General features: G+C 46.7%; 1 protein-coding gene across 1 annotated transcript; it reads right to left on the bottom strand.

The window, feature by feature from the left end:
- Positions 1-217: 217 nt before the first annotated feature.
- Positions 218-58,736, bottom strand: LOC142771387 (uncharacterized). Its single transcript, XM_075872866.1, has 5 exons — positions 58,589-58,736; positions 37,505-37,641; positions 37,378-37,445; positions 34,377-34,460; positions 218-485 (listed from the first exon to the last, which is right to left on the bottom strand). Exons 1-5 carry the CDS (start codon positions 58,670-58,672, stop codon positions 322-324), a joined length of 537 nt encoding a protein of 178 aa, XP_075728981.1. The 5' UTR covers positions 58,673-58,736; the 3' UTR covers positions 218-321.
- Between the last annotated feature and the right edge of the window lie 2,212 nt (positions 58,737-60,948).

The raw sequence follows: 60,948 nt of genomic DNA, 5'->3' as shown, positions 1-60,948 counted from the left end.
TTTAACGTGCACCGAAAGCTGAGCACATTGGCCTACGACGATTCCGCCTCCATCGGAAATGCAGCTGCTGCAGCTGCGATTCGAACCCGCAACCTGCGGGTCAGCAGCCGAATACTTTAGCCACTAGAGCACCGCGGAGTGCTTGAATTACCTGTCGGTGCGTTACTGTCACTAGAAGTGTGATAATTTGTGTTCATAAAAAGAAACCGCCATCGAATGAAGAACAAAATTCCGCAAAATTTATTGGAATTTATCGGTAACAGAACATCAAAGTCATTAAGTTCAATGTCAAGAAAAACGAAACACTCGTGTAAAAAAATTCTACTCTTGATTGCGTTGGCTCATTAGCCGAATACATCGGGGAAAGAAAACGCGGTGCGCGACTTGAGGACCTATGATGCGATCAAAAAACACACGACAGTCTGGAGGGGGCGCGAAACGTTCAAAGCTACCGGGCACGCGCATATCGTAGTAGAACTGGTCCCCTAGAAAGAGAAAAAAAAAACACATTAAGAAAACTGCAGTGCAGCCATGTGAAGCTCTCCTACAGTTATATATATATATATAGATATATATAAATATATATATAATTATATATATATATATATAGCTATATATTTATATATATATATATTTATATATATATATATATGTATGTATATGTATAACTTTCACGAGCAACCCAAAAATCATAAACAAGGTTATAAGAAAACACTTCAGCATATTAGAACAGAGTGTGCGACTATCCAAACTTTTCACTTCTCCTCCTTGTGTGGTATACAGACGGCCGATAAATATAAAGGATCATTTAATAGATTCTAAGATAGGCGTGAAATCTTGAATAGGGTGTCACCCTCGCAGAAAAAGCAGATGCAAGGTATGCAAACACATGCAGACTACGACAATGGCGAAAAGCACCCACTCGGATTTTAAGCACAGGATAAGAGGACCACTAGACTGTGACTCAGACAATGTCTTATACCTCCTGGAATGTGGGGTATGTAACAAGCAATACGTGGGCCAGAGAGAGACTCCGTTTAGAATTAGATTCAACAATCATCGGGAACACGTACGATCCCTGCCAGGCCTTCCACTTTCAAACACAGCATATTAAAAGATCACAGCTTTGATGACATCAGGGTTACACTATTAGAAAATAATTTTTGAACAATCGGAGAACGGGAACAACGGGAATTTTATTTTATCTACAAATTTAACACAATAAAATACGGAATAAATGAACACCCAGGCACTCTTTTAGCGTTACGATCACTAAAAGACGCAAACGCTTCTCTCCAATCAGTCCGTTCTCATAACGACAATACTATTCCCTCCTCGCAGAGAGAGAGTGATAAGTTTATATACAGAAAGGCAGAGAGCTCCGCCTGAGAGATAGTTTGCTCTAGCCTGCTACTCTACACTTGGGGAAGGGAAAGGGAAAAAGAAAGATTAATAGATGACGATGGTGAGATGAAGAGGTGAATATATGTAGTGTTCTTCCTAGCAGAGACACATTTTATAGCCGCGCATAATGTCGAGTTGTTTCCAAAAGGGTTATAACTGCTCTTGTGACCGCAGTTGAACTGTTGGTGTCTGGCCAAGGGCCCAACAAGGTCTCATCAGTTAATGACCTGCTGCAATATAGTTCAGTAGAAGAAATCAGTGTTTGTCGTTCACGTGTGTATGTTGGGTAGACACAAAATATGTGCTCAAGTGTTTCTGGCACATCACAGTGTTCACAATTAGGACCGGTGTCACTGCGGCCGATGATATGTTTCGTAACGTCTGGTGTATGCCACACCAAGACGAATGCGGGGGATCATACTTGTGAGTTGCCGTTTCAATTTAGGGCGCATGCGGAACCTCATTTCCGCCTCCCATTTGTGAAGCGGTTGGTGTCGCAGTTCTTGTTTTTACCAGTGCTGAAGTGTGTAGCTGTGCATCAGGCAGCGAAGCAGGGCGTTATTGTCAGCCTGTGAAAACGCAATGCGTACTTCAGGGGCACTGCTTAAGGCATTTTTAGCTTCAGCGTCTGCCTCTTCGTTTCCCATCACGCCGCAATGAGTGAGAATCCACTGGAAAGTAAAAAGATGGCCATTTGTTCAAGCAACCTGAATAAGTTATGTAATTTCTATTGCCAAGCTGTAATACGGACCTTGCTTCATGAGGCAATTAATGGTTTGCACAGTGGGTTTGGCATCACAAAAAATCGTCCAGGCTCGAGGTGATTCTTTGGAAATGAATCTCATTGCCTCCCGGATAGCGACAAACTCTGCGGCAGTTGATGCGGCTTTATGGTCCACTTTGAATCGTCGAGCATTATCCATGTTTGGGATGAGAAAGGCTGCGGCGGAGGTGTTTATCGTGGTGGATCCGTTGATGTACACGTGCTGAGAATCACTGTACGTCGTATAAATGCGATATAGGGTCAGTTGTCTGAGGCCAACAGAAGAAATGAGCGACTTCGTAATTCCGGTATCGTGAAACAAACAGGTGGTTTAGGCAGGACCCATGAAGGCACTGCAGGGGCTTTTGGCGGAAAAAACCTTGATGATATAATATTTTCATGCCGCAATATTACTGTTGAGAATATGCAATCTGGGTTAGTGGCGGGTAGTACTGACAGTGGGTGCTGTCTGTGTCTGCTCAGAAATCGGAGGTGAGCTCTAAGTGACTCGCAGAGCATGTATACACTGATGGGAGAAACCCGAACCTCTGCGATTGTCCTATTTGTTGAAGTACAGCGCAGCAGACCCAAGCATCTTCGTAAGCATTGAGCTTGAATACTCTTTAGCGCCTTCACACAACTAGGTCTCATATTGGAGAGCACCGGTATGCTGTGTCGAATGTATCTCAAAAATAGAGCAATGTACAATTGAAGTAGCAATGATTCTGATGGGCTCATCTTGCTCCTGCTACGTGGCGAAGAACGAGAGCAAAGCTCTTCAATTTAGATTTAAGTACTGTGACATGCCTCGTCTACGATAGATTGATGTGTAAGACAACCCCAAGGAACTTGTGGTGCGTTACAGCAGGTATGGCTTTCCCATTATTAAATATCGTGTATTGCGACATATGCTTGCACGTGAACGCAAGCACTGCGCATTTCTCGATTGAAAGAGTGAGCTCCTCACGTCGTGGATATTTGTTTGTGATCGTCACTGCACGCTGTAGTCGAGCTCGCATTCGCGGAAGAGTAGTTCCGGATGCCCATATGCATATGTCATCAGCGTATGCATTGATCGTCACCGTGCTGGGAAGTTCTGCTGCTAGGCCTATCATTGTGACATTGATTAGGATCGGGCTGAGAACTCCTCCTTGGTTAACACCACGATTAACCTTATATCAATCGGTGTCTCCGTTATTTGTCGTCATGAATGGTGCGGTCCTTAAGGTAGCTAAAAATTCAAGCACACACTCGTACTCCGATGTCAAAATCTTCCAGTGCGTCAAGGATCGCATATTGCAGCACATTATAGGAAGACCGCCGCTACTAATCCGCGTCGGCTTCTTTCCTCTTCAACGCTGGTGATCAAGTCGACCACACAATTAATGGCAGATTGGCCTCTTCTGAAGCCGTTAATAAATGCAGGAAAGGAGTTGTTGCTCTCTAGAAGCCACTCTAATCTTGAAAGTACCATTCTTTCTATTACTTTCCCGACGCAGCTGGCTAAGGCGATTGGTCTGTAGGAGGAAAGTGCACAAAGACACGCTACAAAGGCACAGCGACGCTACGTTAGCAAAACGTGAGCACTCTATAATCTGACGCCAGGCGCGACCACCCCGGCTTGAGCAGTGCAATAATGCGACTTCATTTCCAATTAGCTGGGACTTCTCCTGACTTCCATGAGGTGTTATAATGAGATAACAGGATACGTCGTGCTTCTGTATCAAGATGGTTGAGTGCAGCATACGTGATTCCGTCAAGTCCTGGTGCCGATGATCGGCGGAAGGCAGAAATCGCAGCGTATAGCTCATGCATTGTAAAACGTACATCAAGGCGCTCGTCAGACGATGGAGGCGCAATGGTAGTAAGAGGCTCATTGGTGGCAAGGCCATCAGTGGTGTCCACGATGAGGCTACAGTAGTCACTGGCTATCTGAACTTGTGTCTGCCCCTGATGTAGTGCAACAGCTTGAAATTGTTGACGTTGTTGAGGAGTTGTCTGAAAACTTCATACCACCCGCCAGATCTTAAATAGAGGTTGTCTGGGGTCCACAGATCCACAGAATTTTCTCCAACGTTGCCTGTCCATCTTGTCAAGATGCTGAAGAACATGTCAATCAGCTCGACGACAGGCGGAAAGGTCCGAAGGCGACTTCGTTCATCTGTTTCGGCGTTCTGCATGGCGACGGATTGCACGAAGGGTCTCGTATTGGGAGTCCACTGCTCATCTCCGCATCAGTAGGTTAACCTGTTTGGTTGTGTCACGCAGTGAAGAAGCAATGATGTTCTCTACCTCGGATGGATCAGTCGTGTGCTCACAGCCAGACTTGACAGATGCCTTGAACAGTGTCCAGTCGGTTTGGCGGATGTAGCATGTGTGCGTGCGGCGAAACCACCTGAACTCAACATAGGTTGGAAGGTGGCCACTGCCGCGAGTGTCCAAATTTGTGCACCAACATGCGGAAAACAGAAGGCTTCTGAAAACAAAACAGAGGTCGAGGCAGCTGCTGTAGGACGTGCCACGAACAAATGTAAGTCATACGTCGTAGAGTACGCTTAGTCCATAGTTGCATATAATATTGGCCAAATCCCTTCCACGATAATTCGTTGTAGTGCTACCCCAGAGAGGATGATGTGCAATATAATCGCCAATCACAATATGTGGCCTTTGTGCTGCTCGAAGAATGGTCCCTAGGTGGAGGCAGTCCATCTGTGCGCTTGGGTGTATGTATCCTTCTAATACTGAGAATGTCCAGTCTTCATGTGTTATAGTCAGGCTCACGTAATCATTGCTGGTATGCGACGCGACTTTATGTCTCAAGAACGTCAAATGACCGCGTATATAGACGAGAACTTTGCTCGTACATTGATCACTGCGGGACCAAATCTGGATATATCCAGATACACGAAAAGTTGAAAACATATTTGGTTCACATATAACGATAACAGGAAATTGATATTTAAAAGCTCATTGTCTGAAGTCTGACAGACGGCCACGTAGGCCACGAGCATTCCATTGCATAACAAGTGACTGGCTCATGCGTCCTTTGAACATCAATGCCATGTTCACTTACTGAAGAACCAGTAGAAGAGGCTCCAAAACCTCAAGTAGCTGCACAGCCGCCTTAGCAGTGGGAGTGTTTAGGCCGTTGAGGATCTTACGCATCGAACCCATCAAATTTTTAAGCATAGCCTTGACATCTGCGTTGTCCACTTTTTTTTTCTTCATTGGGGGTAGGCGCACTATGTGATGATGGCACTATCGTCGCTCTTGACGGTAGTGAAGGCCACTTAGTCTCCGACGTGGTGAGAGCCAATGACAGGTTACATTGTACTTGCGTGGACTGTATTGGCATTTGAGCATCTGTATCCTCCTTTCTGGCCGACAAAAGTAGGCTAGGAGTTGGTGAGGGCACAGTTTTCTGTGTCGAATTGGATAAGCTATGAGCTCTGCTGCTTCGTTTGCGTCGGTGTCGCGAACGATGTTTACGGTGCCGTAAAATCCTTGCAGCTTATCTGTGAGTGGAGTGGTCTCGAACCATCTTCTTCAGGATGCTAATTTCATTCCTCATTTTGGGACATTCTTTTAATGTTGCGTCGTGGGTGCCAGAGCTGTTTGGGCATTTGGCCACAGCATTGCAGTTATCACCATCATAAAGGCCACCGCAACGCATCCAGGCTACTACACCCTTGCAAACTGCACTAAAGTGCCCAAATTTCATGCATTTATGATATTGCAGAGGTTTTGGTACGTAATGACGTACCGAGTGCCTCACGTACCTAACTTTTACATGTGTGAGTAACGTCTTCGACTGAAACACTACTTTGACACATCGCTTGCGTCCAAAGCAGTGGAAACCAAGCACGGGAGCCGACAATAACAGCAGTTTCTCGAGACTTGAGTCTGTTATCTCCTCATTCACATCGTATATAACTCCTGTGGTCGTTTCTTCGTCGTACGCGGAAAATGCGCGAACGGGAATGTTTCATAATTGAACAATTGCTTTCAGCGTGTCCAATAAGGCTTTCGTAGTGACCTCCACGGACAGTATGTTCTTTCTAGTATTTATGCGTATTTCTACGACTTTCCCTGGAGCGACGAGATCAAAGTACTCCAAGATTCTCTGCCTATTTGAAGAGTTCAAGATGTCTGTCTTCGATGTCGGCACATACGAAATGGCGTACGACCGCATGCTACTTGCCTTTGTTTGTGCTTGCCGGCCAGTCGGCGTTGTCCGGCTGATTTTCCTCTTCAGGCTTCGGCTTGGTACGACGACGTAGTCACTGTCCGAAGCCATAACTCTAAAGGAGAAGTCATCAGAATTGTCAACGTGGACCAAACTTGAGCCGGGGTGAGAACTTGCGTCAGACGCACTATGATGTGGTCGGCCCGGTCCCGGTTGCTGGATGGGGTTTTGATTCCCCATTCTAAGGGAAACGTCCCTCCGAGGTGTGTCAATTATTGAAAAATCTTGGCAAAGAATGAGAAAACTCACAGAGCTCGAAGCAGAGGCTGTTCTCTGTGACTTCTTCTTCCTCCCCTTACCCGCTAACAAAGCTTTTAGCCTATGCATCTGACCATATGGAAAAGGTTTGCCTCTTCAAGCACAGCTGGAACGCACAGATAAGCAGTCCCGGATGTCGTACAGTCCTCTCCCTTCTTTTTTTTAAATTTTAACTCACATTTTCTGTTACTTCACTGACAGGAGCCATTGCATATAATGAATATGGATGGCGGCGCCTCAACTACCGGCTTTTCCCTTCCTCCCGACGCCAACAGCACACACTCTCCCAATCAATTTGTCCTAAACTTCAAAGAGGAACGAGCCGCCAGCGGATTACACGGGAAGGTGAAATACAAGAACGGCAGCACACTGCCCATTTGGGGAAGAGTGGGTGCGGGGAAGGTATTGTTGACAATGATGGCATTGCTCGTCTACCTCCGCCCTACTCTGTTGAGATGCTGCCCCTTGCCCCGCCGCTGTGGTCTAGTGGCTAAGGTACTCGGCTGCTGACCCGCAGGTCGCAGGATCGAATCCCGGCTGCGGTGGCTGCATTTCCGATGGAGGCAGAAATGTTGTAGGCCCATGTGCTAAGATTTGGGTGCACGTTAAGAACCCCAGGTGGTCAAAATTTCCGGAGCCCTCCACTACGGCGTCTTTCATAATCATATAGTGGTTTTGGGACGTCAAACCCCACATATCAATCAATGAATGCTGCCGCTTTCTAATGCCGCTGTTTCGGTCTTGCTTCTTCTCATAGATTTTCTATATTTCTTTAACATTTCTCCCTCGTTTCGTTGTTTCTTTTTTTCTTTTCTCTTTTTTTCACATTTATTTTGACCCCTTCCCTCCAGTGTCGACAGGCTATCAGAAGACACCGAACATGTGTAAATATTATTATGCCTTGAAATAGACGGGGCTCCCGTCGAAACGTAGGCAGAATAAACAGTTATGTGAAAGCGCATCTACTTTCATATTTATAGCCTTGCAGCACCCGAAGTTATATATATATATATATATATATATATATATATATATATATATATATATATATATATATATATATATATATATATATATATATATATATATATATATATATTGTTGAGACGTTTATTGGCGGACACTTGTCGACGATGCGTGACAGCGACAGTCAATGCGAGTGCCGACTCTCTGCACGAGCTGCTCTTCTTTTTGCTAAAAAGAGCATCCCACTAGAAGGCACTGAAGAGGACGACCCACTGTTCGAAGGCTTCGCCACAACTACCCCGGGTTCGAAGAGGGAGCCGCCTGGCGACCGAACAGCTGGTTACTATGAGCGGGTCGTGGTAGGCTTTGACGCGCTCCACGTTGACAATGTCGCGCCCTCGACGGCGCATGTCCGAAGATGGTTCGATGGGTTCGATCAAATAGTTTACAGGGGAAGTGCGTTCGACGACACGGTAGGGGCCTTCGTATTTGGGCAATAGTTTTGAAGATAGGCCAGTTGAAGTGGTAGGGATCGAGAGCCAGACGAGCGCTCCAGAGAGGAACGTGGGCGCAGTAGTGCTGGTGTCAGCACGAATGCCTTTTTGCCGCTCTTCATCATGCGCTGTAAAGGTCCTTGCAAGCTCTCGACACTCTTCAGCAAGCTTGGCTGTAGCAGAAATAGATGCCCACTCTGACGGATCTGGCTAGTACGGAAGTATGGTGTTGATGGTGTGCGACGGGTGCCTTCCATATAATAAAAAAAAATGTGAAAAGCCAGTAGTGCTCTGAGGGGCGGTGTTATATGCGTAGGTGACGAAGGGTAGAATGGAATCCCAATTTGTGTGATCGGCGGCGACGTACTTGGAGAGCATGTCGCCGAGCGTACGGTTGAAGCGTTCAGTGAGGCCATTCGTCTGCGGGTGGTAAGCAGCAGTTTTGCGGTGAACAACGTTGCACTCTTTGAGAATGGCTTCGACGACTTCAGTCAGGAAGACGCGGCCTCGATCACTGAGCAGTTCCTGAGGTGAACTGTGTCGCAGCATGAATCGATAGAGCAGGAAGGAGGCCACATCGCTCGCTGTAGCCGCGGGAGAGTGGCAGTTTCGGCGTATCGCGTGAGGTGGTCCGCAGCAACAATGGCCCAGCGGTTACCAGCCGAAGTTAGTGGAAGCGGCCCATACAAATCGATGCCAACGCGCCTAAACGGCCTGGCATGGCAAGGCAGAAGTTGCAGACCTACCGGCGACAGGTGCGTTGAAGTTTTGCGGCGCTGACATTCTATGCAGGAGCGAACGAATTTCTGCACATAGCGGTACATGCCTCGCCAAAAGTACCGTTGGCGAATGCGCTAGTAAGTCTTCGACACCCCGGAGTGCGCACATTGCGGATCAGTATGATATAATTCGCTTATGTCAGAGCGCAGACTGCGGGGTATGACTAGTAGCCACTGGCGGCCGTCACCGTTGTAATTGCGTCGGTGGAGGAGGTCATCGCGAACGGCGAAATGGTGGGCTTGACGACGAAACCCGCGAGTGGATGGAGTGGATGGATCAGTCAGCAAGTCTATCAGTAAGGCAATCCATTGATCCTTGCGCTGTTCAATAGCAACGGCATGAATGCTAATGGAAGAAACGGCAAGGTGAGACGCTGAGTCGTCGGCATTGTCGTAAAGCAAGCGAGAGGGCGACAGGGCGTCGGCGTCAGCATGCTGCCATCCGTTGCGGTACAGCACGCGGATGTCGTAGTCTTGCAGGCGAAGTGCCCACCGAGCGAGACGGCCTGAGGGATCTTTCAATAATGACAACCAGCATAGCGCGTGATGGTCGGTGGCTACATCAAATGGGCGACCACATAAATAAGGTCGGAACTTGGTAAGGGCCCAGACGATTGCCAGACATTCTTTTTCAGTGACGGTGTAGTTAGTCTCGGCTTTTGTAAGGCTACGGCTTGCATACGCCACGACATATTCCGGAAACCCTGGTTTGCGCTGCGCAAGGACAGCGCGGAGACCGACACCACTGGCGTCCGTGTGTACCTCTGTAGGGGCAGTAGGGTCGTAGTGGCGGAGTATGGAAGGCGACGTCAACAAACGACGGAGCGTTGTGAATGCGTCGTCACACTGTGATGACCACGAATGGAGAGACCCGTTACTACCGAGGAGCTTTGTCAGCGGCGATACGATAGACGCGAAGTTTCGGATGAAGCGCCGAAAGTAGTAACACAGTCCTATGAAACTGCGCAGTTCTTTGACGGATGTCGACTTGGTGGACTCGGTCACGGCCCGAAGCTTGGCTGGATCGGGGAGAATTCCGTCCTTGGACACGACGTAGCCGAGTATTGTCAACTGCCGAGCTGCAAATTGGCACTTCTTTAGGTTCAGTTGCAGACTGGCGTCACTCAGACGCGTTAAAACATGCCGCAGGCGTTGAAGGTGCGTGGAGAAGTCCGGAGCACAGGCACGCGTGCCATTTCAGGTCACGCAGAACTGCATCCATCATGCGCTCAAAGGTGGCGGGCGCATTGCCATAGGTACTTGCCAGTACCCTGAGCGCAAATCTAGAGATGAAAAGAATTCGGCTCCTTGCAGGCTGTCAATCGCGTCATCCACACGCGGTAGTGGGTACACGTCCTTACGAGTGATCTTGTTCAGACGTCGGTAGTCCACACAGAACTGCACAGAACCGTCCTTCTTCGCGACGAGAACGACAGGAGATGCCCAGGCGCAGTTAGAGGGTCGAAAAACATCGCGGCGTAGCATGTCGTCCACTTGCTCGTTGATTACACGGTGTTCTGTGGGAGATACGCGATATAGACGTTGCCGTAGTGGTGGTTTTGCGCCTGTGTCAATGCGATGCGTAACAGTGGATGTGCGGCCGAGAGAAGGTTGAGCGACGTCGAAAGAAGAGCGGAATTCTTCCAACAGGGCCAGAAGCTGGGAGCACTGGACCGGCGTAAGGTTGTCGGCAATAGAAGCACCGAATACATCAGCGGATGATGAAACTGATGTAGAAACAGCACTAAGCGTATTGGAGCTTCGGCAGTGCGTGTCATCAGGTTGATCCATGACTTGTGCGTCTTCGATGGGTTCTACGCTGCCGAGACATTCCCCTCGCACCAACGTAACACTGTACGGGGATGAGTTCAGAACGAAAATGGTGGTGGTGCCGCGAGTTACTTGCACGGTCGTGAAAGGAACCAGCAAACCTTTTCTGGCGAAAACTCGATGAGATGGTGAGAGGAGTGCAGCGGTGTCGGAAAGACTTGCGCAGTAGACCGACACCACCGCGGACGAGTTTGCAGGCACTTGCGTGTCGTCCTTGACGAGTAACTTGCTTGCAGCAGATGGACTGTCGGCCGGCGTCAAAGAAGAGAATGGTGTCAGCTCTATTTCTGCTGGTGCGCTATGAATGACGGCGTCGGGGCGGGAGAGAAAATCCCATCCTAGGATGACGTCGTGAGAGCATGAAGGAATTATGATGAATTCGACGGCATACATCACGTCCTGAATTGTGAGGCGGGCTGTACACAACGCTGTAGGGTGAATGCTTTGGGCGCTGGCTGTACGGAGGGAGAGCCCGGAAAGTGGCGTGGTCACTTTGCGCAGTAATCGGCTAAGCTTTGCGTCCATGACGGATACGGCGGCTCGAGTATCTACAAGGGCAGATGCACGAACACCATCCACAAGCACGTCTATCACGTTCGATGGTCTTTGCTGAAGGCTTCCGCAGTTCGACAGCGTCGCAGCCCTTGCCTCGTGGACTGCGACGACTAGTTTTCCTGGTCACCCTCTGGTGGACGTGGCCGCATCGGTGACAGTGAGCGACGTCGCGGAGAATTTGAACGGCGAGAAAATGGAGCGGGGCGGGACGACGGTGACGTAGGTGGCGGTTGGTCATAGAAGCGGCTGGATTGGCTGGGAAAATTGGAGGCGACCTGCGGTCGCTGCACACGATTGCAGTAGCGTGCTGCGTGACCTACGCAACCACAAGCAAAGCAGATGGGGCGATTGTCCGCAGTGCGCCATCGGTTCGCGGGTCCCATCCATGTCGAAGAACGCGATGGGCGAGCCGGCTGCTGATATACCTGCATAGTGGGCGACACACGGGGCACGTGGATGACGTCGGTATATGTAGGAGGCACAGTTTCTGCGAAGGCCTGGTGTCTGGCGATGGTTTCGGTGTAACCAAAAGGGCCAGTCACAGAAATCGGTGGGGGGTGGCCTGGCGACAACTTGGGCGTAACTGAGTGGTGTAGATACTGGAGGCGGCTGGTGATATTCTGGAACGACCTCCGCGATTTCCTGCTGAATGGCTCGGCGGAGGGGAGGCAGAAGTGTGCTTGACGACTGTTCAGCGCGTTGCGGGGAAGCAAAGGCCAGTAAAAAGACCTGGCGGGCAACTTCCTTACGCACGAATGACTTGATTTCAGCAAGCAAGGCGGTGTGGTCAGGAAGTGTTGACAAGGCCGAGAGATCAGCGTCACGTGAGGGTGGTCGACGGGTCATCGAGCGCTGCCATCGCAGCTCCTCGTAACTTTTGTAAAGTGTAATGATCTCTGCCACAGTGCGAGGGTTTTTGGCCAGGAGCATGGTGAAGGCATCGTCGGCGATGACATTTAGGACATGGGTGATTCTGTCGGCCTCTGACATGCTCGCGTCCACTTTCTTGCACAAGTCAAGGATGTCCTCTATGTAACTTGTGAAGGACTCACCGGTCTGCTGTGCTCGTTCACGTAACCGCTGTTCGGCTTGGAGCTTACGAACGGCAGGACGGCCAAACACGTCGACGACGGCGGTTTTAAAAGCGGACCAAGTGGAGAAATCGGATGCGTGGTTGTTGTACCACATGCCGGCCACACCCGCGAGGTAGAAAACCAGGTTGCCGAGTTTACCTGCCTCGTCCCAATGATTGGGGACGCTGACGCATACGTACATAGCAAGCCAGTCCTCGACGTCAGTGCCATCCGCGCCGGTGAAGACAGGAGGGTCGCGGATGCGGGGGACACCGGAACATGGCGTCGGCGCAGGAGGAAGCGTTTGCTGTGCGGCGTCTTGGTACATGGTAGAAGGCACGGTGCGGGATCGAAGCTCCAGGGGCATCAAATGCTAACCGAAGGTGTTAAAAGGGCACAGCACTCTCCACCAAATTGTTGAGACGTTTATTGGCGGACACTTGTCTGCGATGCTTGCCAGCGACAGTCAATGCGGGTACCGACTGTCTGCACGAGCTGCTCTTCTTTTTGCTAAAAAGAGCAACCCACTAGAAGGCGCTGAAGAGGACGACCCACTGTTCGAAGGCTTCGCCACAATATATATATATATATATATATATATGTATATATATATAAAAAATATATATGTATATATATATATATATGTAAATATATATATATATATATATATATATATATATATATATATATATATATATATATATATATATATATATATCCGCAGTGAAGAAGGCGCACATATGAAGTGATCTTGTGATCTTATTGACGTTTAAGCCTTGATTCCGGCCTTCATCAGAATACATTGTATGGCATGAGTGCTGTTTATATACATGTGCATATCAATAAGGTAAAGTGTGAAAACTGATATTAAAGGCGATATATGGGCATATATAATTGCAAGTCACACGATTTGACGGGCCCCTGATGCACGTGTAAAACGATATCGTTTCCATGCGTGAGCAGATGGCGAGCACTCTGTTTGAAAATAAAAGATAAAACACATATAAGATAAATAGCGCATAACATTTCATAACATATATATATATATATATATATATATATATTGTGGCAAGGCCTTCGAACAGTGGGTCGTCCTCTCGAGTGCCTTCTAGTGGGTCGCCCCTTTCATAAGAAGAAGAGCAGCTCGGGCAGAGAGTCGGTCCCCGCATTGACTGTCGCTGTCGTGATTCATCAACGAGTGTCCGCCAATAAATGTCTTAACAATTTGGTGGAGAGTGCTGTCCCCTTCAAACATCTTTGGTTCGCATTCGATGCCCTTCGAGCTTCGATCCCGTACCGTGCCTTCTACCATGCACCAGGACGCCGCTCAGCAAACGCTCCCTCCTACACCGACGCTATGTCCCGGTGTCCCCCGCATCCGCGACCCTCCTGTCTTAACCGGCGCGGATGGCACCGACGTTGAGGACTGGCTTGCCATGTACGAACGTGTGAGCGTCCCTAATCATTGGGATGAGGCAGCTTAACTCGGTAACCTGTTCTTCTACCTTGGGGGTGTGGCCGGAATGTGGTACACAAACCACGCATTTGATTTCCCGACTTGGTCCGCTTTTAAGACCGCTGTCGTTGACGTGTTCGGCCGCCCTGCCGTTCGTAAACAGCAAGCCGAACAGCGTTTACGTGAACGAGCACAGCAGACTGGCGAGTCCTTCACAAGTTATATCGAGGACATCCTTGACTTGTGCAAGAAAGTCGACATGAACATGTCAGAGGCTGACAAAATCGTGAATGTTCTAAAAGGCATCGCCGACGATACCTTCACCATGCTCCTGACCAAGTACCCTCATACTGTGGCAGAAATCATTACATTATGCCAAAGTTACGACGAGCTGCGGCGGCAGCGCTTGATGACCCGTCGATCGCCACCACGTGATGCTGGTCTCTCGGCTTTGTCAGCGGTTCCTGACCACACAACCTTGCTCGCCGAAATCAAGTCATTCGTGCGTGAGGAAGTTGCCCGCCAGGTCTCTTTACTGGCTTTTGCTCAGCCGCAACATGCTCAGCAGCCATAAAGTACACTTGTACCTCCGCTCCGCCGAGCCATTCAGCAGGAAATCGCGCAAGTCGTTCCAGAATACCACCAGCCGCCTCCTGTAGCTGCGCCACTCAGCTACGCCCAAGTTGTAGCCAGGCCGCCACCACCGATTTATTTATTTATTTATTTATTTATTTATTTATTTATTTATTTATTTATTGTACCCTCAGAGACAGAGGCATTGAAGAGGGGAGTGGGTTTTAAAAAATGGATTCGGAAGGAGAGTAAAGGAGAGTAAGGATTCAAGGTTTACTGAATAATCAATTTTAGCTGATAACAAAGTTAGGACACAAAAGCAGAACAAAAGAGATCTAGTGTACATATTTTAAATAATCTTAGTATACAATTCTAGCTACAAAACACATCAGAACACGCAAGAACATTAAAAAAACAAAAAAGGCACGCGTCATGAGTGACCTCACTTTACAATGTTTGTTAGTGCAGCGCGAAACAGCTGATAATCAGTAATCGCAGCAGTCGCTCCAGGAAGCTGGTTCCAGTCTTTGCTGGTGCGTGGGACAAAGGATTCTGAACACGTTCTTGTTTGGCATATCAGTATACCAACTTTGTGCGCATGATCGATGCGAGAGGACATGTAGGACGGTGAAAGAAAAAGATTAGCACGAAGGTGGCGGCTGTTACGAAAGATTTTATGAAAAAGGCACAGGCGAAAAAACTTACGACGAGAAGAAAGGGAAGTCAGCTGCAACGAGTTTTTCGTGGCTGTAACGCTTGCTGTTCGATCGTAATCGTGTAGGATAAACCGGGCAGAGTTATTTTGGACCAGTTCGAGGGCTTTAATCAGATAAACCATGCTGGGATCCCAAACTGAAGCAGCATATTCTAATTTGCTTCTAAATGAGTTCTTATACATCAGTAGTTATAGAGAGGCAGGTGAAGAAGAAAAATTGCGACGAAGATAGCCTAACATACGGTTTGCATTGTTAGTAATGTTGCTCATGTGAGCGGACCAGGTCAGGGAAGAAGTAATGTGCACACCTGAGTACCGGTAGGATGAAACACAATCGAGTAGAACATTATTAAGATGGTACGAGGCGGGAGTGGTTGAAGTTCGACATACGCGTAAAACTTTACACTTTTTAATATTAAGGTTCATTAGCCAAAGACTGCATCAGTTTGAAATATCGTTAAGGTCGTTTTGTAAAATACCAACATCGCTTGTGTCGTGAATTTCACGAATTATCACACAATCGTCAGCGAACAGGTGTATGTTTGATGAAAAGCAACCAGTGAGGTCATTGATGTAAATTAAAAATAGGAGGGGGCCCAGGACTGAGCCTTGGGGTACGCCCGAATTAACAGAACATTCTGGGGAATTATATGACTTGGCTGCAACAAACTGTGTATGGCCACACAAAAAGTGTTCCAGCCATTTGAACACATCACGATCAAGGTTAAGTTTGCTAAGTTTCAGGAGCAGGAGATTATGAGACACTTTCTCAAAGGCTTTTGCAAAATCTAAAAAAATACATTCCGCTTTGGAGCGACGGTCAAGAATACGGTGAAGCTGGTGTGTAAAAGACAGTAGTTGGGTTTCACACGAAAATCCTTTTCGAAAACCATGTTGTGCATCCACGAAAAATGAGTTGGATTCGAGAAACGTTACGATGCTTGTGTACAAGACATGCTGCAAGACTTTACAAGGAATGTTTGTAAGGGATATAGGGCGGTAATTTCAAGGAGATTCTTTGCCTGCTGATTTGTGAACGGCGACCACCTTACCGATTTTCCACTGGATGGGTAGGGACCCGCTGTCAATGGATTGTTGAAAAAGTTTGTTAAGAAGAGTTGAAGAATACGAGGCCGTACCTTGAAGAATATTAGAAGTTATAAGATCGACACCAGGGCTTCAAGAGGGCTTAAGTGACTGTATTATTTTAGAAATTCCCCGAGTGTAGATAATAATTGGATTCATGAGTGGATAATTGTGCAGCTTTGGGGAAGGAAGAGATGTACTGGAAGAAACCACAAAATTACTACAAAAAAACCTGTTCAGAACAACCGGACTCTCATTGTCGGGAATGGATTCATCATTATTGTCCAGCAGTTTAATTGAATCAGTCGTGCTTGGAATATTTACACGCCAAAAGCTTTGGGGATTGTTTAGAAGCAGGCTAGGTAAGGTACTCTAGAAAAAGTTGGATTTTGCATTTTTGACAGCGGATACATAGGAATTGTTAGCTACTTTGTATGCAACCCACCGAGCCTTCGTGGGCAGCAGTTTCGCTTTACGGTAAAGGCGCTTCTTGCGGTTTGATAGACGTTTTAAGTAGGCATTGTACCATGGAGCTCTGGCATGCGAAGAGATTTGGCGAAGAGGGATGTATTTGTTGGTTAGCTTGTCGACTTTTCGCAGGAATAAGTTCCAGTTAGCTTCAACTGTACGGTTGTCGAAATTGTCTAAAAAATGTGAAGAAAAGTGGACAGTTCAATCTTAATGGCATCGAAATTTGCTTTCTTATAATCACGAATTTGCTTAGTTGTCTTACGTGTTTCTAGAGCTGGTACTGAGATGTCGAAAGAAAGGATTAAATGATCAGATAAACCGGGTAAATATGTCATGCACGAGACAGAGTCGGGGCGTGAGGTAAGTACGAGGTCTAGTATCGTTGCTGTGCTGTCTGTTATTCTCGTCGGCTGGGTAACTAGTTGGGTAAGGGTGAAGGTTGAGCAAAGGTTCAGAAAGTCGCTAACTTGTGAGGAACTTGAATTAAACATGGGTGATTCGGAGGACCACATAATTTGAGGGAAATTAAAGTCACTTAATAAGAAAATCGGGGCGTTTGGCAGGCGAGTTTCTACGGTATTAAGAACATCGTGTAAGGAAGGAGTAAAAGTTGGCGGGGCGTTAGGGGGGCGATAACATGCCGCGAAAATGAATTTCTGGTGCGCCACCTCAACACACGATAAGATAATTTCAATATCTGTTTCAACAGCAACCTGGTAAGAATCGTGTGCATTCATACACAGCAAGCATAACGCCACCTCCTTGACGAAGGGTACGGTCACAGCGGTAAATTGTGAAGCGGGACGCATCGTAAAAAGTCTCCGTGTTCCGAATGTTATTATTCAGCCAAGTTTCGGTTAACACGATAACATTAGGTCTGCACGTGTCTACGATAGAGTTAAAAGAGTCAAGTTTATTAAGCACACTCCTGACGTTCGCAAGAAGTACAGATAAGCGTGACGGGGGCGGCAATCGCCCACATCCCCTCGCGTCTTCCTATCGTGTTTCTAGGTTTGCTGTTTGCGTAGCGTCTAGGCCGTTGTTTTGTGATGCTTTGCGTTGATGCGTTTCAGGGTGGGGAAAGTTACTAGTTTCTGTTACAGTATCGGTTAAAGAGTCATATACGTAGCATTGTTGGTTGACATACAGTTTCGTGTAGCGCAATTTGTATTTCGGGGATCCAGGTAGACACTTAGCGAATTCAGACAGTTACTTTCGTGCCTCATGAGTCGCAGGTGAAAAGTCTTCGGATACCGAAATACCGGATACTTTAAGTTTAGCACGCGCTGATAATACCTTATCTCGGGTTTTGAAGGAACAAAATTTTATTATAATGGGGCGGGGTTTGAATGCAGATAGCGTCCCTATACGGTGAGCTCTTTCGACCTACAGTGAGCTCTTTCGACTATACGGTGAGCTCTTTTGATTTCTGTGGATTGCCCTCTAAGTTACACCGAAACCACCGCGAGGCCCCAGGCCTTCGGAGAAACTGTGTCGCCTACATACGCCGACGTCACGCACGCGCCCCGAGTGCCGCCCACCATGCACTCATATCAGCAGCCGGCTCGCCCAACGCGTTCTGCGACATGGATGGGACCCGCGAACAGATGGCGCACTGCTGACAATCGCCCCATCTGCTTTGCTTGTGGTCGCGTCGGTCATGTAGCACGCTATTGCAATCGTGTGCAGCAACCACAGGTCGCCTCGAACTTTCCCAGCCAATCAAGCCGCTCTTATGACCAACCACCACCTATGTCACCGCCGTCCCGCCCCGCTCCGTCTACCCGCCGTTCACCATCTCCGCGACGTCGCTCACTGTCACCGATGCGGCCACATCCACTCGAGGGCGACCAGGAAAACTAGTCGTCGCAGTCCACGAGGCAAGGGCTGCGACGCTGTCGAACTGCGGAAGCCCTCAGGAAAGCCAATGGAACGAGATAGACGTACTTGTGGATGGTGTTCGTGCATCTGCCCTTGTAGATACTGGAGCCACCGTATCCGTCATGGACGCAAAACTTAGCCGATTACTGCGCGAAGTGACCACGGCACTCTCCGGGCTCTCCCTCCGCACAGCCAGCGTCCAAAGCATTCGCCCTACGGCTATGTGCACAGCCCGCCTTATGATTCAGGACGTGATGTATGTGGTCGAATTCATCATAATTCCTTCATGTTCTGACGACGTCATCCTAGGATGGGATTTTCTCTCCCGCCATGACGCCGTCATTCATTGCACACCAGCAGACATAGAACTCACCCAATTCTCTTCTTTGACGCCGGCCGAGAGTCCATCTGCTGCAAGCAAGTTACTCGTCAGAGATGACACCCAAGTGCCTGCAAACTCGTCCGCGACGGTGTCGGTCTACTGCGCAAGCCTTTCTGACTTCGCTCCACTCCTCTCGCCATCTCATCGTGTTTTCATCAGAAAAGGCTTGCTGGTTCCTTTCGCGACCGTGCTACTCACTCACGGCAGCACCACTATTATTGTAGTGAACGCATCCCCGTACAGCGTTACGTTGGTGCGAGGGGAATGTCTCGGCAGCGTAGAACCCATCGAAGACGAACAAGGTATGGAACAAGTTATAAATCAACCCGATGACATGCACTGCTCAAGTTCCAGCACGCTTAGTGCTGTTTCGACATCTGCTTCATCATCCGATGATGTATTCGGTCCCTCCATTCCCGACAACCTTACGCCAGGCCAGCGTTCCCAGCTTCTGGGCCTGTTGGAAGAATTCTGGTCTTCTTTTGATGTCGCCCAACCTTCTCTCGGCCGCACATCCACCATTACGCATCGCATCGAGACAGGCACACAGCCACCACTGAGACAGCGTCCATATCGCGTATCTCCCACAGAACGCCATGTAATCAACGAGCATGTCGACGACATGCTTTGCCGTGATGTTATTCGACCCTCTTGCAGCCCCTGGGCGTCTCCTGTCGTTCTCGTCACAAAGAAGGACGGTTCTGTGTGGTTCTGTGTGGACTACCGACGCCTCAACAAGATCACTCGTAAGGACGTGTACCCACTACCGCGGGTAGATAACGCTATAGACAGTCTGCAAGGAGCATAATTCTTTTCATCCCTCGATTTGCGCTCAGGGTACTGGCTGAGGATACTTATGGCTGAGGACGCTCGACCGAAGACCGATTTTGTCACCTCCGACGGCTTGTACGAATTCAACGTCATGTCGTTTGGGCTGTGCAATGCGCCCGCCACCTTTGAGCGCATGATGGATACTGTTCTGCGTGACCTGAAATGGCACACGTGCCTGTGCTACCTCGATGACGTCGTCGTTTTCGCTCCGGAATTCTCGACGCATCTTCATCGCCTACGGCATGTTTTAACGCGTCTGAGTGACGCCAGCCTGCCACTGAAACTAAAGAAGCGCAGATTTGCAGCTTGGCAGCTGACAATACTTGGCTACGTCGTGTCCAAGGACGGAATTCTACCTGATTCAGCTAAGCTTCGGGCCGTGGCTAAGTTTCCCAAGCTGACATCCGTCAAAAAAACTGCGCAGTTTCGTAGGGCTGTGTTCCTACTTTCGGCGCTTCATTCGAAACTTCGCGACTATCATATCGCCGCTGACGAAGCTCTTTGGAAGTAACGGGCCTCTCCATTCGTGGTCATCACAGTGCGACGACGCTTTCACAACGCTCCGTCGTTTGTTGACGTCGCCTCCCATACTCCGCCACTACGACCCTACGGCCCCCACAGAGGTACACACGCCTTGCGCATCGTAAACCAGGGTTCCCGGAATATGACGTGGCGTATGCAAGCCGTACGCTTACTAAGGCCGAGAATAATTACACCGCCACCGAGAAAGAATGTTTGGCAATCGTCTTGGCCCTTACGAAATTCCGACCTTATTTGTATGGTCGCTCATTTGATGTCTTCACCGACCATCACGCACTATGCTGATTGTCGTCATTGAAAGATCCCTCCGGCCGTCTCACCCGGTGGGCACTTCGCCTTCAAGACTATGATATCCGTGTGCTGTACCGCAATGGAAGGCAACAAGCTGATGCCGACGCCCTGTCACGCTCTCCCTTGCCTGACGACAATGCCCACAACTACGCGTCTCACCTTGCCATTTCTTCCATTAGCATTCATACCATTGCTACTGAACAGCGCAAGGATCAATGGATCGCCTCACTGATCGACTTGCTGGCTGATCCTTCCACTCAATCCACTCGCGCGTTGCGTCGTCAAGCCCACCGTTTCGCCATTCGCGACGACCTCCTCCACAGGCGCAATTACAACGGTGACGGCCGCCAGTGGCTACTAGGCATACCTCGCAGTATGCGCTCTGACATATGCGAGTTCTTTCATTCCGATCCGCAATGTGCGCACTCTGGGGTATCGAAGACTTACCACCGCATTCGCCAACGGTACTTTTGGCACGGCATGTACCGCTACGTGCAAAAATTCGTTCGCTCCTGCATAGATTGTCAGCGCCAAAAAGCTTCAACGCACCTATCACCGGTAGGTCTGCAACCTCTACCTTGCCCTGCCAGGCCCTTTGGGCGCGTTGGCATCAATTTGTATGGGCCACTTCCAATGACGTCGGCTGGTAACCACTGGTCCATTGTCGCTGTGGACCACCTCACGCGATACGCCGAAACGGCTGCTCTCCCCACGGCTACAGCGAGCGATGTAGCCTCCTTTCTGCTCCAACGATTCATTTTGCGACAGGGTCCACCCCAGGATCTGCTCAGTGACCGAGACCGCGTCTTCCTGTCGGAACTCGTTGAAGCCATTCTTAAAGAGTGCAACGTTGTTCACCACAAAACTGCTGCTTACCACCCGCAGACGAATGGCCTCACCGAACGCTTCAACCATACGCTCGGCGACATGCTCTCCAAGTACGTCGCCGCCGATCCCACAACTTGGGATTCCATTCTACCCTTCGTCACCTACGCATATAATACCGCTCCTCAGAGCACTACTGGCTTTTCACCTTTCTTTTTATTATATGGAAGGCACCCGTCGCACACCATCGACTTGATACTTCCGTAAAGGCCAGATCCGTCTGAGTGGGCGCCTATTTCTGCTACAGCCAAGCTTGCTGAAGAGTGTCGAGAGCTTGCAAAGACCTTTACTGCGCATGATCAAGAGCGGCAAAAAAGCATTCACGCTGACGCCAGCACTACTCCGCCCACGTTCCTCCCTGGAGCGCTCGTTTGGTTCTCGATCCCTACCACTGCAACTGGCCTATCTTCAAAACTATTGCCCAAATACGAAGGCCCCTACCGTGTCGTCAAACGCACTTCCCCTGTCAACTACTTGATTGAACCAATCGAACCATCTTCGGACATGCGCCGTCGAGAACGCGACATTGTTAACGTGGAGCGCCTCAAGGCCTACCATGACCCGCTCGTTGTAACCACCTGTTAGGTCGCCAGGCGGCTCCCTTTTCGTACCCGGGGTAGTTGTGGCAAAGCCTTCGAACAGTGGGTCGTCCTCTCGAGTGCCTTCTAGTGGGTCGCCCTTTTCATAAGAAGAATAGCAGCTCGTGCAGAGAGTCGGTCCCCGCATTGACGGTCGCTGTCGTGAATCCTCAACGAGTGTCCACCAATAAACGTCTTAACAATATATATATATATATATATATATATATGACTACGCGAGAGTACTACAGTATAGGGAACGAAGAAAGAGTGTTAATTTTGCATTTTTCTTTGCAGTTTCGGTGGCCTATCTAGCCTTCTTCGCAGAATGCCCGGGAAATGGCACAAGACACAAAGCGTAGCAGAGGACCACCCACCCAGTTTAGGGGCAAACGAGCAATAAAAACAAACAAAAGGAAACAACAAAAGCAAAGAAACACAGGAAGCAACAAAATCAATCACTTTGCAGAGTGCTCGTTAGCAGCTGCTGCGAAATTGTAAAAAAGAAAATATAAGCAACAACAGAAGGAAGTACAGGCGAAGAGGTGCCGTAAACAGGCGGTTTATTCCTGCGTTTTCTTCATCTGTTAGATAGCAACTTCGGTCTGACCTAGCGATGTAAGGAAATAAGTATCTGAAGCTTTCGGTAGGGGCACCATCTCAGAATCAGCCACGCGGATTCTGCGAAATAGGGAGGTACAGCAACACTCAATCGCCTTTTTCCCAGCTCAAACGGGAAAGATCAAGGGCGTTTCATTCAAACATATCGGGAAAGCCCACAGAGCTGCGTGAGCAGTCGTCGACCGCGCCGCTTTTGAACGGCATCATGATGATGTTTTGGACAACGAAGATCCCCTAACGACGTACAATGAACTTGGCAAGAAATCTTATTTGAGCAGGTGTAAGTGTCTGCCACCGCATAGTAAACTGAACGGGCCTCAGGCATTGACGCTCAGACACCTGCTGGTCACGGCAAATCCCATTCCCGCACTCATGCATGAAATGAACCCAGGAATACAGACGTCAAGCACATGCGCGCTTTCCTCAGACTTTGCCAGCTTATATCATAAGCTCTAGCTGTTCCTTGCGTTACTGGTTGAAAATGCTACGTCGTCAAATTGGGATGCTGAGCTACAAAGTACGAATTTAGGGACAACGCCATGGGCAGTCTGACGGGCCCAAGGCGTGGCGGACAGGTTAGGCCTATCTGTCCCGACGTGGGAGCGGCCCGTCACGTGCTTGTTCACGGCCGAACGGACCTAAATAAAGTTTTATATACCATACCATAATCACAGAGTGAATGATGCTGAATGGGGCGAACCTTAGGATGGTTTTATTGGTACACCGTGAATCGTCTGTCCGCTGGCCGCGTCCATCTATTTGTTCGTTTGTCTGTCTGTCTATCTGTGCGTCTGTCTGCCTGTCCGTCTGCTCATTCATTATTCTCTCTTTCTGGTTGTCAGTCCTTCTGTCCATATGTCCATTTGTGTGTACGTATGTCTCTTCGTATGTCCATCTAGAGAGCAATTGATGTACCGCCATCTCGCATCTTTTCATTAAATAGTCGTCATTTACAAGTATTGCCATCCAGCGGACATTACAAGCACTAAACAAGAGGTGGCTCCCTTCTACTACTACATATTTCGATTACGCACGACCCTCGGCTTAAGATCCCGGCTGCGGCGGCTGCATTTCCGATGGAGGCGGAAATGTTGTAGGCCCGTGTACTCAGACATGGGTGCACGTTAATGAACCCCAGGTGGTCAAAATTTCTGGAGCTCTCCACTATGGCGTCTCTCATAATCATATGGTGGTTTTGGGACGTTAAACCTCACAAATTTGACCCTCGGTTCAAGGAGCTTAGCCTTTGAAAGTAAAAGAGAATTACCACCTCTGCACATCACACATACAGAGTCCATGTTCAGAGAGTTAAGTGGTTGGCGCGTAGTGAATGGCCGGAGACACTTAAGCATTACGAACGATACGCTACAGCTTTAGATAACCTTTTTCCCCAATATCAGGGAAAAAGTGTCTTCCCTTTTTAAATGCGAAGCATTTCTTGGCGAACTTCGGCGACTTTACGCTCCTATCTATCTATCTATCTATCTATCTATCTATCTATCTATCTATCTATCTATCTATCTATCTATCTAATCTATCTATCTATCTATCTATCAGCCGCCTATGACGTTTAGCTGTTTTGGCCGTTTGGATACTGGTATCAATACCAATCTTCGTATGATAAAACACGGCCGTATGATTAACATAACTGACTAGTCGTAATATGAAAATCATGAAATACATACGTGACGCGAACGGATGCCGTAGATAAATGACAAGTCAGAACATGATGAGCATGACATGCGTGTGACGTAACAACATGACTACTTCCCACACTCAAGATGCGCTCGCGGCCGTTTCACTACCCTGGCATACGCCAAATTTCGATATTACGTCACGTTAATGGATGACAAAGGTATGCGACTTGTGCAAACGTGATAATCATGAGATGCGTGTCATGTAAGAACATTAATACACGCCACACTCAAGGCACCAATACACTTCAACGTGAGCCGGCGTGCGTGCGCGCCGGCGTTAGTTTTATCCCATTACGCCAGCGAAGCCATGCCAGGCGCCGATATCCCTCTAATAGAGATCAGTGGATCTGCCCGATGACCTTCATTGTGGATTTGCATGCCATATGGTTGCAGGTGCGCGGTGCGCTGCGTCGCATCGACGCATGCGCGTTTGAGCGCACACGGCTTTTTCCGTCATGAAGAGAGGCAGAGGCGGTGGTGTCTAAGTAACGCCATTGGCGCAAAATGCAGCGTGTCGCATTTTGCGCCGGTCGGTTGCCACCGGGCCGCGCCGACGGACGCTGGTCGTGCCTGGCGTCATACTACAGTGAGCTCGTGTTTGGTAGCGTGGCGTGGCTGCGACCAGCCTGCGCGCGCTTCAAAGTTGTGTAGGAGTATATTGGGCCTTTCATGACGCACTCGCCACCATTGCGCTAGCTCCACTTGTACCAAATTTGGTATCACGGGAAGTCAATAGACGACGAAGGTAAATGACACGTCCAAACTTGATAATCATAATATGCGTTTCATATAGGATATGACCAAACGCTCCGCTCATAGCGTTCTCGCGGCCGTTTCACTAGTTCTACATATACCAAATTCGGTATTACATTGAGTGAATGGGTGGTGAATGTAAATGACACGTCCAATTATGATAATTACGATATGAATTTTGAGTAAAATATTTCTGCATGTTACGCTCATGGCACGATCGCGGCCGTTTCGCTAGCTCCATATGAACCAAAGTTGGTATCAGGTGACGTTATTGGATGACGAAGTTAAATGAAACGTCGAAACCTGGTAATCATGTTATGGAAGTCATGTACGGCATATTTCTCCCCCGCTTCCTAACTTTGTGCTGATTTTAAAGTGACCTACCACCCTTCATCATTCGTGCTTCGCATATCATCGATTGCCACTGTATGTGGGATCTGCCCATTTTTTATTTAGGCGTATTTACCACTAAAATTGAAAAAAGTAAATCAATACCAGGGAGTATAAAAATACGCAAAACGTGTTATAACAAAAGGCTAAGACAGCATTAAAAAGGGGAAGAACACGCACTGGTTGATACTTACAGCACGAAATGGCCGTACTTTCATGAGCTCAATTATTTACTTAAAAACGCATGTTCCGAACTCCTCGCTAAAAAAATAATACTTTATTCCATAGTGCAACATTTGATTATGGAGGCATGTCCGTGTCCTATAGCTCTGATTGATTCCGTAGGAGAGCAATTTCAATTTGTTTATAGAGTGTGGCTACCACTGTAAGCACTCGCTCGCCCTCTGAAAGTCACATTGTAGAAGTATATAGGTCATGCTCCAGAACGAGAGACTAACCAGATTAGACAGTTTGGAGAATGGTAAGCAAAGCAGGCTTTTCACATGGGTCGTCTGGTTGTTCAAACCTAAAGTGAATGTGTTTTTTGTGTCCAGTGCATTACTCTTTTCACACTTCGAAGTGAATACTGTACACCACACTGGTCCCGTCACAGCTAAACTTGTCCGCAAATATATATGCAATGTCTAAATATAAAGTTTCATTCGTTTTTATAGTCACACCTTGCATTTGCACCCGCTGACTTGAGGTTTCCGACATAATCTAGCACCCTGATGCTGGGCAGGCTTACATGTTTTGGCAGTGGTCCATCATTCTCCTCAGTTATATCTTTTTCGGTGAATCACCTTCGGCAGTGTTTGAAAAAAAAAGCACGCCTGCGCGGAAGGCGCAAGAAGCACAGTCATAGTGAAGGTAGAACAGTGACCTTTTAGAGCCTTTTCAAAATACTCATTGGGTAACTACTACAAGCACACTTGGTAAGCACATTGGTAAGCACACTTGGTAAGCACACTGCAAGCACATTTTATACCCACAATGGTATTAAATATAAATTTTTGAGTAGTAGGCCGGCACTCGCTATGCTATTTTCGGCCATTCTTTTGAGAAGCGTGGTATCCACTAAACACTTGGAATGAACTTCTTTTTGTGCTTGTTGCCCTTCCCTTGTGGCTCATACCCACTAAGGGGAATCGGCTAGTTATTGAGTGGTCTTATTAGGTATTATTTATTTTAGAGTAAAGGAACTAACAAACAGAAAACGTTACAAGTTTTAGAATGAAATTTTGATAGTCACTGATCTCTACTTACACTGAATATTTTGTATTAGTAATAAATAATAACCTAGAATAAAACCTAACCTAAAAAAAGAAGAAAACGAAGAAGTTTTGCGTATGTCGACACAGAAGTATATTATTAGTTTGTTAGTTTTTTTAGTTCATTCAGATAATTCCGCAATGCCTCACAGACTTTCGCACTGGCAAACCCAAAAATAGAAGCTCCAAAGGACAGAATCCTGGGCATGGATAAATTCATTATATAATATCTCGTAAGGAATTTCCTATTTTCAATTTACGAGCTCTGCCAATTGTTCATGCAGTGGCTGACGACGATGATCAAATATGGCTTAAGTGGGCATGCACCATAGGTAATAGGGGGACAAGAACAAGCTTTTGTGATAGTTTGGAGCATTGGACAGCCCACTCGTGGCGCTATTCGCGTTGTCTGATGACTGGTTCTTCTTTCGCTGTTGCAAAACTCTTTAGAAGTCGTGTGAATGCGATTTATTTCCCGACATCAAGCCTGCCCTAGGCAAGTTTGACAACAATTCACAAGCACAGGTGCAGCTCGGTGGTAGAGTACTGGGCTTGCACCAAGAAGACTCGGAATTGTGCCCGACTGTGCCTTTCCGCGCGATGTAGTTACGGACATCGGCGGCGGCGGCGGCGGACAACTGCGTGTGAACCGAGTTGTGATCTAATAACAGCTTTCACTGTAAAGACAGCCAGTTGTTTGCGCAATGCGCAGCCCAGCCCCAGCGAAAACAGGAAGAGTGGTCCTTCTAATGATTTTCAAATGCGAAGCAATTCTCCGCGAATGTCGGTGTCACAGAACGAGCGCTAAAAATGGGCGCGCCGCCTAATTCTTGCGATAACGCGCGGGAGAGACGCCGGGAGGTCAAAAAAAAAAGAAAACAAACATCCAAGGCTCCCCGGGCGCGCGCTCTCTCCTCGGAAGCGTGGCTTCGCCGACGAACCTCCTCACCCCACATCGGCGGCCGAGCAAGCCCGCGAAATTTCTAGAACGAAAGAGGCGCGGTCATACCGAGTTGAGTCATCGGCCGCGGAGGGCATTCCAACCGTCTCACCCTCTCCCCAGCCTTCGCTGCGTATCGCGCCGATGAAATGACGAGAACCTTCTGGAATCTCGCGCGGAAGGTATTTAATCGAGCAGCCGAGACGAGAGAGCAGGAGAAGACGGAAGTTAGCACCAGGGCGCGTAGGGTATACCGCCGTGTAGTCGGCGAAGGTTTTGTCCGTAGCGACAAAGCAGGAGATGAAGAGGATTTCCACCTGAGGGGTGAAGGCTCGAGCTACAGGCAAGAGCGTGTGTTTACCACTATCGAGCGAAGACACGTGGCGACAACTGCGTGTGTGAGGCCGACGTGTTCGGGCGAAGAAGTTTGAAGCTTGGAGAGTGGCCAATTGAAGACGCGAGGTTTCCTGGAAGAGAAACTTCGAGGGTGCGGAACGACAACAACGCTGGACTTTGAGTGAGTTATTCTCGGAAGAGTATCATCCAGACTTTTGTTCCAAGAACTTTGGACTGGATAGGTTTTCTATCTCTTTAGTCTTTAAGTGTCTTGGTTGTTCAATGCATGCGACTGCATTGTAGTGCGTATCGTTGTCTGTGTCCGTTGTTTTGAGTTTGGCTGATTGTACTGTGTAGCACGTTGTTTGATTGGTGACGTATTGTATGTAACTATTGTTGAGTGTGCATTCTTGTGTATTGTTTTCGATCTGCCATTTTTGAGAATATAATATTTGTTTTGTTTATCAACTCTCGGCTCTGACTTGTTCTTTGGGCCACAGCCGGCGTCCGCTGGCGCGCCAAAAAGGACCACTTCTAAATTGTCCACGCTTTCGTGGTGCGGTTCGGGGGCCGATACTTCGGCCCTTGGAATTATCCCGGTGATTGCCTCCCGAAATAACGGGACTGTGTGACAATCAATCTGGCGTCCGCGACAGGACCTTTTGGTGCACAGTGTGGCCAAAGTAGTGAGAAAGAGCCTCGAGTTGTTGATAGTGCTATCGGAACGATTTTGTGTGTTGTTCAGTGTTCTCGTTAACGAGTGCAGGGGAGTGTTCCGATAGAGTGGTTTAGGCAGATACCTTTTACACGCGGCAAGGTTTTATTTGCGAGACAAAATGGATCTCGAAAAGTTAGTAGCTCTTGGTGAGAAGATGGGTCTTTCTGGCACCGAACTACGGAAGTGGGTAAGCCAGAAGGAGAAAGAGGCGGTGGAGAGAGATAGGTTGGCAGCTGAGAGAGCCAAGGAAGAAAAAGCAGCGGAGTTGGAACGAGAGAGGTTGGCAGCTGAGAGGGCCAAGGAAAAAAAAGCAGCTGAGTTGGAGAGAGAGAGGTTGGCAGCTGCGAGAGAGAAGGAAGAAAGAGAGGCAAAGGAGCGACAGCTGAAGGAAGAAAGAGAGCAACAATTGAAGTTGGAGCTGGAGAAAGAAAGACTGGCAGCTGAGAGGGCGAAAAAAGAAAGAGAGGAAAGGGAACGGCAGCGACAGCACGAGATGGAACTCGAGCGGCTCCGTTTACAACAACGAAGTGAAACTCCCGTCCAAGCTAGTGTTGAAAGCAGCGAACGGGAGGACCACGGCTTCCGCTTGAACCCAAGCAAGCTGCTCGTAGCGTTTGATGAAAGGAAGGACGACCTTGACGCGTACCTTCACCGATTTGAGACGATTGCGAGGAGTCAGAATTCGCCGGAACATCAATGGGCAACTGCTTTGAGTACTTGCTTGAGTGGTGAAGCGCTCAGTATGTACGGTAGGCTGACGCCGACCGATGCAGCCAACTATGCAAAGGTGAAAGCTGCTTTGCTGAAGCGATTTAGATTTACTGTGGAAGGATTCCGGGACAGATTCCGGACAGGAAAACCAGCTGATGGTGAGCCGGCTACGCAGTATGCTGCCCGACTTTGCCATTATTTCGACAGATGGATTGAACTTTCAGGGACAGCGCAGGAGTACGATGAGCTTAGAAAGCTCCTAATGAGAGAACAATTTCTTAGTAGTTGCCACCCAAGCCTGTCGCTGTACTTGAAAGAGAGGAAGGCTGAGTCACTTGAAGGAATGCTTGAATTGGCTGATCAATTCTTGGAAGCGCAAGGTGGAACTAATTTGGCCAGGGTCAAGAAGGAGTGTCCTGAAGATTCGAAGAAACCGGCTCCCGAAGAAAAGAAGCGTGCACCGGAGAGCACTCCGCGTTGTTTTCTGTGTAACCGAGTGGGTCATCGCGCGAAAAACTGTCGAACGATCTTTACGAGCCCTACGGTAGTAAAATGTTTTAAGTGTGGTCAGACTGGGCACAAAGCAGACGCATGTCGAAACGGAGCGAGTCAAACTCACTAGGTATCCTGTGTGCAAGCGGCACCGAAATCTGATAATATTGCCGTCACCGATGGATTCGTAGAGTTGAAGAATGGGGAGAAAATTCCTATTGTGGGTGCTGTAATGTCAAAACAGCCAACCGGTGTTACGAAGCGAATGCCAACGCTGCCTGGAAAGGTTGCAGGCAAGAAGATTACGGTTCTAAGAGACACCGGTAGCTCCACAGTTATCGTGCGGAGAAATTTGGTACGGGAAAGTGAGTTGACAGGCAGAACGAAACCGGTTTCTCTAATTGACCGTACGGTTCGGATGCTTCCCGAAGCAGAGATTGAGGTGGAAACCCCGTACATCAGCGGGATGGTTACCGCTCTATGTATGACGACCCCCCTTTACGACCTTGTCATCAGAAACATCGCCGGGGCGCGAGGACCGAATGACCCGGAATGCTTGGGAGAAGACCTTAAGATAGAGCCCTCGCCAACCCAGCGACCGCGAGATACAAGGGAAGAGCCGCCCGTGACGGATCTCACTAGAGCCCAAGGTGAAGCCGCGGTACAAGAGACCGTGAATGAGAAGATGATCGTGTTGAATGAGTTCACGCGCTGGGCAGCTGGACGTACGTCGGCACGACCCCAACCAACCGACAGTGTAATGGTGACGGAGTTGGCCAGCCAAGCCCAATGCCGTGACATGAACGAACTGGTAAATAAACAGACAGGACCCGTTGAACGTTATGACCCGTTAATTGTGTCGGAAGTGACAACGATGGCTGAGACGCCGCCTCAGATATCGTCGTTGGAAAGGGCTCGCCGAAAAGGAACGTGGAAACACAAGAAGAGATCGAGCGAGCACAGCAAGAAAGGACACAAGCGCATCTCGAAATACACAGGATAGGTGCTGAGGTGGAATCGGAATGTGTTTGGCAGGGCTGAGTGACATATGTTGTGTTAATGTTCTTGTTATCCTGAGTCTCAAGTGTATGTCGAGCGAGTCAAAGTGTTCTGTGCGATGATGTGATGTATAGTGTTGTATAATTGTTGTAATGAAAGAACTTTGTACATTTGTATTGTTTGGATTGAGTGATGAAGTGTTGTAGTCATGTACCTGTGGCCATATTTCATGTGTTGTGGAATTGAATTACAATGTACAATTGTATTGAGCGATCTAGTGTGAATGTGAAGTGTCATGAGCGACGGCTTGTGTTACAGTCTTTCAGAGTGTGTGGTGACTGTTCGCGCTCGTTTGTGTGGTTTTGAATATTATGAGATAATATTCTGAAAGTGGAAGGCAGTGTCACAGAACGAGCGCTAAAAATGGGCGCGCCGCCAAACTCTTGCGATAACGCGCGGGAGAGACGCCGGGAGGTCAAAAAAAAGAAAACAAACATCCAAGGCTCCCCGGCCACGCGCTCTCCCCTCGGAAGCGTGGCTTCGCCGACGAACATCCTCACCCCACATCGGCGGCCGAGCAAGCCCGCGAAATTTCTAGAACGAAAGAGGCGTGGTCATACCGAGGTGAGTCATCGGCCGCGGAGAGCATTCCAACCGTCTCGCCCTCTCCCCAGCCTTCGCTGCGTATCGCGCCGACGAAATGACGAGAACCGTCTGGAATCTCACGCGGAAGGTATTTAATCGAGCAGCCGAGACGAGAGAGCAGGAGAAGACGGAAGTTAGCGCCAGAGCGCGTAGGGTATACCGCCGTGTAGTCGGCGAAGGTTTTGTCCGTAGCGACAGAGCAGGAGATGAAGAGGATTTCCACCTGAGGGGTGAAGGCTCGAGCTACAGGCAAGAGCGTGTGTTTACCGCTATCGAGCGAAGACGCGTGGCGACAACTGCGTGTGTGAGGCCGACGTGTTCGGGCGAAGAAGTTTGAAGCTTGGAGAGTGGCCAATATAAGACGCAAGGTTTCCTGGAAGAGAAACTTCGAGGGCGCGGAACGACAACAACGCTGGAATTTGAGTGAGTGATTCTCGGAAGAGTATCATCCAGACTTTTGTTCCAAGAACTTTGGACTGGATAGGTTTTCTATCTCTTTAGTCTTAAAGTGTCTTGGTTGTTCAATGCATGCGACTGCATTGTAGTGCGTATCGTTGTCTGTGTCCGTTGTTTTGAGTGTGGCTGATTGTACTGTGTAGTACGTTGTTTGATTGGTGACGTATTGTATGTAACTATTGTGGAGTGTGCATTCTTGTGTATTGTTTTCGATCTGCCATTTTTGAGAATATAATATTTGTTTTGTTTATCAACTCTCGGCTCTGACTTGCTCTTTGGGCCACAGCCGGCGTCCGCTGGCGCGTTAAAAAGGACCACTTCTAAATTATCCACGCTTTCGTGGTGCGGTTTGGGGGGCCGATACTTCGGCCCTTGGAATTAGCCCGGCGATTGCCTCCCGAATTAACGGGACCTGTGTGTGACAGTCGGCTACTTCGAGCGTTTCTATCAATCTATCTATCTAGCCGTCTTTGGCTTCTGGCTCCTTAGGCCGTCTTGATAATGGTATCGATACTTGGTATGCGGTAACATGACTGCATGAGTAGTCATAACATAATAATTTCGACAGATATAGCGTGAGTATCACGATATACATTTCATCGTCTTGCTGCTCTTGCGGTGGTTTCGTCCACATGAAATTTTGCTAAACTGGTACAGTATGAGATGACTACATGGTGAAGATACGTGACAGACTATAACGTGGAAATGATCACATGCAGGTCATGATTTTCTTGTTATGACTGCTCATGACAGCATGGCACGCCCCAGGTACGCTCGCGGTTGTTTGGCTAGCGTCATATATACGAAATTTGGTAATACGGGACGTGAATCAATGAAGAAGGTATATCAGTGGTGCAAACATGAAAATCATGATATGTGGGTCATGTAAGAACATGACTTCATACCACGCTCCTGATACGCTCACGGCCGTTTCGCTAGCATCAGATACACCAAGTTTAGTGTTTTGTGACATCAACGTATGAAAACTGCATGACTGATGCAAACATGATAACAAGGTTATTAGTGCCATGTAAAACATGACTACCTACTAAGCTCATAGCGGCCTCGCGGCCGTTTAGCTAGCTCCACCCATACCAAATTTGGTATCGGGTGACCTGAACAGACGACAAAAGTAAATGACACGTCTAAGCTTGTAATACGTGTAGAGTGAAACATGACTACATGCTACGCTCATAGCACGCTCTCGGGCCAATCTCTAGCTTCACATATACAAAATTTGTATTACGGGATGTTTATGAATGAATCAGGTAAATTACACATCCAAACATGATAATCTTCCCATGCGTGCCATGTATAACGTGACACCACGCTACGCTGATAGCGTGCTCGTGGCCAGTCCACTAGCTCCAACTATACAAAATTAGGTATTACGTGACGTGAACAGGCGACGAAAGTAAATGGCACATCCAAACATGATGATCAAGGCATGGAAGTAAAGTACGTTATAATTTACGTCAATGTTGCAAATTCTCACTAATTTTATTGTGAAATATCAACCTTGCCCGTTCGTGCTTCGCATATCATCGATTCCTAAGTACGTGCGATCTGCCATTTTTCTAAAACTTCCTTTGGTCAACTGCTCCAAGTAAACTTCGCATGTCGCCCACTACTCCATAAACCATCTTAATTTTCATGAAGTCAAAAAGCACACACGCTGCCATAGTTCGGCATTTTCATTAGAAGCGTGCTGTGCGCAAAAAAATTACAAGGCATTATGTACAGACGGTTGATGCTGTAGCTACTGCTGTGGAATGATGTTTCAGCCTTTTGTAACGACTTGAAAACACCCAATTATCCACTCGGAAGGAATTTCACATTGTACGACGTTCGGTTGTTGCTTTTTTACACATGTGAACGTGGTTTCTTAACCGACATGAGGCCTCATTAGGGTATGTTTGCAAGAGAATTTTTATCACAAGGGGTGGCTAATGAAAGAGTGATTAATCGTTCTTTCCTATAACGCGCCTTTTTATTGGGAAGGTGTGTCATAAGCTGTGATCGCATTTTACAATACATTGTAGTTTTAAGGAAAACCGGTGATACGAAGGAGGAACGCCCAGAGAAAAACACGAGCTACCTGAAAACACACGAAAGACTTTGACGTCACAGAAATGAGTGAATTTATATGAATGAAACTGCCGTGAAAATTTTGCATGGATTGGACTGTGTTGGCTGTAGGTGGGACTTGTATTTGTTCATAGGTTGTAATGGACTACAGCAAATAAATAGCCGTGTTTTTACAGCGTAAGAATGAATGAAAAACACGCACAATTTGTTAGCGATTCGACCTTCATAACAGCGCAGGAGTGGTCCCGGGACAGGAAGAGCAATGTTTCAGTTGCAGTGAATATGTCTGAAAAAAATGAAACAGAACAGATGATTAACATTTGCGCAGTTTTTTACGGAGCTATGAATATCACGAAACACGTAAAAGTGCCTATTAGTCTAAAAATGTTTTCAAGTTTTGAATAGGGCCAAACCGGAAGGCTTGCAGCTGCGTTCAACTAGAAGGACAGGTGGCGTTTCGAGGAAAGGCAATATTCGCTTACGAAGTTCTTAGGCCGTTTCACATCAAGAGGCTCAATTTTGTCTTATGCTACTTCGAGCTTCTCTGCTGAGACGTTAAGGCTCAGCAGACAACCTTAGAGCTTCGACCAATATGTGACAGATTGTATTTGTTGCAAAAAGTAAATTGGCTTGGGCTTGCATTAAGAGGTGACGACTCACTAAGAAAATCTATGAAACAGGAGCGTAGTGGAAAATTACCAAAAATGCGAGGAGTACGCAGCTTCAGAGGCGGATGGCTTGTGGATCTCCTATGATCTCTCCTATTCTTTTTTTGAGTTGCGAAGCAGCTCTTTCACTATCCTGTGTTACGCTGTCCCGTACGTCCACACCAATTCTATAGCCGCAATTGTTGGAGTGGTGCCAAGTAGGTCAAGTCGCAGCAGCGCGGTGACGTCCCTCTCTCCCTCACTGCCGCAGCCGCCGGCCCCTTGGTCTCCTCGCAACACACTTTTCTCCTGGTTCACCCTCTCCACCGCCCGCAACGCTCGACACAATATCACTCTTTCGGCTCGTTTACTTGGGATGAAACTTACGCGAAATGCAGTCCTCCCCTCGTGTCCTTGCATTTCAAACTAACGTTTACTCGAGTAAACGCTGCACTAAGTTTCACTTCCAACCGTTCTTCAAGCACCCGCGTCGGAGCCCGTTTCAACCAGGTCAACGCCGTGCGCACCGCTGCTGCTTCGCATCCCATCAGGGTTCACTTGAACGAGATAGTTTATTTTTTTGTTCTTACATGTTAAGAAAGCACACCCTGCCAATTCTGGGCCTGTACTGGATAACAAGTTCTAAATCTGAGATGGTGTTGCCTAGCGTTCGGTAGCATAGGCTAAAGTGAGCTGTCTGCCACTTAGTGTAGACTGATCATGATTGTTGATTATTTGTTGATTATGGTTGTTATTTACCAGCCCATAGCAACTAACTCTTCGCTAATGCGGGCTAACTCTCGACAACTGCCTGATATTTTCGCGGTGGTGTTTAGTACTGGCTCGCACAAGCTACTACCTCTACGTGTTCGCTACACGTCCTCTACAGTTGGCTACTTGTTGGTGTTGATTCATCCTTGCATAAGATTATTTGGCTCTAGGCTGCTGTCGAATACTATAAATGGTAATAGCGTATCCCACGTAAGTACTCTGATATGTTCGTGGTTGAGGTTGCATGCTCGTTTCTGTGACCTTCGCACTTGTATTCCATGGCTGTGGTCGACTCCTCCGGACTTAGAGAAAAGACGCTGAATACCATACTAATGACACCATACCCAAGCGCTCCCTTTGCCTGAGCAAAATGAACCTCTGTCGTGGAGCATGAGGTCTCACGTTAAGTCGGTGTATAGTCTTTAGCCTAAACATAGCGGTGCCGTCGACATGTATCGTAAGTACGCAAAGCGCGCCTAATACATAGTAGACATGAATAAGTTCCTCTCCCGAATAACTTCATTATAAACCAATCTATTGTGAAGTTTCGCGAACCTGAAGCAAAAAGAATTCCAGTCAACGTATTAGTATGTTGATATCTTGTAAATATGAAGCTGAATTCTTAGGCGCTCTGTAGATAGTACTTAGAAGAACAAAAGCATTATTAATCTTGACGTTGCCCCATACGTCCTCATGGTCTTGGATTCCATGAAAATGAATGCCCTCCACACAGCATTTGATAGCAATAAAAACGCCACTTTATGGACATTCATGGTCATTGAGCAATATCTTGTAACCAGGTCGTACTAACTCATTGTCTCGATTATTAAAATTTAGTCATGTCTCGGTAATTGTGACAATGCGTGGGTGATATTTGCTTAAGATATATTCCAGGTGGCCAATTTTATTTACCAGTCTTCTAGCAGTTAAACTGATTAAATTGGTGCAGTATTTTTTGTCAGGCATACACTTTCACTCATTACCTTTCCGCACTGACGGATATTGGTAGAGTTTAACCAAAACTCTGTGGTCTTTTGGAAGTCTCAATAAAAAGGTTTATTTATATAGCATATTTTGTCATTTTCAAAAAAGACGCACTTCCTTCTTTTTTTTTTCGCAGCAGAGTTCGAAAGCACCTTGTGCTCAGCCAAGGTTTGCTTAGTAAAGTTATCAGCGACTGAAACGCCAGTTACTTTCAGAAATTCACAAGTTTTTAGAGATCTGTGCTTTTCCCTGTAATTATTTTTTTACAACAACGGGGCGAGGCTTCGCAGTCTACTTTTTTTCTTACTTTTTATTTCGTGCTTAGTATTGCGTTGTGCAATACGAGTAGTAATATGCGCCAAGGGTGAAAAGTTATTAGCTAGTTGGAGTAAAAAACTAAGAGGCGTTTCCAAAGATCTGCCTCAGGTTTTCTGTGAAAGTACAATTGCCAGGTGAATAGAGTCTACGATACATGCGTAGGAACAATCGTCTCTCTAGTGAGGTTTTCAAGCACAGTAAAGCAACATGCACGTTGATTGACGCCTATGACCACGACAGCAAGAAGCTGTCTTTTCTGGGGTACGAATGCCTGCTTTTTCTTCGTCTACAATTGGCTGAGAAACCAAACACATCAAGCTGCAAGCGCACAGCACACTGAAAGCTCTGTAGAACGTCAAATTCAGAAGAACTAATGAGTTTAATGGTTACTTGTACAAAAACGTTAATTTCACTTGGTGTAAGACCATTTGCGACATATGGATATATCGCCAGTAACATTGTAATGGTATTATTTATACCCACCTCTGTCTATTGTAGTCATACGCTCCATGATGTCTGTATCAAATACTCCAGTTATTTGAAGTTCACATCTGCGAACAAGAAACATTTGAGACAAGCAGAGGACAGGTAGCAAGAACACAAAGCTTACCTACGATTTCTCAGGAACACGCATTTTTTAAATGTAATGGACAATGTTGTAGAATAAAGCAGTTTATCTACTTCGCATTGAACATTGTCTCTACGAGTCGTCTTGTACGTCCATATTCGCTCACGCCGGCGGACGAACTGAAACATTAAAAAAATCATATTTAAAATGTATATAAATAATTTGTTTTGTTTGGCTCGAAGCCACGTCAAGCTAGCAGGATATCATTTCAAGTACAAATGCACGATTCTGTAATCATAGGCAAAATAAAAGTGCTATAAAAACTGCTGCTCTTTTCGTTTTTACGGACGTTGGAGCACGTGTTGGTATCCATCAGATTTCAATCCTCAATTTATCGCCACCCATCGATCTTGAGAGTACTACAGACACTATAAACCAATCACAGCCACCATGAACCTACCAGAGCCACCAATCAATCAATCATGTTAAAAAATGGTATGAGGGTATGAACATTTCGATATTTTTTGGTAACAACATTTTATAGTGCGCCGTTTTCATGGCTGTCAAAAAAGTGCGGTCTTTGTCTAGTGGACTCAGACTGCCAGACTGCACAGTACTATGATGAAAGAAGCTCTCGCTGCCCATTGCTTATCGTGTAAGATACACTCAAAATGTGCTAATCTACAAAAAAAGTGTTGGTCATATGTTCTGATTGGTCCAGCTCTAAATTCTGCACGAAATCTAGCTTCAAAATTGCGGACTAACGGCAGGAGCACCTAGCGATTCCCGTTGACTTGTTTTCACTGTTTATGAGAAGCATGCAGGGTTTTCTGCCCCGCCACGGTGGCCTAGTGGCAAAAGTGCTCGGCTGCTAACCCGCCGGTTGCAGGATCAAATGCCGGCTGTAGCGGCTGCATTTCCAATGAAGGCGGAAATATTTTTGGCCCGTGTACTCAGATTTGGATGCACGTTAAAGAATCCCAGGTGGTCGAGATTTCCGGAGCTCTCCACTATGGCGTCTCCCATAGTCATATGGTGGTTTTGGGACGTTAAACACCACAAATCAATCAATCAGCATGTAGGGTTTTTTAGGCATAATTGTAGTCTGATTAGTCAGCCTCGAGAACGCGGTATGGATAATCGCGCTACCTTTTTCCGCATTGTATTGACTGCCTTGTTTTAACGGGAATTGGTATGCTTTCCGTATAATGCCCGAGTTCAGTGCGGTTGTTTCTGTGTTTAGAGAAATTTATTCTCACAGACAGTGAACATCAATTACAATTCAACAGAACATTGCGACAGAACACAACATCCACAGTTGTTACAAAAGTTGTGACACACCAAAAGTTGTTACAAAAAGATATGTTTACATAAGTAAACGAATTACAACATACACAGCTACACAGGAATTGTTAAAAAAACAATGTCTACATATGCACAATACATGGTAAGCGAAGAACACACAAATAAAATGTAGAGATCTATGTGTCAGATATTTACATATTATTTACCAGGTATTTGTACGAGTACTAAACAAAAATTAACCTACCAATACCAGGCAGGCCTGAAAACAAGCCTTACACGTCTCTCACAGACGAACACAAAACGGCAGGACCAGTGTCGAAGGAATTCCTCCTCACCCAGAAAGAAGAGTTCCTCCGACAAAACAGATAGTATTTCTTCGTACAGTCGCTTCAAAATCGGGAAGAGAGCCCGGTGGCGACGACCTGCTGCAACAGCTTCACAACGGTTCGCCAAAGACAGTAGGTACCAGCAACAATGAGAAGGCAGGCAAAGTGGCCTCGAGAACAACGTCGAGAAGAAACAACGCGATTTACTCCGAGGCCACGAAATCCTGCATGCACAGCCCTCCAGAAGACACGAGCAACGACACATTGCCTTAAAACATGCTGATTTGTTTCCCGTAGGGAGCAGTTCGGACATGTTGATGACTGGACTATTCTCCACCTTTCTATACGGTCAAGGGTAGGAAGAACGCCCCACCCCAGCCGCCACATGAAGTCCCGGAGGTGGCCAGGTAGAAATGATGCCATTAGCGTGCTCCAAGACACACGACTAGAGCGGGTGCGGCGTGCCGGAGGAACTAACGGGAGCAACAAGCGGCTGTTGTGTCAACGATAGGATGGTCTAACACATCTAACTCAGGGCAAGTCGACTGGATATGACGAAAAAACGCGACAGCTGTTGCATAAAACGAAGGAAGTACTACTGACTGTGGGCCCCGATTAAGGCGCACATTAGGCAATAAATACCGAAGGTGAGTGCCTAGAAATTAATATGCCAGAGTTCGGGCGGGTGATTCTTCTCCTTATACGATGCGCAACAGGGAGCGCAGGGCCAATAGGCGGCAGCGTATCGATACTGAAGGGAAAGCAAAACCTTCCTGGGAAGGCTACTGTCCTAACGCCGCACGTGAAACCAACTCAGTGCCACCAGACCAAAAGAAGGAACACAAGGCCGACTGCAATGACCTCACGATGCGGAAAGGCGGCTGTTCCACGTGAGAAAGGTACCAAATGCGACCGCAGAACACAGTCTGCGCAAGGTACCTCCGCTCAAGAAGCGGGAAGTCGAATTCCTGGGCGTTCTCAATTTTTTGTTTTACTTCATCGACGGCATTTGACAAAATGGAGTTACAAACGCCGTAGTGGTTGTATAGAATTCCTAAAATGCGAAGAGACGCAGCCGGCTGAAGAAGAGATGTGGAGCTAAGTGTGGAGTTGGGATAGCCGATGAACAAATACCGGGATTTAGAGTCGTTTTGCGCGGCACCTGAAATGTCCCCATACTGGAAGAATAAACGCAGGCTATGTGAAAGACTATCTTCATCTGAAAGGTACAGGGTTGTGTCGTCAGCAAAAGCTGTGACTTTCACGGTACTGCGGCCGGGAAGCGCAAGACCCCGGACATGCGAATCCGCTCCTAGAGCACACAAAAATGGCTCAAGGCTGAGGACAAATAGGACAGGAGACAAGGGGCATCCTTGACGGACCCCACGTGTAATAGAAAAGGCAGCACTCTCCCGACCATCTAGAACTAGTGTGCTTTTTATACCAGACTAGGTATGTCTAATTAATTCAACAAAAGTAGCAGGAAAACCAAGGGCTGTGAGCACTTTAAAAATATACGTGCGCTCTAGTCGGTCAAATGCTTTCTCTTGGTCTAAAGACACAAGGAGACCACGAGCAGATCGCGACAGAGTATAGGCTATGATATCCCGGGTGGTAAAGGACAAGCTGTGTATTTCCCGTCCAGGCATAGATGAAGCCTGGTGATGACCCACCAGGGTGTTGAATAGAGCCTTCAAACGTTCAACGATCACCGTCGCGAATATCTTATAGTCGACGTTAAGAAGCGTGATAGGTCTCCAATCTTCAGCATTAACGGAAGAAGTGTCACCTTTTGGAAGAAGCACAATGCGTCCATCTCGAAAACTTGATGGAAAGACGCCCTCCTCGAAACATCGCCGGATAACCGCGGTTAATGCAGTACCAAGCTCATTCCAAAATGAGAAGTAAAATTCAACTGGAAAACCGTCTGGCCCAGGGGCTGTTTCCCGTTTCATAGATTGTAGTACTGCCTTTACCTCTTCAACTGATGGAGGAACGTGCAGAGAATCAGCAGCTTGTCTAGGAATGCGAGGCAAACCTCTAAGCGTAGGCGGTATTATACCACAGTTTGTCCGCATGGCCGAACATGACATCTCTTTAAAATGCGCCAGAAAGAGAGATCTATCACGCGTAGGAAGCGGCTGTGTAGGTGGTGTCTGCGTGGTCGTAAAAACAGGTGATTGTGACTGCCCAAAACACGATTGCCTCGCATAGCGTAGCACCTCGGGGTGGGCACAAGGGTTGTGCCCACAACGCCATGCAGCCGCCGCCAGAGACGAGGCGGCAATCAAACGCTGGAAGCGTTCACGTAGTTCATGTTGCCAAGCTTGCATCAGAGGAGACGGCGTTTCAGCGCGTAAGGCGATGCGTAATTTCGCTGCAGTATCGACGAGCTCCTCACAAACGCGACGACGAAGGGAACGCCCTTCAACTGAGCAATGCAGGCGCCACTGGGTTTTAAGCGCATCCCAATCAAATGAATCAGACGCAGCGAGTGACACGCGTACTGCATGGGACAAATTTGAGCGAGAGCACGCGTCCTGGAGGACGCGAACATCAAGATGACATGGTTTCTTCGAAAAAGAAAATGAAATTTTAGTTCTAAGAGAATCGGACGATGGTCAGAGATGTACACAGGCGAAGGTGGGATAGGCGGAACACGTAAGTCGGAGACAAACGCCTCCAAAGCATACTGAATATAAGCCCGGTCGAGTCTGCTGGAGAAGCGTCCGCGGCGCCATGTCCAAACAAAAGTATTCCCGTGCATGACATTAAGCGCATCCAGCAATGAAAAATGCTGGACAAGGCGTCGCAGCTCACATGAATTCCAAGCAGACCGACCCCAGCCAGGACCTTGTACATCGCATCCTTGCAGATACGTAGGGACGAGTGTGGCGGACAATGCCGTTCGAAGGAACAATTCGTCTTTTGAATGGTGCAGTGGTGGCGCCATCTCGTGTGCACCCCCTCCCCCGGTAGTCAGGATCCCTCACTCGTCATGTTAAGCGTTCTAGCGACTTTCAATTTACCATCACTTCCACGATCTTCCTGGTCTTTTTATTCTTGGTCACCATAACAACATGTGAAAGGTCCTGCATGCTTTACATACCTGGTCATGCTGCAGCCACCTATATCACGACTTCAAATTCCTTTCCTTCCTGTATCCTACTCATGCTCGCATAATCAAGGAAATTCAAAAATAGAAGGACGGCGTGTCAATAGAGAACTGCTCAGCTTAAGAGGAACTCAAAAAATGATAATAACATTGAAAAGAGACTTTTGAAGGTAAAAAACTTACACAGCTCTAATGAAGTGGGCTAAGAAAATATTTATTTGACGCAATCGGAATAAAATGGCAGCTTAATGCGTCATTCAAGGAACAGACTTGAAGCCGCTGTATTTGTAATTGGCTACGTAGCCTTTTATTTTCTCAGCTAGGATATTTTCATATATCTTGATACCGAAGAGTAGTGGTGTAATCAATAAAATAAACAGCAGTAAATTCCTAGATGCGTTAGAACCACAAATAAGAACATGCAAATATGTTCAAATTCTGCATAACTGAAAGCCTTAATTGTGACTCCAGTAACGTAATATACATGCTACATTGCAACATCTGCGGACAAGAATATATCGGGTAACAGACACGCCATTTCGGCTGCGGTTCAATAATCACCGGTACCACGCCACTTCACTGCCGAAGCTACCTTTATCTAGACATCTGCGCCTGCCAAACCACAGTTTTAAAAATATTAGCGTAACTCTTTTGCAGTCCGGTTTTTCAAACAGACGCGAGCGCGAACAGCGTGAGGCATATTTTATTTTCAAATTTCGTACATTAGTAGCCGGTATCAACGAGGACCCCGGAAAACTCAACTGCCTCCGAGAAGTAAGCCAGGAGAAAATTGGTGACAAAGATTGGTAGCTGGAGACCATGCTTTTTTCTGACTGACTCGTACGTGTACACTGTCCTTTTTTTTTCACATGCACATACAAAGTGTTTACGTTCGCCTACCACTTCATGACCGTTGAAGGGAAACGAACGAAGATTAAAGGTAAATAGCCGAGCGACCCATTAACGAGAAACCTTTCCTTTACACACACCGCCCGCCGCCCGCCGAACGACCAATTACGGGGAAACCCCTTTCTTTAGGCACGCCGTCCCGGACCCTCCCGGCACCGCGGCGACAATCTTGGGTGGCCCGACACACGCCAAGAACTGAGCAGCACGTGATATGAACCGTAGGTGGATGTAGATGGACAGTTGGCTTCGTTCTCTGTGTTGACAGTGGTTCTTCCTCTTTTTTACTTTCTTTCTTTTCTTTCTTTTTTCGTCTTTTTTCTCCTTTTTTTTCCTTCTTCCAGTTCCCTCTCACTCTCGCAAACGTCTTTCAAGGCGAGAGGGACGCGGCAGCAAGGAAGTTTGGAAGCTCATGTCAGTATAACTCATCCCCTGATGAAGGGAGGTCCCCTCCCGAAACTGTTGGGAAATAAATATATTTATCCTTGTTGACAACGCTCCCGTTGTGCCATATATATATATATATATATATATATATATATATGCGTGTGTGTGTGCGTTGTGACGTTACAACGTAACTGAAACATGTAGATAACAGCACACAAGGACGTCAGACTGACTCGATCAACGGCAATACGACTTTATCGTTTTCTCTGCAAGTGCATCTTCTTCCTCTTTTGAACAGTGGCACATACAAGCCTGCCAGCATCTATGGAAATAATACTTGCAGAACTTGTACTAGTGGCATTACCCCCCTTCCCAAAGAACATCATCCCGATGTCACAACATAATTACCAGATGAAAGAAAACACATACGATAAGCAGTACACAAGGGGCTGTTCAAAATCACTGTAGGTCTACTCAAGAGAGTTTGACGAATAGTCAGCGTTGGTAAAACGGTTTCATTCTTGAAACATGGAAGAGGTGTGGCTGTTGTGAATGGCGGGATTGACGAGCCATGTTTTCGTCACGAACCTCGTAGTTCACTTCACTGAGAAGACGGAGAACTCTATAGGAACCAAAACAGCGGTGTAAGAACTTTTACGACAGGCCTTGTTGTCGAATGGGAGCCCACAACCATACTTGTTCTCCGGGTTGTTAAGATACATCGCAACGACGAGCGTTGTACTGCAGCGAGTAGATGCGTTGTCGCTTATGGATTCATTTGAGTGCAAGCTTACGAGTTGCGTCTGCCAGTCTGATAAATTCGTTCGTCTTGACACTAATGTGGTGGCTGTCCGGTAGGAGCATGGCATCAAGAATTGTAGTGACCTCCATGCTGTGAAGCAACCGGAATGGTGTGAATGCAGTTGTTTCTTGCACAGCCATGTTGTAAGCAAACGTGACGCAAGGGAGGATTTCATCCCTGTTTTTATGGTCTCAGTCAACGTACGGGGATAGCATTTCGGTGATCGTCTTGTTTAGTCTCTCTGTAAGGCTGTTGCTTTGTGGGTGGTATGCAGTAGTTTTTCGATGTACTGTGCCGCTAAGCTGCTTGACGTCTTGTATCATCCGGGCGGTAAAAGCTGTACCACGATCAGTTATGAGAACTGTTTCGCAGTAGTGCGTCATGTAATCAGTGGCGACTACAATCCAGTGGTTGCCGTCACGAGACTTGGTAAAGGTTCTAGCAGATCTATGCCAATTTGTTGGAACAGTTGTATCAGAGGAGCGGCGGGCTTCAATATGCTGGCTGGGCGCTTTACGGCGCTGGCACTCGTGACGCGTTTTCACGTAATGCTTCACGTCCCGATTGAGCTTAGGCCAGTAGTAGTGATGGTGCATGTGGGACAAGGTACGTGAATTCTAAGTGGCCTGAGGAAGGCGCATCATGACAGGTGGACAAGACATCGGCTCGTAACGCTAGTGGCACGACGAGAAGGTACTTAGTCACGTAGAGGGCGGAGTTTCTTTTAAAGAGGATAGTTCTGCGAACGCAGAACAATTATTGCGAGCGGGTGAATTCTGGTGGTGGATGTGGCGTACGGCCTTTAATATATTTAATAGATTGTCAAAGCTCGGAATCGTTCTTCTGCTGTTAAGCCAAGTCGGATGCACACACGGCGCAGAGAAAATGGCCGTCAAGATTGTGATAACCTGATCATGTCGTAAGAGGAGCTCGGGAAAGGCAATCCGCGTCAGTATGTTTCTGACCAGGCTTGTACGCGACTGTCAAACCGAATTCCTGAAGGCGTAAGCTCCACCTGGCAAGACCTCCAGAAAGGTGTATAAGGTTTGTCAACCAGCAGAGTGCATGACGATTGGTAACAACTGTGAACGGGCGACCATTAAGGTAGGATCTGAATTTAGCTATTGTCCAGACAACAGCTAGGCACTTCTTTTCGGTGGTAGTGTAATTCGCCTCCACAGATGATGAAATCCGGCTCGCATAGGCAATAATACGTTCAACGACCTCTTGCCACTGGACGATGGCTGCACCAAGGCTGATGTTACTGGCGTCTGTGTGTAGCTCAGTGTCGGCAGCTTCATCGTAGTGTCCGAGTAACGCTCAGCCTGGAGACGCTGTTGGAGCCCGGGGAAAGTGCGTCTTTGCTCAGGGCCCCATACAAAGGGAAATTCTTCTTTTGTCAGACAAGTGAAGGGTTTGGCAATGTTAGCGATATTTCGCAGAAAACGTCTGTAGTATGCGCACAGGCCTGAAAATCGACGCACATCTAGTTTGCTGGCAGGTAGTGGAAAATCTATGACAGCCAATGTTTTCTCTGGGTCCGGCCGAATACCCTCGTGACCAACAAATTGGCCGTGGAACTTTATTCGTTGTAACCAAAATGACATTTTTCTGGTTTCAGTGATGAGCCTGCTGTGCGAATTGCAGGAAACACAGATCCAAGTTGCTGCAAGTGCTGCTCAAACGTTTGGAAGAAGAGAATGACGTCGCCTAAGTAAACAAGGCATGCTTCCAACTTGAGACCGGAGAACACTGTATTCCTTATAATCTGGAATGTCGCAGGAGCAGAACACAGACCGAAGGGCAGCACCTTGAATTCGTAGACCATCAGGCGTTAAAAATGCTGTTTTCTTTCGGTCGCGTTCATCAACTTCAATCTGCCAGTAGCCGCTGAGTAATCCCATAGAGAAGAAGTATCGGGCGCGTCGGAGGTTGTCTAGTGAGTCGTCGATGCGCGGAAAAGAATAAACATCTCTCTCTGTCACTTTGTTGAGTTTGCGGTAATCGACGCAAAAGCGACGAGTGCCGTCCTTCTTCTTTGCTATTACGACGTGGACCACTATGGACTGCTCGAGGGTTGGATTACGCCATCTTCGAGCATCTGCTTCACTTGAGAACGTATTGCCTCTTGTTTCATTTGTGATACTCGGTAGGCGGGCTGACGTATGGGTCGTTCAGCATGGTCGATGACTATGCGGTGCCTCATGGTTGGCGTTTTCTTTATCTTGAATTTAGTGGCGAAACAGTCCCTTAACATGCGGAGGATGCAGTGGACGTGATCTTTCTGCGCACATGACAGCTTCAGATTGACATCCAGTGTATCGGCTACCGCGCTGTCACTTTCAACGGCTGCAGAGTTTGGGGCAGGTTTACACGCTTGTCGTACATGCTTCATGTATTCTCGTACATCGTCAATGGACTAAAAATGAGCGATAATTGTTCGCTTGGCCAATTGTTAATATGGTCCACTAAAATTGGTGACCAACAACTCAGTCGTCCTGCCTTTGAATTGAATTATGCCGTGGGCAACGCAGACTTGCTGATACAAGAGCACCACATGGGTTGCTTCAGCGAAACCACTACTGTTGTAATCTAAGTCACCCTGTACAGTTACAAACATACTATTGCGTGGCGGAAGTGTGATGGTGTCGTCGGCAATTCCAAGCGCACTCTTCTGCGGATCGGTATCTTTAGACTTCGGACCTTAGGTCGTCAGCAAACGTTGCGAGGCAGCTTCGAAGATTTATAACAATGCCGTGCTCGCGAAGGAAATCTATGCCTAGGATAATTTCTGGAAGCATTCGGGAAGCATAAGAAAAAAAGGATTGAACGTCGACTCAAAGATCTGCAGCCAAGCGGTGCATTTCCCGATGGGTGTAAAAAAATGACCACCTGCCGTCGGAAGGTTTGGTCCATGCCCCCAAAGATTCGTAACTTTCCTTAGTTCAGACACAAGTTCAGCGCTTATAGACACAAGTACAGCGCTTATAATAGTCGGCGCCTGTGTCGACCAGAGCAGTTACTGGATGGTTGTCGACAAGAACGGCAATGTCAGTAGAAACGAATTCGTCGGCAATGAGAGGTGTCGGCTGAAAGGAATGGTCGAAGGTCGACAGCTGGGTCAGAAAAGGCTGTTTTGACGATAACTTAACAGCGGTCTCACCCCCTGAGGTCGCTGATTCTAGATTCGAGACTTGGAGTGGGGGACCTAGTGGATCGTCCCGCAACAACAATGGCGAAAGTAGAGTATTGATTCGAGGACGTCAAGAAAATGGAGAGTGGGATTGGCATCGCTTAAGATTGGAGACGGTAGACTTGCCAAGTATTTTGCGATAGCGAGGGGTCGTTCCCCATTCCTGGGCCGAGAAGCGTCTGGCCGAAATCCAGGTAGGCCCATCAGTCTGTGAGAGCACTCCCGGCACAAGTGACCTGGCTCACCACAGTGGTAGCAAAGTGGCCGATTGTTGGAAGCGCGCCACATGCTAGATTTCCGCACATTAGGTCGCGTGGAATCTCATAGTGTAGCGGGCTTGAGAAGTACTACGGCATATACATGCAAATCGGTCGTGGGTTTTCATAGTGCGGCAGGCCCGAGAAGTGTTGCGGCGTTTGCAAGCTCGTCGGTCGGAGAAAATGGCTGGCTGCTGGTGCAGGAGTGCGTACAGCTTCCGCATACGTAACCAGAGGAGCTTCGGTTGAAGGCGCCGCTAATGGTCGTACCAGCTGCCGCACCTCTTCACGGACGACGTCTGTCAGAGCAGCCACTTGAGGCTGGGAATGCACTGCGCGAAGCTTTTGCAGCTCATCACGTACAATGCTATGGACTAGCTCAGCAAGGTCTCTCACGCTTGTGACGTCGGGTGTTGCCAAGGGTGCTGACAGACATGCAACCTTGTTGGACCGCTCATACAACGAAGACCGCTGTCTTAGCATTCGCTCCATCGTAGACACTTCAAGAAGGAATTCCGTCGTGGTAGCTGTTGAGTTTCGTACAAGTCCAGCAAACAGCTGCTCCTTGACACCCCACATCAGACAGCGTACATTTTTGTCGTCCGTCATTGCAGAATCAGCTCGGCGGAAACGACGAAACATGTCCTCAACGAACATGGCCACGCTTTCATTTGGTCTTTCATTGTGAGAATTGGGGAGACGTTCTGCTTGTTCTTTCCAGTAGGTGCTACCATACGTGTTCTGCAGCTGAGTGCAAAACACCGGCCAGGTTGTCAGGGCCGCCTCGTGGTTCTCAAACCAAATACGCGCTGAATCCGCCGGGTAGGAATAGACATACCGCAGTTTCCGGTGCTCGTCCCACTCATTGGCGACGGTTACTCGATCGTATGGGTCCAGCCAGTCTTCAACGTCTTCGGAGGGCTCCCTGTGGAAGAGCTTGGGGGTTCGAGGGGCTGATGGTCATGAAGCTGATGCAGTCGTGGTCTGTTCTGTCTGGCTTGCAGTTATCGCATTTGCGATGGTTCTGGAGCAATCTGGAAGAGCGCAGCATGGGGGTGGCAGGCCTAGTTGCCGCCGACTGCATCGAATGTTGGCTGTTTCTACAAAGGCTTCGATGAAGGGGCCGAGATCTTTCTCGTGGTAACAGTGCATAGACTATTACCCCGCACCTCCAGCAGTGTCACGTTATCGTAACTGGAACCTGTAGATAATAGCACACAATGACGTCACACTGATTCGATCAATGGCAATACGACTTTATCATTTTCTCAGCAAGTCCATCTCGTCTTCTTTTGAACAGCGGTACATACAAGCCTGCCAAGATCTATGTGAATAATACTTGCAGAGCTTGTATTGGTGACCATATATATATATATATATATATATATATATATATATATATATATATATATATATATATATATTTTTATATATATATATATATAAATATATATATATATACATATATATATATATATGTATATATATATATATTTATATATATATATATATATATATATATATATATATATATATACATATATATATATATATATATATACATATATATATACATCTGCATACTGAAGGGATTTTTTAATATTTGGCACAAAAAATAAGATCTGACAATAATGCCAAGGAAAGTACAAGGGAAGTTGTGAGATCTATTTACTGTGTAAATGTGAACAAAGAAACTTGGGTGATAAGGTAACTTGCCGTGGGCAGGAACCAAACCTGTGACCTGAAAACAACGCGTACGAAGTCCTACCATATGAGCTAGCATGGCGGCCATCCGCACGGCCACTTTATTGGGTATGTAACTGAAATAAACATGGGAGTGTCAGCCAGTGCTACTAGTAGCCAAGACGGCGAATGAGGCACACTCTTTACGAGCTTGTTTGGCGTCACAACTCCTGCTAGTGCCTTACGACCTGGCAGCTGGCCAAAAATCCTTCGTACACAAACTAAAGGCACCAACGCTGCCTGTACGAGGTCCTCATTAATGAATTAGGCAAAGAATTAATTTCCTCATATTTTGCTTGGCAGTATTGTGTGTTAGATCTCAATAATATTGTGTCTATTCCTAAAAAAACAAGTCCTTAAGTATACAATTCTTTCCTTATTCAATAACTAGGTTTTTTATAGTGGCAGACTTGGTGCCTTGAAATTGTATACGAAAGATTATTGGTCAGCTGCCAGCTCGTAAGACGTTCATGTGCTACGTGACGCCAAACACGCTCATAAACAGTGCACCACACTCGCCGTCATGGCTATTGGTGGCGCTGACTGACACACCCACGTTTAGCTCACACATATCCCCAAAACGTTGCTGGAAATTGCCCGGCGTGGTACCTGAGTTGGTAGAGCATCGAATGCGTTGTTTAGTAGTCACAGGCTCGGGTCATGCTCACGGCAAGTTTTCTTTTCACCTAATTTTCTTTCTTGACATTTAAACAAAATAGGTCTAATAACTCTGCCTATACTTTTCTTGGCAATATTGTCTGGTAAATCTCAAGAGTAAATATATATATATATATATATATATATATATATATATATATATATATATATACATATTTATATATATATATATATATATATATATATATAGATATATATATATATATATATATATATATATATATATATATATATATATTTATATAGATGAAGGCCAGACTCTAGGCCGAAACGTCGAAATAAACCACGTTGTGACCGCTCACGGAGGATCTACTAAACTATATATATATATATATATATATATATATATATATATATATATATATATATATATATATATATATATATATATATATATATATATATATATATATAAATAAATAAAGACCTGGGAAAGGACGAAAAATAATTTTTTGTGTAGAAAGAAAAGTGTTCTTTTCTTTCTTTGAATTCACATTACAATTAGGTCTAATAACTTCACTTATACCTTCCTCGGTAATGATATTTCTTAGATCTTAGTAATATTGTTGGAAACATAGAAAAACAAGCCCTCAAGTAGTTTCTCGTATACAACCTAAAGGCACGAAGTCTGCCAGTATGACACCCTGCATTGTAAATGAATTAGGCAACAAAGTGTATGCTTAAGGACTCGTTTGGCCGCGTTTAACACAATATTATTGAGATCTAACGAACATAAGTGCCCCAAAGAGTATAGAGAAAGTTATTACACCTAACTGTAATGTAAATTTGAAAAAAGTAGAGTTTTCTTTTTTCAAAAAAGAAAAAAAAAACATTTCGTTCCTTCCACGTGAGTTGCTCACGCTTGGCCCGGGCGGCGGGCCGACTCGACGTGGCTGCTCCAAGGACTCTTAAGCGCGGACGCGGCTCATAAGCGACAGCGTGTGATAAGCCAAGTGCGGAGGATTCTTCAAAATATTACATTAGATTTGCGCGATCAACAAGATCAAATGTTTTTTCTGAAATCTAAAATATATCCAACCCAACTGGCCTGAATATGTAAGCAAGTTTGTGAACAACTGTAGTTATCTGAGTAACCGTTGCATGACTACTCCTATACCCAAGTTGAAATAGAGAGTAGTTTGCAAGCACTAAGAAAATTGCTAACACAATTGGTGATAACATGTTGAAGAAACTTAAGAGAGAGACGCAGGTAAACCTGTTGCTGTACAGTTCGTTGTTAAAACGGAATTACATGGAGCGCGTTTGAAACTAGTATACTACTGATGCTATTGTAATAACCATAACCCCTCTACCAAATATGTTAGGAGGAGAAGACCGACTGGAAAGCGTAGTCATAAATATTGATACGTGTATGGAACTGTCACCCCAACCCAGCTGAATTGGCACCCAAATGAAGGAGACGACAACGTGGTTGTTGTGGGTTGGACTCTCGAGCTTCTCCCGTTGGCCTGCATGACTGTGCGCTCTTTAAGCCGTTAGCAAGACCAGCTCTCGGTGAATAAATCTTCTTCATGCGTCTCATACCAGGCGCGTGCCGTACCCTGTAGGTAGAATAGAATATTTGCCAGCACAAGCGTTTCGTCCCACTTAGTGCTTGCTGACGCGCTCGAATAATGCGAGCCATTCTTCAACGTCCATGCTGTACGTCCCGAAAAGCGTGCCAGGGTCGAGAAGATAGGGGGAATCACAGGTGATGGAGCCGGCGCGGATGGCGAGATCTGATTGCCAGTTTCAGGCATCGCGGCTGGACAAAGCTGGCGTCCACTGTCGAGTTCCAGAGCCGGGTTGTGTGAACACCTGGCACCTTCCACCGAAAGATATTACGGGAAAGATTTATTCACCGAGAGCTGGTCTTGCTAAAAGCTTAAAGAGCGCACAGTCATGCAGGCCAACGGGACAAGCTCGAGAGTCCAAGCAACAACAACCACGTTGTCGTCTTCTTCATTTGGGTGCCAATTCAGCGGGGTGGGGGCGACAGTTCCATACTCGTATCATCAAAACGTTTAATGAAACATCCCATGTCAAGGTGACTGAGCAGAAGAAGCTAAATTGTGAAATCTGTGGGATTTCTTTCATCTTCCTGAAGAAACACTTAGAATCAGTGAAGCACGAGAACTTTATGAAGAGTCCTAACAACTTCAGTGTCGTCAGTGACATGATTTCTATGCTGCCCTGCAAGTTGCCTAGTCGGGTGGCTCATCTTTTGTCGGAGATAAACGGTCAGAACTGGCTGACAGAGTCCCCGTAAATCTCGGATGATGAAGAAAACATACTTGGTCTTCCTACAGGTCAGCCCCGGGCTTCTGCTCCTCAGACGCTATTTATCAAGACGGGCCATCACAGTTTAGTCACGCAGTCTAGATTTTCTGGTACAATCTCTGCTCTCAGGCATCTCAAAGTTGTGCGCAAGGAATCTAGCTCTACCGTTGAAAATTTGGAAAAGATAAATGTGGCCAATAGCCCACACCCACAGAAATGGACCGCAATTTCTTCCAACATTGAGACGCAAGCTGTTGTGAAGAAAGAAAGCCGTTCTCTTTTACGTTGCAATGTCGTGGACTACAAGGAAAATACAGGCGTCCCATTAACGGCCGGTGGCTCACGTCTACGGAAAAGAGCGGCAACTTTCTCAGAGTTCGAGGCACAGGCTTTTGCAAAGAAAGATGCCAGTGTAATTTTGTGTTGCAGTGACATGCACGGTTTGAAAGATAAATGTGTCCCTCCCAGCTTCTCGTCCGAGCTCAACGGAACGGTTAAGAACCTCTTGGTTTACCTCAATCTTGAGGATGATCGTTCGGCATCCACACCAGCTGAGAATGCTGGAAACATTGTTCGTGACATGAGTCAAGTTTTTGACAAGGCGTCGGAGGAGTTGTTCAGCGACGCCTCCACGGCGGAGTATTCGTGCACCCATGTGGTGAGTGGCGTTGTTCCCGAGTGGACCGCATCAAAAACACAGTGTGACGAAGCATCAGATCTCGACAGTAGCAACAGTTTCTTGGAGTTTGTGTCTCGCGCCAATGTTGTAGAACAGCCGAAAAGTAGCCTACGCTAGCCGCCTTTTGTCGCGAGCGGAACAAATTTATTCTATCACTGAGCGGGAATGCTTAGGCCTGGTTTGGGCTATTGCGAAATTCCGTCCGTACTTATACGCACGTCCGTTCGCAGTCATCACGGACCATCATGCGCTTCGCTGGCTGTCGACGCTTAAGGACCCTACAGGAAGACTCGGCCGATGGGCACTTCAATTACAGGAGTACACGTTCTCGGTTGTTCACAAATCTGGAAAGCTGCACACCGAGGCTGACTGCTTATCCCGGCACCCTGTTGATCCACCTAGCTTCCCTGATTTGGAATCTCATGCCTGCGTTTTAGCCATCACTGACTTTTTGAATGGGGCTGACGAACAGCGCCGAGATTCATCGCTGCTCACCATCATTGACCGCCTTCAACCGCGTTATGCTGACCCTTCTCTTAGCAGATACCTGCTTCAAGACAATGTTTTGTACCGCCGCAACTTACACCCTGACGGCGCGGACCTTTCACTCGTCGTACCGCATCACCTGCGAAAGAATGTTCTGCCACAATTCCACGACGCTCTAACTTCTGGACATCTAGGAGTCTCCAGAACTTACGACCACATTCGACGACGAGTATTCTGGAAGGGTCTGTACCGCTCTGTTCGCCGTTACGTCGCATCTTGCGACCTCTGCCAGCGCCGAAAGAAGCCTACGACTCTCCCTGCCGGTCTTCTTCAACCTATCGAAGTTCCAGCCGAGCCATTTTAACGAGTGGGGTTGGACTTTCTAGATGCCTTTCCTACTTCTACAGCTGGGAATAAATGGATTGCAGTGGCCACAGACTATGCCACTCGGTATGCAATCACTCGAGCGCTACCAACCAGCTGCACAACCGACGTTACCGACTTCCTGCTGTACGACATTATTCTCCAGCATGGCGCTCCGACTCACCTGCTCACGGACCGTGGTCGCTACTTTCTATCTCGTGTGGTTGATGATCTACTCCGATCTTGTGGTACCTGTCACAACTTCACCACATCTTACCACCCTCAGACTAACGGCCTTACGGAGTGCCTAAACCACACGTTGACAGACATGCTTTCCATGTACATATCTATCGACCACACTGATTGGGACATAGCTCTTCCGTTCGTAACCTTCGCCTATAACTCGTCGCGTCATGAAACAGCGGGCTACTCCCCTGTTTATCTACTCTTCGGACGTCATCCCTTACTTCCCTTCGACACACTGCTTTCATCAGACCACCCATCCTCCACTTCGTACGCTCAGGATGCGATCACCCGTGCCCTCACAGCACGTGCGGTAGCGCGTGCTCGGTTATCGTTGTCGCAGACAGCACAGAAGTCTCTTTATGACCGTCGACATAGAGATGCCGTTTTTTCTGCAGGATCTCTTGTTCTCTTGTGGCTCCCATCTCGACGTGTTGGCCTCTGCGAGAAACTACTATCGCGATACGCTAGGCCCTACCGAGTTATTCGTCAGGTCACACCTGTGACTTACGAGATTACCGCTACCACAAACTCATCAGCTGCTGCACCCAGAACGGAAGTAGTCCATGTTTCTCGTCGCAAACCCTACAACGCCGACTCGCTCATTTAACAGGCACCGAGACGGTGCTTTACGGGCCGCGGTGATGATACGTGTATGAATTTGTCGCTCCGACACAGCTGAATCGGCACCCAAATGAAGAAGACGACAACGTGGTTGTTGTGGGTTGGACTCTCGAGCTTCTCCCGTTGGCCTGCATGACTGTGCGCTCTTTAAGCCGTTAGCAAGGCCAGCTCTCGGTAAATAAATCTTCTCCGTAAAAATATATATCAACATCTGGTTCAGCGAGCAGCGCCAGAGATACAGACGAGCTCGCGCCAGTCTAGCTTACTTCTGCCGTTCATCTCGATGCAACTGGTGTGTCACAATAACAAATTGAATATTATATGTTTTTTTTCGTCCCGAAGACACTATATGATTAGGAAAGAAAACCTAACGCAGGACTCCGCAAATTTGACCATATGCCGTTCTTTAATATGCACTAGCATTGCATGGTACATGGGCCTCCAAATTTCACCTGCATCAAAGCATGACAACAGCACCAAGTGTACTAATCAAAGTGATGTTACTTGACAGTTAATATAGTTTGTTTTCGAGTATATGTCATGCTTTGCAGCAACCATTCAAGGATAGTTAATCGCGGGTGATAACACACGCACTGGCGTCCACTTAGTCGCTCCAATGTAGAGGTGTCCAAGGAAGATGCAAGTCTGACTACCAATTGAGAAATCTGAAGGAATGGTACCCAAGTATGCCAGCCTATTCTAATACTGAAATTGCAGTTCAAGCTCCCTCCAACTTTTTGGAAGCACTCGGCAAGGCACTGTGTAGTGCACATTTATTTGATGCGAGGTGGCTCTTTGTCTTGCCTGTGTAACGCTGTCCCTCCGTTTGCACCACGCTCCACTGGCCGCAGGGGTTGGGATAGTGCTAATTAGGTCATGCCTTCTCTCGCAGTGCGCCCGCGTTGACGTCACCTTCTCCCTAGCTTGTCGCCGCTCGATGCATGTCCTCTTACTCGCTTCACGTTCTCCACCACTTGCCACGTTTGGGCGCAAATCGAGCGAACAGTCTTTCAGCGTTGAAACTTACGCGAAACCAATTGATTGATTGATATGTGGGGTTTAACGTCTCAAAATCACCATATGATTATGAGAGACGCCGTAATGGAGGGCTCCGGACATTTCCACCACCTGAAGTTCTTTACCGTGCACCCAAATCTGAGCAGAGGGCCCAAAAACATTTCGGCCTCCATCGAAAACGCAGCCACCGCAGCCGCGGTTTGATCCCGCGACCTGCGGGTCAGCAGCCGAGTACCTTAGTCACTAGACCGCCGCGTTGGGGCTTACGAAAAACCCAACCCAGCTCCCATATCTGCGTTTGCAATAAACGTTTACTCGAGTAAAGGCTACACCGAGCTTTCCTTCAAACCGTTCTTCCAGCACCCGTGTCGACGCCCGTATCAGCCGGGTCAATGGCGTACACATAGCAACGGATTCATATCTCATCAAATATAAGAATAAAAAAAGAATAAAAACTGCTGGAAGAGGTACCTTATATTCATAAGGTTTCACGCAACCTAAAGAAGGTGGCGAGTCGGCATGGTGTACCGCTGGTGTTCACCGCCCCAAACAAACTGGCGAAGTTGAGCCCTCGCATCAATGAAAGTCATGCTAACCGTCGCAAGGCTGCAAAAAAGAGCACGCGTGGCCGTTCATGAAGTGCGCCACTTAAGTGGTTTATGAAATATTCCTATTGGACGCGAATAGCTATGTTGGCTACATGGAGTGCTGTGTCACTGATCGAGTGAGGGAAAATGCTCTCAGAGTAAAGAACGAGGACGGTGCGCATCTGATCTCTCATGTTACAGCTTGTGAGAGCACAGCAGACTTCACACATATTGGGATTCTGGGAAGAAGTAAAAACGAGTTAGCACGGGAAGTTTTGGAGGCATAGCATATAAAGGAACGAGATAATAAGTGTGTTAGCGAAGCGGCACTGAACCTGTTATAGTCAGAAACAATTAATCTGGAGAGCATGTGTCCAATAGCGTGATTAACTATGTGAAGGGCTGATCACGTTGCGCATGTGCCGACGAAGATTGGGTTTATTTTAGCCTGTTTTCTCGAGGTATAAACAGCTGTAAGCAAGTGCCTGTGGTCTCTGTAGTTGTTTCTTTCTGTGCGCGGTTGTTCTTTCGGCGCGATGTTTAATATTTATTCAAGACACGCACCAACTAGCCTATAAGTGAGTTCTATATTATTCCTATCCCATCATGGTTCTTTTCGGGGAGAGTGTACCTAATTTTGGTACCTGGAGCTACGCTCGTTTTTCATCACGTTTCGCTGTGACTGTTGGCTGAACCTCCAGCTGGACTGTTGCCTAGTGACCCACGCTGCTAGCAACGTTGCTGACCACAACATCAGACATGACCTCAAAGGAAGAAATGGTAAAACCGTGCTGCAACAACAGAGAAGAAACTTGGTGGGATTTGTTGGCAGCTACAAAGGTCAGTCCAAGAGGGTTCCTTTAAGTTCATTTGTCGAAACAAAATAAGGAGCAAGAAGTGAGCCAAGGTTATGGAGAAAGAACGAACCGCACGCCTCGAGTAATGTAAAGACACAGAAAACCACCTCAAACAGTAGGGTTAACCGCCTCTCTCGCTAGTATCACTCAGGCACAACTGAGTAAGCCAAAGTAATGTTTGATTTATTTCAGCCTGCTATGTTTTCATGAAAATCACTACGTTTCAGGGGGGGGGAGGCAAGAAAGACTGAGTGCCAGTGGGCTGACGCAGACCTACCCCTTATGCTAACTGCAGTCATGCCTTTATATTATTTTACAAAATTTCCACTCGTGCTTAAGCGCAGATTACAATTTAACTGTGTATGACTCTAATGCACGAAACGCTGCTTCTCAATAGCACTCTGTTGGTGCAATCAACTGTGGTAAGCCAGAGCTACAATAAAGTGGAGCTGTCAGAATGTAATATGTGTATTGCGAGAATTCAGTGGAAGCGAACAGGCCTTGCTGGACGACAACACTCGATGTATGCAGTACCAGTCCGCAAATGAGCAGCCTTCACCACCGATTTTCACAAGTGCTATAAAACCAGGCTCATATCCAACGGTATCTATCAGTAATAAAGTGAGTAGCCACGTGGACTCTGAGTAAATTTTCATTGTCTGCGTTGTCATGCCGTACAAGATAAAGGAAGGTGCAAATTTTTTAGAAGTAAATGGCAGCCAATATAGTGTGATAGAATTAAACATGTGAAGTCTGTAGACTACGTACCACATTTAAAATTAATTTTTGAAGTGAATGAAAAGCACTAGTTTATACTTGATAGGATGAAGTAACTGTTCATAGTTAATTGTTACTTTATTTTTCATAAATCATTTGTAATGTTATCCGGCACATTTCATGACAATGTGTTTTTTTAAAACTTTTTAAGAGTCTTCTTATTGGTACAAGGATAAAACACGGACAGAATGAAGCATCAAGTACATGTAATATTAGCTCCACTGTGGTACGCCTATGAGCTGAATGGTGTCATGAATTCAATTATTCGTGTCTATCATTTCTAGCTATCAAAGCCTAAAAATTTCAACCTAACACTGACATAAATTAGTATAAAAGTACAACTGAAGAGCATGGTTGTAATATCGGTTATGACATTTCGCGCATCAAAACTTCAGAAGGCATATAAATACTCCGATAAGTTTGCTGGCTTGTTTGACATCCAAACGAGCCGTACGAGGTCTAGTGTAGATATATTCAATTGCCCCGCGAATATTAACTGACCTGCTTAATATCCAATCCAGCTGTATGAATCATAAGGTCAGAGGAAATGAGGAGAAGTATGGCTGCGAGTGCCCCTCTAAGCATGTCGCTTTCTTTCACGGTTCACGATGGTTGCAAACTCCCAATGCGAAGCTTCGTCCAATCGGCAGCTTACTTTGTTTTAAACGAGTACATAACACTTTCCTGCCTTTTATAAAACATTTTGACACAGATGTAGAGGAATGTTGCACTCACAGAATGTCATATATGTCCAACTCATCATTTGTTTTACAATGACTCAGCTGCAGAATCCTTGGCGTGTCGTCGAAGTTTTATGAATGCAGCACAGAAAACTCTAAGCCCGAAAAAATTGGCACAACCTGCTTTTAGCAAAAATATTCAAAATATATATATTTCGGGAAAACGAGGATGATTCTGATACTGCCAGGGAGAGTTATTGGTTCAGGCTTCTAATAGTGAACAAGAGCAAATTTTCTTCACTTAGAAAGCTTTTGCTTGTTTCAAATGGGCTTTTATTCTTTTTGTATTTGATCTACCAACCTTTGGTTGGAAGGTACATCATTCATAACCTACTGACACATTGAAGCGTTGCTCAGAACTCACTAATAATAGAGGGAACGTTTTGCAATGACGCACGCGTTGTAAAATAACTTCCTCTTGACGACGATCAATTACTCTTTTGCGGGTGGTGGCACGTGGACTTGTGAGAACTCATGTGTTGAAGCCATGTTGCATCTGTGCGTACGTCTCATTGTACGCGTAATAGAAAAACAGTAACCTATTACAAATACAATTAGCCATTTGAATATAACTTATTATATTTGTGACTTTTATTAGAAATAACTGTTTTTTACAGCAATGTAATCATTTACCTTTCCGTTAGTTACCTTCAATATTTTGCCGAAACTTAATATCAAAGTTTCATTCAAATTGAAAGAAGGTAGTCTGATTTACACGGTTGACAGACAAATATAAAAATGTCATTAGGTGACACGGTATATTACATTCAGCGCTGCACATCTGATTGACTTCAAAAAATAATTTTAGCGCAAACACACGATACATTCACGAACAAACACACACACATAAACACACACACACACACACACACACGCACGCACACACACAGACATACATACACACGTATAAAACACGCACTGTGCGTTTTTGGCGAATGGGTGTGTGTGTGCTAGAGTGTGACGTGTGTTCCCGCACAAATAGTTTTTGAATTGTTATATCAACTAGCCCAAAAAGTTTTTTTTACATCTGATTCAGCATGAAGCAGCACATCTTGGCACAAGCATTTTTTTAGTACATTTATTTACCCGAAGCCTAAAAGTATACGCGAAGCAATGATGAATTATGGTGAGCGCAAACATCGCAGCCAAACTCGCAGGAGGCAGCATAAGCCAGTTTACAACGGGCTATGTCAAGGCTGCTACTCAAAAGTCTACGTCCTGCGTGCAGTGCGCAGGCTTGGTGTTTTTGTTGAAATAATCATAGTGTTTGAGGTCGATAATACATTTTAGGGGATTGGTCGTCCACACTTACTCGGCAGCACTCTGATGATGGTAGTGCTGAAGACAACATAAAATATCAAATACCACGATTAATTATTTAGGTGGCTGAACGAGAGAAATGTTAACTTAGACGCTCGTTTTTTAAACCTATAAATACTGAAATCTAAGAGACAGCAATGCCAACAAAAGTATAGGATATGTTATCAGGAATAGTTGTAATACATCGGAGGAGGAAAAAAAGTTAGCGAATTGTTAACTCACCTCTGGCAGGTTGTTTCGCCGGCTGGTGGAAACGAGCCCCTAAACTCACACTGCTTTCTTTCTATCATAGCGAAATTCTCGTTCTGGCAGACTAAGTCTTAAAATATTATTCGAGTTATTATTGTTCATCTGCGAGATAGGACAACGTGCGCTAAGATGTCAACATGCCAAAAATAGTATTCTATGCATGTCGCATTAGCTAGTGGCAGCACTGAATGATGCTCCAACATTTAAATGCACTTTGTTAAGTGGACGGAGGAATGAGCGCCATGATCGCTCAGCGGTAGAGCAACGGACGCGTTATTTCAAGGTCGCAGGTTCGGTCCCTGCTGGAAGCTCATATAGTTTTCGTTTACAAGCATATCATTCCATTCTCATTACAATTACTTCTTATACCATACCAAATACTTTCTCACCACCACTGTCTGTGAGTTTTCATCGATTAGTTGCATGACTCTTCCAAACGTTCTATCTTGATGCTTTCTTTATTATAATCTCTCGCAGAGGCAGTAAGGGTAGCAAGTAATCTAAAAAGTAAAAACACCGCATTGTGCATCGTAACCTTTAAAATGTAACTTG

Source organism: Rhipicephalus microplus, chromosome 9 (genome assembly GCF_043290135.1).
Source record: "Rhipicephalus microplus isolate Deutch F79 chromosome 9, USDA_Rmic, whole genome shotgun sequence".
NCBI classification, from domain to species: domain Eukaryota; kingdom Metazoa; phylum Arthropoda; class Arachnida; order Ixodida; family Ixodidae; genus Rhipicephalus; species Rhipicephalus microplus.
The sequence above is the reverse complement of the archived record's forward strand: the minus strand, read 5'-3'. Positions and strand labels throughout refer to the sequence as shown.

Bases quoted from the DNA above. Each gene is read 5' to 3' on its own strand.
- LOC142771387 (XM_075872866.1), bottom strand. From the start codon at position 58,672: ATGCTTAGAGGGGCACTCGCAGCCATACTTCTCCTCATTTCCTCTGAC. The intron at 34,461-37,377 runs GTGGGTATAAAT...CATTTTTTTCAG, and splicing joins TATGACTACAATAGACAGAG to ACATATTCACTGCAACTGAA. The intron at 486-34,376 runs GTGCGTGTTTTT...TTCTCTTTCTAG, and splicing joins GGTCGAATCGCTAACAAATT to GGGACCAGTTCTACTACGAT.